This window comes from Amblyomma maculatum, chromosome 2 (genome assembly GCF_055883805.1).
Source record: "Amblyomma maculatum isolate TAMU_Amacu chromosome 2, ASM5588380v1, whole genome shotgun sequence".
Classification (NCBI taxonomy): Eukaryota; Metazoa; Arthropoda; class Arachnida; order Ixodida; family Ixodidae; genus Amblyomma; species Amblyomma maculatum.
The window spans coordinates 176,600,795-176,672,403 of NC_139345.1; the positions used below are offsets into that span (position 1 = coordinate 176,600,795).

At 47.2% G+C, this 71,609-nt stretch overlaps 3 protein-coding genes across 3 annotated transcripts; 2 read left to right on the forward strand and 1 right to left on the reverse strand.

The window, feature by feature from the left end:
* The first annotated feature begins 12,785 nt into the window (after positions 1-12,785).
* On the forward strand, positions 12,786-20,198 carry LOC146200497 (uncharacterized). The gene is made up of 3 exons (XM_084592380.1): positions 12,786-13,478; positions 14,043-14,737; positions 19,882-20,198. The coding sequence occupies exons 1-3, from the start codon at positions 12,837-12,839 to the stop codon at positions 20,171-20,173; spliced, it is 1,629 nt and encodes a 542-aa protein (XP_084448506.1). The 5' UTR covers positions 12,786-12,836; the 3' UTR covers positions 20,174-20,198.
* Positions 20,199-31,436: 11,238 nt separating this feature from the next.
* LOC146200498 (heat shock protein 60A-like) lies at positions 31,437-50,588 on the reverse strand. The gene is made up of 7 exons (XM_084595535.1): positions 50,431-50,588; positions 44,030-44,216; positions 41,667-42,098; positions 37,553-37,815; positions 35,884-36,247; positions 34,405-34,740; positions 31,437-32,838 (listed from the first exon to the last, which is right to left on the reverse strand). Exons 2-7 carry the CDS (start codon positions 44,195-44,197, stop codon positions 32,680-32,682), a joined length of 1,722 nt encoding a protein of 573 aa, XP_084451661.1. The 5' UTR covers positions 44,198-44,216; positions 50,431-50,588; the 3' UTR covers positions 31,437-32,679.
* Positions 50,589-50,903: 315 nt separating this feature from the next.
* Positions 50,904-57,257, forward strand: LOC146200499 (10 kDa heat shock protein, mitochondrial-like). The gene is made up of 4 exons (XM_084595536.1): positions 50,904-51,058; positions 51,327-51,488; positions 54,047-54,136; positions 57,045-57,257. The coding sequence occupies exons 1-4, from the start codon at positions 51,056-51,058 to the stop codon at positions 57,093-57,095; spliced, it is 306 nt and encodes a 101-aa protein (XP_084451662.1). The 5' UTR covers positions 50,904-51,055; the 3' UTR covers positions 57,096-57,257.
* Positions 57,258-71,609: the final 14,352 nt, after the last annotated feature.

Here is a 71,609-nt window from a genome sequence, read left to right on the forward strand (position 1 = left end):
ATAACAGGCACAATTGGCGCATCGTACGTGCTAATATATCGACCAGAGAGATGATTCTCAGCTTCTCAAGCTTTTCCAAATCAGCCTCTACTTTTCCTACAAGAGCAAAAGCTACACTCCGAGCTTTTATGAAACGGCCGCTCTTGGCCTTCCTTGAGTTTGAGACTTGCTTGCTGTCCCTTGGTGATTACTAGCTCATCCTTAAACGAGGCTTCGTTTTTCCGTAGCAGCGTTTCCAGTGCTGCTGGCGGACTGGCAGTGATTGCGGACACCTGGCCTGGAATGCCAGCCCAGTCTAGTCTGATATGCCGCAGACAGTTTCGACCTAAACGCAGTATCCCTTCTTGCGGTAGAATGTAGTAAAACGGCAGCCATGCCTCTTGGTTATTTGGCGGACCAGCACATTTAATATAGCAGCATTACTTCGCTATGTTCACAGGTTCACAGATTTCTGTCCGCAGACCGCATCCGCAGGACGTATCCGAAAAATTGTGTCCGCATCAGTTGTCAGTAATTGAGAAGTGGTAGTAGTTAATGAGTGATGTCAACCAATAGAGGGTGACATAATGTTGTGACCGAAAAGTTATTTAGGCCAATAGGTTAATTATGATATTAATTAGAAGCACAAAATGTAAACGTAAAGGCGAAAATTGACTCATTAGCCAATGGCTTGGCGCCACATTTGAGTGTATCAAGTACTAAAATAGTTAAGTGACTCAATTAGAGTGACGTCAAGATGTATGGAGTACTAAATAGTTAATTCAATCGCTCAAGGTGACGTCAAGGATGTGACGTCACGCAACCTGAAGTCGATCCAAAAAAGGGCATAGGAAGGGATTGGCGCGCTGTATGAAAATACCAAAGACTAAATTGGCTAAGAAAGAAGTTAATGTGACGAAGAGGATGTGACGTCACGCAACTGGAAGTAGAGCCGGAAAAGTGCATAGGAAGGGACTGGCGCGCAATTTCAAAGTACCAAAGACTAAAATGGGTAAAGAAATGAATTTATGTGACGCAAAGAATGTAGAGAAGAATCCATAGGGTCACGAAGAGTAGGACGCGACTGAAAGACTGAACTGAACTGAACTGAAAGAATGTTACGTCAAGCAGCCGGAAATAGAGACAAAAAGGGCATATGAAGGGATTAGCGCGCAACAAAACAGTTAAAAAAAACAATTCAAAAACAGCAAAAAGGAAAAAACATACAAAAATCATCCGTGCTTTCGCATTACTCCAATGCAGATTCTGCAGTACTCTTAATTTTTACACGTATAGGTTTTACTGTTTCCCCTGTGTACGTCTTTAATTGCATCTTTGTTCGCTGCAAACGCACGTCGGGAAAGCTCGCCTTGGCGACATGACCGAAACTGCTGCTCGAGTGTCAAGATAGATCCTTCTACGTTTACATCTACCATTATGGGTGACGCTCGAGACACGTCGACATTGTTGAGCTTCGTTTGGTCGTGCTGGTTGTTGCATTCGAATGTGCGCATACAATGCTCCTGGCTCCTCGGTTCAAATTTTGTTTTCCACATTCTGCGTATGTGCCCCTGCCGGTTTCACTCAAAGCAAGTAGCACATATGTACAGACATGCTTGTGCATCTTGTTTGGCTCAACCACAGCGAAAATACGGATGGGTTTTCCCCGTCTACTAGCGTTCTTATGCTTCAGTCCCCCCCTCCTGTATTCGGTGAATTTGGTAAGCACTATGATAAGTCATGGGTTCTCGTAGCATTTTTCATTGCGGCCCCGGAGGCCAAAGCACGGTCAACCGCTTTCTGAAACGTTAAGTGCTTGTCTTCAACGAACAGCTATCTCTGAATGTCTATGCGCCGCATGTCACTTGAAGCGCATCGTCAGAAAAGACAAAAAGTCGCAGGTTTGAACGAGCCTGCGTATCTCTTCTACAAACTCGGATATCATCTGCGTTTCACGCTGCACGGCGCGATAAAACTTAGATCTCTCTGCTATAACTGATGGCTTCGCAGAGACATTGTTTGCTCAAAATTTCCCTTAGCGCAATTAGCGACTTTGAAGTAGGCGTATCGGGAGTAGCTGAGATTTTAAAACTTGGTAAGTTTTCGGACCGATGAGGCTCAAGAAAACGTCGACTTGAATGTCCTCTGGAGCCCTGTTCGCCCTTAGGTACGATGTCAGGCGCTCGTCGTTTGATGTCCAGTCACTGGTCTCGGAAGGCTCAATTTATCCCAGGTGCGAAACCATCTCGTAGTGTCATCGGTTCCGAAGTCAGGAAAACAATGCCAACTTTGCCTGGAAATCCCGTTGTTCATACGTTGATCCTCGTTTCCATTAGGTGGTGTTCATTCGTGTAGACAGGAATCAAACAGTGCCAGTGAATTACGCTGATGGAATTCCTTTATACCTTTGAACAAGTCAAAGACGGGCGCCAGCACAGCTGGGTCGCCGTCGGCGATAAGCTAGGAAGTGCGCGATGCGCGCGCTGCGCTCGGCGCCGCAGCATGGCCGCAGTATATAAACCCTTATCAGGAGGCATGTCCCAGTAGCGCACGAATCGATATCAGTTTAGCGCGCAACCACGGTCGGTCATAAGTTGGCTTTTTTTTTTTTTTTTTTTTTTTTGGGGGGGGGGGGGGCGGGGGGGGAGGGAGCGTCGTGGTGCAGTATGAAAGCATTCAACAGGAAGTCGGCGAAGTCTGCTGCACAGCTTATTGGTATGACTCGGGTGATGGCGTAGCGCGTCGTATATTCCATCGATACAGCAATCCATTTGTTTTCTGATAGATAAATTGGAAACGGTCCGAGCAGGCAACACCAACGCACGAAAATTGAGTGGATGGGGTGGGAATTGGTTGAACAGCTCCGGAGATAAGTACGGAGGGCTTCTTCGGGTGTTTACACAGCTCGCAACCTGCTACATAACGCCACACAGATCTGCAGATTCCAGGCCAGAAGAAACGTCGACGTAGGTACGAGTAACACCCAGGCGGTCAGCTGTGGGAGCATCATTCAACTGTTTGAGAACGGTAGAGCGAAGGTGGTAAGGCACAACAAGAATTCGGATACATCCGAATTCAGATTGCTGTGATACAGAATAATTCTTTGGAGCACAAACTAGGTGACAGAAGAATGCTCTGAATTGTTGGTGAGCTGGTCGACGATTCTGCCCAGGGTGACGTTCTAGCGCTGTTCATGGGCGATATTAGAGAAATTGGAAATGTTGAGGACCCAGTTGTCAACTCCGCATTCGAAATAAAGAAGGGAATAAACTGGGTAGCGGAACAGACTGCATCACGATGATGTGGACCATATTTTTAAGCTATCGGCAAGGTGTACTCCGGGAGTTATAACGCCCAGCGTCCAAGACGGCCAGTAGGGACTTTAGGAGAAGAAAGCCAGCAAAGCGCATGGTGGTCTGTAACAACGGTAAAATGTCGGCCAAATACGTAAGGACGAAATTTGGCAACAACCCACACGAGAGCAAGACATTCACTCCCGGTAAATGAATAATTTCATTCTGTATCCGATAGGACACGACTTGCATATAAGCGATAGCTCGGTAGTGACCTCTCTATCGCTGACCAAGGAGTGCTCAAATTTCACGTCCACTTGCATCGGTGCGAAGGTCTGTTTGAGCGGACGGGCAGAAATGGGCTAAACGGGGGGTGTGGTGGGTGCGACAATAAGTGCTGAGAAAGCGTCCGCCTGGTCCGGGCCCCAGCAGAAAGGCGAGCTTTTTTTTTTTTTTATCAGGTTGGTAAGAGGACGGGAAATGACTGCAAAGCTGTGCACAAACCGACGAAAATAGGAACACGAACGATGAAGCTTCGGATGTCAAGCGCAAAACTAGGAGTCGGGAATAAACTGGCTGAACGGACTTAAGAGAGTTTTAGTACTGCGTAGTGAGCGCTACGCACGCACAGCCCACGTACTTTGCGGAACGCTGCGGCATGGTCGCGTACATGCTACAGAAAGACGTTTAGTAGGGCGCAAGCGCATACGTACGCAGGGGTCCGAAAGCTAACGCGGCAAGCGCAGTGGCCTGTGTAGTGCCATCTCGCAGCCATCCAAAAACGGAATTTTCCAGTGCAAGAACTCCTGCTTCTTTGTTTTTCCGACAGACGAAAGATGGAACCCATGCTGCAAAGTTGGGGCTTTGGTTCGTCGTTGTTGCAGAGCATGAGGATATAATGAATAACTTTGACCGAATCGGGACACAACTCCCTGCAAACGTGCAAAAATTAGCAATACGATCCAGTACAAAATTTAAATTCGAAGAAGCAAACCGTTTTTGTTTTGTTTTTTCGAGAGAAACGATGTTGCCTCAAAACAGTTTTCTGAGTTCACAGTCCGCCTATGATGTCGTCATTTAGTGCAAATGAAACTATGAACCTCGGAGAACACACTGCGAAACTATACGAAGTCTCATTAGATAGGCGGAGTATATTTAAAATGCCACGAAACCTATGCCGTAATCGTCGGGAGCATGGCCTATGAAAACATGCAAATAAAACTTACCAAAATATTTTTCCGGTTTAGGCCAGCACCAATGAACACGGCAGATGGTTAAAAGTTAGCCAATGTTTTGAAGAAATAGTATGTCAAAATATGCTACGGCTTTTTTTGGAGCCAAGCAATATTTAACGCTCCACGATGATTCTGCGTTGTAAAGACCTACATATGCCTAAAACCTAGCGTCCGCTCTTCCGAGAGCTTCAACGTTCTCTCTTAAATGCGGCCGCTCAAAAAACGATACAAGCTTTTAAGCTAAAGGTAGTCATCACTCGGCGCTAAAAACGAACCATGCACAGCAGCAGACAACCAACAGTCCGTCTGCTCACACGAATGTCGTTCGCAGTTGCCGGAGTCGTCTGCGATCGAATAGAGCGTCGGCTGCGCCGCCGTCAGCTACAACGAACCGTTCCCTTCCGACGTTTAAAAATGCTTTTTGAATGTAGTTTTGTCCATGGGCTGCTAATTTGAATGACAGGTATTAGGAAAATTTAGTGCATACGGCAGCTGTATACGAGAAGCTTCCGCCATTGGGAGAAGCCCCCAGCGCATATCGAGCGTGTATGCGGTATGTGCGGCTTCACAACACATATTTTAGCGGTGTTTATGAATAGATTACCCGCGGAATGACTTAGCATACTTTGTTACACATTTATTCAAACCACTCGCCAACTTTAAATGATAGGCAGCCTCCATTGGTACTGAACTAAACGAGAAATATACTGCGGTAAGTTGTGTTTTCATATTTTCTAAGTGCCCTACCGACTCATACCCCCTATAAGTCTCGCAGTGTTATATAGATACTCCGCCTTTGAAATGGCTTTTCATATTTTCACAGTCTGTTCTAGGATGTTCGTACTTGCTCTATACCAAAAATGAAGACATCATAGGTGCTCCGTGAAGACATAAAACGGCTTTGAAATCTTTCGCTCCCACATTTTCTCATGGGTGGTAAGCCTATACATTTCACCCCCCCCCCCCTCTGCGGCGGGGGTCACGAGCATCCCATTTGTTTGTAAACACGGCGTTTGTCTATAGTGTAAAGCCCATGGGAAACTTGTTACTAACTGCTTCCGGCTTCAGCGATCTTGGCGACGAAATACACCTGCTAGAAGTTGGAGCGCTCGCGCAGTGCATTCATAGAAAACAAATTGTGCGTCGCATAATGCACAATTTGAAATTCGCGCCCTTTACTGCGGAGCAACAAATGAATTAGAAGTTTTCACTTCTCGCGAAACGCCAAAGCGTCTGCAATAAAAAGAAAGAAAAAACGGCCGGTTTGCTGCTTATCATGCGCGGCCATATAGCCAAACGTCTGTCGAGCTTTCTCATACACGTGAGCAACACGCAGACGGTTCAGCGAACGCACGCAGAGGTAGGGATTTCTGCGTATGCAAGCAACGTATACGCAGTACGCAAGAATCGTGTTGCGTATGACGCATGCGCGGTAATCAACACGCAGACAGCCTACGTACTCAAGGGTTCTGCGAATGCTTACGTACGCAGTGCTAAAACTCTCTATTGAGCGCTACGTACGCACAGCCCACGTAGTACTTTGCTGAACGCTACGGCATGGTCGCGTACATGCCACTGAAAGACTTTTAGCAGGACGGAAGCGCATACGTACGCAGGGGTTCGAAAACTAACACAGCAAGTGCAGTATAATGCTCCACTATCTTTCTATCTATCTAAAATAGAGGAGCCTTAGTGCAGTAGCCTGTGTAGTACCATCTAGCAGCCATCCAAAAACTGAATTTTCCAGTGCAGGAACACCTGCTTCTTTGTTTTTCCGACAGGCGAAAGATGGAGCCCATGCCGCAAAGGGGCTGCTTTTGTTCGTCGTTGTTGCAGAGGATGAGGATATAATGAATAACTTTGACCGAATCGGAACACTACCCCTTGCAAACGTAGTAGAAAGCAAAACTTACCAATACAACCCCATACAAAATTTGAATCCGAAGAAGCAAACCGTTTTTCCAAGAGAAACGATGTCATGTCAAAGCCGTTTTCTGAGTTCACAGTGTGCCTATGATGTCATCATTCAGTGCAAAGTAACTATGAACCTCGGAAAACGCACTGCGAAACTTATGCAAGGACAAGGGCATCAAGGACACAGATTCTGCGCGAAGTGGGACTAACCACAATAAGGGAAGAGGACTTTTCTAAATGGCTCAAAGACAACGCTAAGAGCGGGAGCCTGCTCCGGTTCCTCACGAAAAACCATTTACATGAGTTTATATAATATGCCTTATGGCAAGCTTGCGTACAGAAAAAAAAACTATACGAAGTCTGATTAGAGAGGCGGAGTATATCAAAAATGCCACGAAACGTATGCCGTAAAAGTTGGGAGCATCACCCATAGAAACATATGCAAAGAAAACTTACCAAAATAATTTTTCGATTTAGGCCAGCACCAATGAACACGGCAGATAGTTAAAAGTTAGCGAATGTTTTGAAGAAAAAAGTATGACAAAATATGCTACGGGTTTTTGGAGCCAAACAATAACGCGCCTCGATGAATCTGCGTTGTTAAAACCTACATACGCCTGAAATGTAACGGTACGCTCTTCCGAGAGCTTCAACGTTTCCTTTAAATGCGGCCGCTCAAATGACACAAGCTTTTAGGCTGGAGGTAGTCATCACTCGGCACGAAAAACGAACCATGCACAGCAGCAGACGACCAACAGTCCGTCTGCTTAAACGAATGTCGTTCGCGGTCGCCGGCGTCGTCTGCGATCGAATAGAGCGTCGGTTGCGCCGCCGTCTGCTACAACGAACCGTTCCCTTCCAACGTTTAAAAATTCTTTTTGAATGTAGTTTTGTCCATGGGCTGCTTACTTTGAATGACAGGTATTAAGAAAAATTAGTACATAAAGCAGCAGTATACGAGAAGCTTCCACGATTGGGAGAAGTATACCCAGCACGTAGCGAGCGTGTGTGCGATATGTACGGCTTCACAACACATATTTTAGCGGTGTTTATAAATAGGTTACCCGCGGAATGACTTAGCATACTTGTCACACATTTATTCAAAGCACTCGCCAGCTTTTAATGATAGGCAGCCTCCACTGGTACTGTACTAAACGAGAAAGATACTGCGGTAAGTTGTGTTTACATGTTTTCTAAGGGCCCTACCGACTCGTACCCTTATAAATCTCGCAGCGTTATATAGATACTCCACCTTTGAAATGGCATTTCATATTTTCAAATCTGTTCTAGGATGTTTGTAGTTGCTCTATACAAAAAAAAGCATCATATGTGCCCCGCGAAGACATAAAACGGCTTTGATCTCTTTCGCTTCCACATAATCTCACGGGTGGTAAGCTATACATTTAACCCCCAGTCCGCGGCGGGATCTCGAGCGCCCCATTTGTTTGTAAACACGGCGTTTGTCTGTAGACGTTTGTCTATCCACTCAATTTTTGTGCGTTGGTGTTGCCTGCTCGGATCGTTTCCAATATCTCTATCAGGAAACAAATGGATTGCTGTATCGATGGAATATACGACGCGCTACGCCATCACCCGAGCCATACCAATAAGCTGTGCGGCAGACTTCGCCGACTTCCTGTTAAATGCCGTCATACTGCACCACGACGCCCCCTCCCCCCACATGGGAAACTTGGTACTTACTGCTTCAGGTTTCAGCGATCCTGGCGACGAAATGCACCAGATAGAAGTTGGAGTGACCCCGCCGGGGTGGCGCAGTGGTTACGGCGCTCGACTACTGTTCCCAAGGACGCGGGATCGAATCCCGGCCTCGGCGGCAGCTTTTCGATGGAGGCGAAAAGCAAGGCGCCCGTGTGCTGTGCGATGTCAGTGCACGTTAAAGAACCCCAGGTGGTCGAAATTTCCGGAGTCCTCCACTACGGCGTCTCTCATAGCCTGAGTTGCTTTGGGACGTTAAACCCCACTAAACTAAGAAGTTGGAGTGTTCGCCCAGTGCATTCATAGAAAACCATTTGCGTCGCATAAGGCACCATTTGCAATTCGCGCCCTCTACTGCGGGGAAACAAATGTATTAGAAGTTTTTACTTCTCGCGAAACGCCAAATGGTCTTTAATAAAAAGAAAAGAAATGAACGTGCTGCGTGTTCGCTGCTTATCATGCGCAGCATATGGCCAAACGTGTCTGCCGAGCTTTCTCATACACGACAGCAACACGCAGACGGTTCAGCGAACGCACGGAGAGGTAGGGAGTTCTGCGTCCGCAAGCAACGTATAAGCAGTACGCAAGAATCGTGCTGCGTATGACGCATGCGCATTAAGCAGCACGCAGGCCACCTACGTACGCAAGGGTTCGACGTATGCTTAAGTACGCAGTACTAAAACTCACTGGCTCGGGCTGGATGCCGTCAGCATTCACCAAATGACCACAAATCTAAATTTCGCAGTGACCGAAGCGGCATTTCTTGGCGTTGAGCCAAGCTCGGCCAAGGTCGAGTACCCGCCTCGGCTACGGGAGGTAGTGGGTTCGACTCCCATTGCCGGCCGGACACCCACCGGTTTTCTCAAATGGGTACAAGCCACGGCCCGGCCTGGTGCTCGGCTTACCAGGGCTCGTGGCTTGGAAAAGGAGCCCGCGCCTTCTAAGCCCAACTGTGTGAGCAGTAAAAGGGCCACATAATGGCCTGTTGCCGCGCAAGGCGGACTTATTGTTGTCCGATGGCGGAACGAATCACTGCCACATCGGCGCAACTATTTGGGCCGTGACCCCTTTTCCCAAGCATTTCACCCCAGAAGAGCCGAGCACCAGGCCGGGGGAAAGCTTGTACCCCTTTAAAAACCGGTGGGTAACCGGGTAACCGGAGCCAGCTCGGCGAAAATTGCGAGAATTGTAGAAAGATGATTCAGGTGGCTAACCAAAGTGGACGAAAAAACAATAACATCATCTAAATAACACAAACCACTTGTCCACTTGAAACCCCGGAGCAACGAGTCCATCATCCGTTCAAAGGTCGAACGGCATCACCTTCGACTGGTAGAGGCCATCAGGTGTGATGAACGCTGTTTTCTGTTTTCTCGTTGGTAATCTGCCCGTAGACCGAACGTCATCAATTGATGAAAATTTTCGGCTCCATGTAAGCAGTCGAGGGCATCGTTTATTCGAGGAAGAGGATCTTTCTTGATTATCTTGTTTTAAGGCGGTGGTAATCAATGCAAAAACGTCATGTTTTGCCTTTGTTTTTGACGAGCGTAGGCTACTCAGAGGCTCGATCATATCGCTGCCCTATCTACCTCTTATTACCTGACATTCTGAATGCGACACACGGTGGTGGTTAGGACTGGCGTAACCAGTGTCTGCGATAAGTAACGGATGTTGTCTGACTCAGCGGACGGCGACCAATGCTGAAGATTTCGCTGTACGTAAGCTTGAACAGATTATGTGTGAAGTCGCGTGGTATATCTGCCGCAATCATCCCAGCGATAATACCAGAACTGGAGCAGGGCTGGACGAGGGCACAGACGGGACTCGTGCGTGAGAACAGACCGAGCATTCGCTCAGCGAGGACAGTTCAGTAAGTAAAATGCCTTCGGGAAGAACATGTGGCGACAAACAGAATTTGAGGACAAGCAGAATGGCTTGATTTTGAGAGACATTGACGACGAGATGAGGGAGTGTAACATTACGTTGCATAAAGACATCGGTGACAGGGCAGGCAAGATAGTCCCCGTCAGGAACGGCTGGATAGGGCACTAAAGGATCATAGACGGCAGTTTCCGGTGGCAGGTGAGAATGTGGCGGAGCGAAGCCGGGGTGGGCTTGTGTGAGCAGGGTCTTCAAAACCCATCAATCAAAAGGCTCATTTGGAGGGATCCACAAAGACACGACCAGACCAGTCAAACTAGGAAATATCTTTTTATACAGAACCGTTAGACTCGACAAATAACAACAATTATCAAATAACTATCCTAACAAACAAGACGAAAACGAACGCAAACTAGTAACAGTCACCGGGCGCTAGAGAGAATGAAGTCCATGCGGACGCTCCCGGTCGCGTGGACTCGGAGTGCAAGGAACGCCCGGCGTCCACAGGCGCTTGAGTCAGCACACCAGGTGGCCAGGCAGCGGGAGAGGTTCGGTTGAGGCGAGAGGCCTCAGATCAAAATTCTAGATGACGCTGCTCAGACTGCCGTCTAGAGTCATTCACTAATTTTCAGAGTACCGCGATTCCTTTCCCCGCACCGCTGTCCCAGATTGGTTAGCATTGGTCACGTGGTGTGCCGTCGCGCGCTTTCGCCATCAAGCTTCCAAAAAGTCAGTGTGGGCGCCTTTCACCTTAGTGCGTTTGCTGAAATTGCTGTATATCGTGTCTGGGACTTGTTGCTCGGGCGTTTTGTTTCTTTCTTGTAGCTGCAGAATGCCAAAGCGCCTTCGGCCGCAGCAAACTGCATAAATCCGAAAAACTAGCTTTTCTGGGATAGCTCATTTAGCGAAAACGTGCGCGTATAATCTGTTAATGACTAATGCTGATGTCTAATAATGATGATCAATAATGAGTTGTAATGAATAGTATGTCAAACTACAAATTTAATGACCGTAACTGATTGAAAATGAGTAAAAATGCTGAGTGGTAATGACAGCAATAAATAGGCATGCCCCTTCATAGCTGCTAATGACTGCAAAACAACCAATAAGTTAAAACGATGACTTGTATTGACCACAGCTGATTGGAAACGAGTAAAAATGTTCAGCTATGAGTGGTAATAATTACAGTGAATACGTATAAGATTCATTATGACTACAAAACGATCATTTGTCAAACGACTTGAAATTATCGGAACTGATTGGAAATTAGTAAAATGACTAAGAATGACTCATCATAACTACGAAATGACCAAAATGTAAACCGACAACTTGCAATGACCGCAACTGATTAAAAATGGGTAAGAATGCTTAGCTATACTAGAAATGGGTAAAATGACTAGGCATGACTCATCATTACTACGAAAGGACCAATATCTCAAACGACAACCTGAATGGCCGCAACTGACTGGAAACAAGTAAAACCTAGCGATGAGTGATAATTACAACGACTAGGCATGACTCATCACTACGAAACGATCAATGCTTCAACGACAACTGGAATGACCGCAACTGACTGGAAACGAGTAACAATGCTTTGCGATGAATATAATGATTAATAATAATGACTGATTGCGTCATCAAAGATATTTAACAAGCAAGCACGAGTGACCTTGCGTCAAGGTGTGTGCACGCATGTGTGACGATGTACAGTTGGTTGGCATCTACATCGCCATAGAGAATAATTCAATGTGATCATTTACGGTGGTAATCAAGGAAGGTAAGAAAGTGCGAGTTTTTACAATACCACTACAATCACAAAGAATAATAAGGTTTGGAATTAATCGTAGCACACTTTGGCAAGACTAGAATGATCCGCATGCAAACCGCCGCTCAGCCTTCCATACAAGCTTACCGTTCAAAGTTCACAAATTCTACTGTTTCTAAAGTAGCTGCGGCGCTCTTCAAGGCAATGCAGAGGCAAATGCCCATGCTGCTTTCAAAATGTCCTACGCGTTTGCCCTGAATATAGCCGCGCCAGAGGCGCGCCTCGAGCACTTGGAAGTTTCATGGCCGCGCCGGTCACCCGATGGGACTTTCGCGGTACTTTAGCGCGGTCATGTGACTGTGACGTCATGATGCTGTCGAGTAAGAATTTCTTCCCTACCACCGTCTACGGCGGCGGTGACTTTTCGATGGAACGAGTTGTAAACGCTATCGCGTAATAAATATGGAGGTACGAGTGCAATGTGGCATCACGACCCCCGAAGTAACTGATTTTTCTTGGCTGTGGGTGGGGTGGGGGGAGGGTAATATCAGCTCGTTTTAGCAGCACCAGCACAGTCCAGTCTTCAGTATGGCAGCGCCTTTCGACCTCATTTTAAGAAGTTCGCAGATACAGTAAGTAGTATTTCCATGAGCGCGACATAAGCTGGGTCCGGTCTCCTTCTCAGGGGAGAGTGCAAAAGCACAAAGGAAAAGCGTAGGAGTTTAGTCAGGCGTTTCGATCCTTCTCAAAACTCATCATTTCTCCAATAATCAACAAGATCGGCATTCTCTACTTCATGTATGCAAGGCTATAGTTCGAAATTGGACTTTGATTACCTGACAAACAAAAAAGTGTATTAGCTCCACTCACAGCCCAGAGCAACACAAGCCTATTTTGACTAGTTCAGCTTACGCCTAAAATATTTTGCCCACGTTCTGCCAAGTTAGGCAATACAAAAATGTACCGTCTTTCCTTCATTCTTATCGCCAGGTGCGAACTTCCCCTCCTCACCTGGCAAGCATATTTCAACGCTTGGTCTGCGACAGAGTCTGAATGGAGCCTCCCGGATGTTCAGCACAGCCTGACTACAACGCAGTGGGACACCTTGAGACACCAGACGCCCTCGTACGTAACGCGAGGAGCTGGTTCAGTGGCTCTCCCATCGACTTCGAACTGGACTGTACAGCGAGAGAGGACCGAGCCTGTCAGATAGTGCACCACTTGCCCGTGTGGAACGAATTCCTCTACTTCCTCCATTACGAGCTCCAGGAGTCTTCGGGCACTACCGGCCAGCTGTCGCTGGTGGACATCGACTACCCACGTCTCTCTCGTCCCAGGGAACAAGATTACGTCACGCGGCAACAAGTGAACTTTTTAATCAACAAGCTGCTCAGAAAGCACCGATGCATCGATACGTTGGACCTGAAGTGCTCCTTTCCTAGCAGAATCCTCCCCTCGTCGGAATACTTTTTCTGCGACGCGCTTCTCATGAACCCGTCGATCAAGACCTTTAAAATGAATTTTCTTGACAACCACAAGCACGAAAACGTTTGCGCTGCGATCGCTTCATGCGTGAAACTTGAACGGCTCGAGCTCGACCGCAGCATCTGCCCTCCTGACGGGCTGTTCCCCGCAATTTGCAGTCTTCTGTGCGCGACCACCGCTCTCACCGTACTCAAGATGCCGGAGCTGCACGTAACGGAACAGGATGCTGACATTTTCTTGACTGCCCTTCAAACAAACTGTACTCTGAAAGAACTCTCATTGTGCGAGTCTTATGCGCCGGTGTCGTTGCTAAACCGGTCTGAGTTCGCTCAATACCTGAAGAACACCACCACTTTAACGACGCTGACTGCCGAAGTCCCGGTGGTCACCGGTTATGACAATGAAAATCGTTGGCCGTGGATTCTGCACGGAATCGCTGAGAACAGGACGATCACGAAAGTTTATTTCCAATATGTGGCCGTAAACAAAGAAAACTTCGAAACTATTGCCAAGATATTCGCACAGAACAGCGTTCTCCGCAGTGTCACCATGATTTTAAGAAGCAATCCAGTGGATTTCCGATTGGCATCAGTGTATAACAACGGCCTGCTTGAGGCGTTGACGCAAAACCAAACTCTGGAAGAGGTGACGCTGTCATCTCACATGTGGCCCGTCAGGCAGTGGGGTCAGTTTTTCGCAGATGTGGCAAGGAAGCAAGCTCTCAGGAAAGCGACTGTAACCGTAGCCCTTGAAAATCGTCACATTCTGCCGCAGCTGTACAGCTTGCTGCTAGAAAGCGGAGCAAGGGCGAAGGCAGCGCTGAACCCAGGATGCTATTTTCTGGGTGGCGAACCCGGCGTGACGGAGTTGTTGGCGTTTTCCCGGGTGTGCGCCTTCAGCGGTCAGTACACCAGGGGCCAGCTTTTTCAAACTTTGGAACAAGCTACCGCGATGGACCACATCGCATATTTGTTCCTGCAGATTTCGGTGGCTGATTTCGACAAGTCGCTATCCACGGCTATCGGAAATTACGTGAAGGCGACTAGAACACTCCAGGAACTCCACGTGTCCACCTCTTTATCTCCGTTGACTAACAACGCTCCACATCATTCCTGGAGCACCATCGTCTCCTCACTTCTGGAAAACAAGGGCATCAAAAAAATCTCCATAAGCGCAACCTACATGGACGACGAAGACATCAAGCGCCTGGCTGACGGAGTCAAAATGAGCCGCGTCATTCTGGGCGCCGAATTTATACACGAAACGCCGCAGAAGTCGTGCCTCTTTTTCCATCGCTTGTCCGCTGACATCACGGACAACTACCGCATTCCGCACGTCAACTACATCTCGCCGACGCAAAGAGACTCACCGGCGTTCAGGGATTGGTACGCTGTGTGGGAAGTGGCACGTCGGAATTCTGACCTCATTAGAAGAGCGGCTGTGTGTGTCAGCGGCGCCCGGTACGACCGGTAAGTATCATAAACCAAGAGCATAAATTATACAGAAACGGCCGTCGACTGCCCCTCAGCACGCAGTCTACGGTGGCAAAGGGGCTGTATTTACATTTCAGTTTCCCCTTACCTCTCACGCACGCTGCCGTAAGTTCGGATAGATAGCCGTATTAAAAACTACTACTAATTTAACTTCAACCGCTTCCTAATTCAGTGCAGCTAGGTTTTGCAATCCCAGCGCACAAGCAGTCTTAAGAGCCCTTTGTAAATTTCTACATCGGCAAGAACAGGGCCAAGGAAAAAAGCCACAAAATGCAGCTTTACGTCAGCTAACTAAATAAAATCTTCCTTAAGGCCCTGTTTCATTAACCTTCTAGCCTGCACACGCGTTGATCTTAGAGGATCTCATGTGTTACAAAGAACTGGAGGCAAGGAGGCGGTTTTGACTACGGCACTGTTCATAATTGCCCACATAAGGTTCAATCTGAAAGCAATCAATTTTATGGGGTATGACTTAAAAATTATTTTGTGAACACCTAATGTCCTACCGCAAAGAGGGTAGCGAGCATGTCAAGATGGACTTGTTGGATAACACGAAGTCAGCACTGGACGGATGAGGTCATCGTACCCACACCTCGGCAAAATCATGAGTGCTCACTCAGGCTCACTCACAAAATTTTGGTCAACCTGCGGGCTCACTCAAACTCAGTCTCACACACGCTCGGGCTCACCGAACTTAAACTAATTTGCAAAGACAACTCCCTCGTACTCACTCCGACTCTCGGCTCACCCAGTGACAACTCGTTACGACTCACGGCTTATCTGGGCTTAATCACTCATATCGACTCAAAGCTCATCTGAACTCATTCATTTCTACTCATGACTCACTTTTACTCACGAATATTTCCACTCACTTGAGATATCTCAACTCATGACTCATCTGCACTTACTCAGAAGACTCACGACTCATATGGGCTCACATTCATTTCAACTTACGATTCAGCTCATTTCGACTCACCTCATTTGGACACTCATTTGGGCTCAAGTTTGTTTCAGGCGACATTTGGACTCAATTGTGGATTCATTGAGCTGAGCATTTTTCTTTTTTTTTTCTTTTGCAGATGGCCTTGACCAAGAATTGTCTTTTACGCAAGAGGCTTTGCTTTTTTGTGACTTGGTTTGGTTGATCTTGTTTTGTTTTGTTTTTTTCGTGTGAGTGAGGCGCCACATGTGATTTTTATTTTGCTTCAAACGCAATCAAGATTTAAATAAAGGCTGTCAGCAGACAAAGAAAAAGTCTGAAAGGGCTTAACTGGGCCTCTACCCACCTTAAGGTGTATATCAATGGCAACGTTCATTTTGTGTCGAATGCACAAAATTACGCCAGGAGGCGCACGCAGAAGGCCTTCCACAGAATTATCTCTCGCGGTCGCCGAGAGACGTAGCGACGTAGCCAAGCCACCACGCTGCAAACGCCCTTTGTCGAAGCAATACCGTAAAATTCAGAGCAAGCGCCCCTCTAACTTCACTGCTAATTTCACATTTCCGCGCCGTTCCGGGAAGCACCCCCCCCCCCCTTCCCCGTTTCCTGCGCGCACCTGCCCGTTCCCTATCCTCGGCTGCATGCAAGAATTTGTTGGCTATGTGCAAGCCCGGACACTTTCCGATGCTACAAAATTTTCCGTATAGTGTAAAACGACATTCGCTATTAATTAAGGGAGTGCCTTCATCAAAACAAGGCGACAAGGTGTGTAACCCCCTAAGGGTTGTGCAGAGAAATCATTGCTGACGGCTGGCGTCGGATGGCCACCGCGAGCGAGACACCTGATGCGCACGACCCAAAGAGCAGATGTCCGCTGTCTAGGCGAGGAAATGAAAAAAAAGAAAAAAAAAAGCATCTAACAAATTTCAACAGCAGGACGAGGGAAAACGTCGGCGACGGACGCCGATCAGTTTGCATAGGCGGCGGCAGCGCAGCGAGAACACATTGCGTAACAGCTCGCTGACGCCTCGACGCACCCTACTAAAATTATCTTAATTACTAATTAGTTAATTGCAAAACAAGAAAAAAAATTGCCTGCGCGCGCCAGATGGCTGGCATCTGTATACAAGTGGTTTCTCTGGCCTATCTCAAAGGTTTTATTTTTTAATCCTTGGCTAAAGTTAGCTTGGGCACCCTGTATATTGTTTAGAAGAGACGACTATCGTAGCGTTGCCTCTGATGTCGTCTAGGCCTGTAACACGTATTTGGATTTGTTTCATCAGGATGTTAAACTGTAGTTGGATTTGTTGCTGAATTGTTGGTAGAACGTATGCATTTTCTGCTGAATTTATTTGTTGACAGAATGCAGCATTGTTTACTTTTAGCTAAGCATCCATTTTACCTCTAGTTTTTCTTTTAGGCGAGCCTCAAATGGAGGGGGGGGGGGGGGGGGTCTCTAGGTCGGCTGAAGTAACGTAGCGTTCGAAGCAGGAGGTAGCTCTGCGCTTAGCGGGAGATCTTTGGGTTTCGGGAGAGTGGATGCGGGCACCTGAAGCGAGGTTGTTGGAAGATGTTGAAAGGTCGGGGTAGGACTTGGGTAAGATAGCAGAGCGGATGTCAAAAGTGGACGCTTTAAGGAAGCGTTTTCTTGTTGTAGTCGATGATACTAGCTTTAACGGCTGTTATCTCTTTGCAAAGGGCTTGCAACTCTTAATAATTAGATTGAGACTGAGAAGAGCGAGCAGCAACGACTCACCAGCTCACCTTATTATTCGTTAAGGAGGACTCGTTGAAAAGGCAGTTTGGAGTCCAAGGATGGGAATTGGGCCAGGAGCGGTCCCGGCCGGAGCGCTGGTATACGAGGAGTAGCGCCGTAATCATTCTTGGTTGAGGGGATGTCAGCCACTTGGTGACGGGAGGTAGGCGACTGTCCGAATTTGTCGCCTAGATCTTGTTTGGTTTGGTTTGTGGGGTTTAACGTCCCAAAGCAACTCAGGCTATGAGAGACGCCGTAGTGGAGGACTCCGGAAATTTCGACCACCTGGGGTTCTTTAACGTGCACTGACATCGCACAGCACACGGGCGCCTTGCTTTTCGCCTCCATCGAAAAGTGGCCGCCGAGGCCGGGATTCGATCTTGTGTTACAATACAACAGGAAGCACTTTGTAGCGGCGCTTGCACTAGGAAGAGCCAGCCAGGTGAGGATCAGATCAAACTACACAAATTGGGGTGCATTAGTAGTCCTGGTTAGGGTCGCGAGCTCGGGACACATCGAGAGCTTGAGAGACGGGCAAACATCCTCAGTGTCCGGTTTTGCGACATTTAAAGCAGACTTCCACCTTGTTCTAGATTTAGCAGCGCACAGCACTGCTGGTGTAGGACACTTGTCGGGAACCTTGACTTCTAGAGAGGCTGATGACAGTAAATTATCTGGCCTAAACGGCGGACGTAAGGCTTGTGGTGTTCAGGATTCTAGGGTATCAAGTAATGACAGCTCCTGGTTCTCATACACACATTGGTTGTGCATGATTCCTCGTATGTATTGACCTGCTGAGGTCAAATAGGCGGCAACTGGGTAGGTTCTCGGACCCGAAGTGATTACCTGGACCTTTGTGTACTTGATAGCATGATCCCGGTTCGAGGTTCTCAAGATCCGGGTATTGTATTGGGTGATGGAGTAAGTCAAATCGAAGCTTCAGATAATGGCTCTGCGAAGAGCGTTCTCGCCCAAGGCGCATAAATCAAGTCCTACGCGAGAGTGAATGATAACTTTAAAGTCTTCAAGAGGGAGCCATAGCAGTGGCGGAGCGCGGCGAGGTAGCTTGCGTAACGTGGAGAGAGACAGCTGTTGAGACGCGTTACGCTGTTCGGACGTGGAACGCAACTACAAACGGCGCTTTGGGATGGACTTTCGACGATAATGAAGCGGCGGACCAGCATTCATAGAAAGGGACAACGCAGGTTCAGTCCAGGGACACATACTCTTCAGGGGTAGATCCTCCTCCTCCACGGTGACAACGTCCACGCTTGACAAAACAGTGGGTCCAAAGACAAAGCGAAGCCCGTCGCCAACGCTGATAGGCTTAGCGAGGCTGGTGCTGGGCTCTGTGGAACCAAGTGCCAACGAAGGTCACAAAAACAGAGTACCGATCCTGAAAATTGGCTGAGCAAGTTCCGGGAACACTCATGAACTGTGAGAGACGCAACAATACTGCGGAAAGTAAAACAGCAACACTCAGGTTTTCGTATTTCACCAATGCAATCTCTGCAGTGCTCTCAAAGCTTTTTTTTGTTTTTGGCGGACGGAAGATGTCGCCATATTATCAGCGGCACGAGCTCCTCAATGCTGTCACGTTCATAAGCCATGACACTGCAGAACCAGGGGTATACACCATTTTGGTCACGCCTCTGGGTCAAGTGATGGCAGGGACTGTTGTAGAGGATGAATCGTCCATCTAATAACATTAAATGGACAGGACACAGTGCAAAGCAACAGGATGCTAGAAAAGTTGACGCGCACGACGCTGATTATCAACCATTAACAAGAGCTAACGTAGCCAGAGGTTTTGAAGAACGCGTGTGGAGGCGTCCTGACAAGAGTGCTCGTACGTGCGCTCTTGACCTTACGTTGGCTGAAGGGACTCTCACTGCGCATCCTAAGAATTCCGTTTTTTCCGAGTCGATAGTTCGCATTGCTGGCTGCAATTTCAGGGTCCCTAGTCTTTAGAGAAGGAAATGCTGTATGCCCTGCTTTAGTAAGGACATCCCATAAACTGACTTCGTGTTCGCCTCTTACGATATTTCAATTTAATCTCAAATAGACAAACAAACTGTGAGAAATCTAAAGTAACATCTCAGTGCCTAATACTGCTGTCATATAGACAGTGACTGACGAGAAAAAAAAGTTAACATGCCATGATCGCTACTACGAAAAAGTACTGGAAAATGTTTCCTTGCTAAGCTAGAAGTTTAAGTGTGGTTCTGGGCTAGTTGATAATTCTTAGTGAGTGCAAAGCGCGCGGAAAACACTGTTTAATAATAATAATAATAATAATAATAATATAATAATATAATATATAATAATAATAATATTTAATAATAATAATAATATAGATATTATACTATACTAAAATATGTTGTGCTTTAATTTTACGTTATATGTTCGCCCTTCTCCTGGCAGGTATTATGCTGCCGCTCTGGAATCCATGGCATGCCACCCTGCATTGCCGGAAGAAGTTGCCCATCTGTGCTCAGTCAACGAAGCCGAGGCAGCAAGGATGATTCGCACAGCATCGGCTCCTCTCCAGCGCATGGAGGAATTCATGCGTCTCTCCGGAGTAGTGCGGAAGCGAGTTGTGTGCCACCGACGTGGAGACGGACGGCTGCAGTTGCAGGACTTGAACGACTACTGCTGGTTGGCACTGAGGCGGTACCTCACTCTACGCGACGTCAAGGACTGTCCTCCCCCATAAAAACTCAAGGCGCGCCGGAAGCACGGAGGCCATTTTCTAAACGAGGGCTTGTTTTAAGTGCTGCACTGGTGTTCTCGAATGCTGTGCTTTGTAGCTTGTACGCCCAAAATACACTCTGAGAGTTGCTTTTTATGCGAAGCGTATTTAGCTGTCGGTCAAAACGCCGCAACCCGCACTGAGAGAAACGGAGTCGGATAAAATACGAACGTGGTTATCGTATCGAAATTGTGACGCAACCAATTTTCGAAAAGCGTTCAGTGTCATACTATTTCTATTTAGCATGGGGTGGCACAGTGGTTAGGGCGCTCGACTACTGTGCCCAAGGATGCGGGACCGAATGCCGGCCGCGGTGGCCGCTTTTCGATGGAGGCGAAAGGCGAGGCGCCCGTGTGCTGTGCAATGTCAGTGCACGTTAAAGAACCCCAGGTGGTCGAAATTTCTGGAGCCCTCCACTACGGCGTCTCTCATAGCCTGCATGAGTTGCTTTGAGACGTTAAACCCCACAAACCAACCAACCGTCACGTTGGAGGCTAGTTTCCAATACGGACTCGACCTAACGACATATATATGTGCCTCTGACAAGTGCAGAGGTCCACAGAGAAGTGAGACAAATGCTGCAGCCTCCTTTCCTCAAAAACCAAATTAAAAATATAAAAGATCAGCCAAAAGTAAAGGTAGTGTTAAAGGCACTTCGCGTGCACTCTTGAGGCGAGGCTTGAGCGCACCTCAATTTTTTTTTTATTTAATTGTGGGTTATAAATTTTGTGCAGTATTTTGGCATTGATATTTATGTATAATATTTGATTACTACAGCATAGGGTCGGTCATTGTAGTTACTAGCCACCTTAGAGTTCGCGGTCCAACATCCTGGTAGGAATACTGTCGCCTACGTCGTAACTGTGGATTGAAGACAGAACGAGAGCCTAATTGTAAATACGCAGTTGGCACTTTTCGTAGCAGGTGATTACGGGTTTTTCTAAAAGCACGTTTGGGGATTTAGAGGTCCATATACATTGGCGTACATTAAATACCAGGCTGGGTGGTACGTAACTGTCCCATTTCAAATGCATTTGAAATGATGTACACACGCCGATCGGCAAAAATCAGATAAAGCAAGGTTTACCTAGCAACCATAGGGTAAGTATGCACACATCAGGAAAAGTCCACACAGAGGCCCATCGCCAAGCTCAATACTCGCGTCTCACCAAAACCTCCACCGGTCGCCATATCCTGGAGACTAGAAATTCGCATCCCAGCGAATGACCTTACTCTCCTTCCCATGCCTCGCACCCTCCACCAAGACCTTCTCATCAAGCTCTCTCTCTCTCTCGTAACATGCACTTCCAGCATCACGAGCAACGCTGCCGAGCCCTAGCAGATGCACTCCACAAATAGTACGGCTCCTAGACGGACGCCGTATGGGTCGATGCCGAACGCACGAATAAGGGCGTGGTAGTGGCCGTCACCAATTCCTCCCTGCCACCTCTTGATACCGTCCCCTTCCCCTCTGTCGCCTATTCGGAGGCAGCAGAGAGCAGTCATCGCCTACGCGCTTGCACACATGGAAGCACGCTATATAATTTCCTATTCTAAAGCCGCGATAGTAAATTTTGCTCACGGTAGAGTTCGTTTCCGCGTTCAGCATACTGAGCTTACCCACCGCCAACCCGCCCCGCAATGTGGAGCTGTGTGAAGAACATGTGATAATTGGATAAAAGACGAAGAAAACCACGTTTGGAGAGAGAAGAAGAGAAAAACGTGGAGGTTGGCTCGAGGAGCGCGAGGCACGAGCAGGGGAGAACAGGCGAGCAGCGGAGCCGATCGGCTGTCCAAGGAGCTCGGAGCGGTGCGTCCTGACCCGGGGATCCAGACCTGGGGCCTGCCGGCCGTAACCTGTCCTGTTCTCCTGTCGTCCACGAAACTCGGAACGGTGGTCGGGTCCGGGAGTGCCGCAGCGCCAGCTCTTCACTGGCACGAGCGTTCGGCGCCGTGCTGAGCCCAGGCACGTCGGGGAGGCCTAACGCATCGGCCGTGGAAAGGCAACTCGAGGCCTCTTGCCTCTACTGGGCCCCGTCCGGTGGCCTAGCCTTCCGCTGGGCTTACCGAGGCCCTACTGCACCGACCCTGCAGAACTCTGACTACCCGGAGCGTTTGCACCGGCTTCACCCAACAACTTGGTGACTTTTTGACAATTTGTGTTTTATCATCGTCCCACTTGCTCGTTCTATTCTCGTCCCGTCCATGTCTGTATATAAAAGTGTTCGTTGTTAGCTTGGTCATTCTGGTCTATTTAGATCGCTGTTTCTGAAAAAAGCCACAGAATAAAGTGGCCAGAAGATCTAAAGAAAAGAACCTCACAATTTTGGCGTCCACGGCAGGACCAGACCGGCCAAGCAGCATTTTCCCGCGGCTAGAGATTGGAGAAAAATGAGTGCACCAGAGTTGCTCGCGGTAGGGGAACGTATAGGTTTGCAGGGAATCGAGTTGCGCGAGTGGGTAGAGAAAGAATTGCAGAAGGCAAGGGAAGACAAAGCTGCCGAACGCGAAGAGAGAGCTGCAGAACGTGAAGCGGCGAAGCAGCGCTTGGAGCAAGAAAACCAGAATTTGCAGCTACGAGTACGACTTGCGGAATTGGGAGAAAACGCCCCTACTGCTGGAAGCGCTGAGCATGGTACAGTACCAGCTCCGTCTTTCCCAATTAGTCCTCATGGATTGATTCCACTGTTTAATGAGGAAAGGGATGATTTGGACGCGTATTTGAAGCGTTTTGAACATGTCGCCATTGGCCAGGGCTGGCCGAAAGAGAAGTGGGCCACGGCTTTGAGTCTGTGCCTCGGCGGAGAAGCTCTCAGAGTCTTTGGACGACTCTCTCCTGAGGACTCAGTCAATTACGATGTAGCGAAACGTGCCTTACTTCGGAGGTTTCGGTTCACGGCTGAGGGCTACAGAGAGAAGTTTCGTGGAAGCAAGCCGCAAGATGGTGAGACAGCTTCCCAGTACATCACAAGGCTGTTAAGTTTTTTTGACCGCTGGGTTGAGATGCGAGGACAAGGTCGCACGTTTGAAATGGTTCGGGACATATGATAGTGGCTGAGCAGTTTTTAAACAGCTGTCACGATCGTTTAGTTCTCTTCTTGCGAGAACGTGATTGTAAAACGGTGGACGAGATTGCTGAGGCCGCCGATCACTTTCTTGAGGCTCAGCGACAGAATAACCTCGCGATTTTTAAAGATAGAGCTGAGCAGAATTCTGCGAAACCGCAGGACGCATCCCCAAACCCAAAGACTAGAATTCGATGCTTCATCTGTGAAGAGATCGGACATAGGACGGCGGATTGCCGTACAAAACCGAAGCCCCCATATTGCAGATTATGTCGCAAATCTGGGCATGAAACCCAGTTGTGTCGGTACGGAAATTCAAATGACCGGGAGACGTCTGCTTGCTACACGTCCCCTCGAGATTTCCGCCCTGGTCGTCAGCTGGGAACAACATGCCTGGAAGTTCGAAGGGACGATTCGGCTCTTAGTCCATCTCAGAGTATTAACAAAATGCCAGTGGAGCATGGAGATGTGTTCGGACAAGCAGTGTCGGTGCTGCGCGACACTGGTTCTAATAGCATCGTGGTGCGTCAGGCTTTGGTGCCCGAGGCTGCATATACCGGTGAGCGAGCATCTTTACGTTTAGTGGATGGTTCTGACATCGAAGCGCCTGAGGCGGAGGTTATTATCAAGTCGCCATACTTCACAGGCAAAGCTATTGCTAGGTGCCTGCCGACGCCATTATACGGCGTAATTATCGGCAACGTTCCGGGTGCAAGCGTCCCATTCGCCGACGCTCCAACAGTCTTGATGGGCCAGAGAAGCATACCTGCCAGTGATGATGGGTCCAGTGCTTCTTTCCAGGTTCTGGCGGCGAAAGTTTCAGGGACTGGTTTGGATGCCACTCAAACCGTACTCCACTTATCTCGGTCTGTTTTTCGCAAGAAACAAGAAGAGGACGCCAGCTTAGGTGTGTGTCGTCGCAAGTTCAAGAAAACCTATCACGGAAAAGGGCAGACGGCCTACACCTTCCATCTAAGTGACGACATTTTGTACCGGACCTATCAACTTTGTCCAGGAAAAACGATTGAACAAGCGGTCGTTCCAAAGGTTTTGCGCCGTCAGGTCCTCGTGCAGGCACATGGGAGTGCACTTGTCGGCCTCCAGGGTGTCAGAAAAACTACCGCAAGAGTGCTTGATGACTTTTACTGGCCAGGGGTGCAAGCTGACATTAAGCGGTTTGTGAGGTCGTGCGATGCATGTCAGAGGACTGTCCCGAAAGGAAACCTGAGGAACGCTCCATTAGGACGCATGTCCATTAACACAAAAAGCTACGAAGAGCGCCAGCCAGTGAATGCCCTACAAACTTCATCCTTCGTAGTTCTTGATAACGTCGAGTCGAAAACTCCGTTGTCAACGTTCAGTGAAGAACCTTGGTCCCAGAGTGGACTGGGGCACCGAGACTCGATACAGAATAGTGAACTGTTGAATCGAGAATGATACGAGAGACAATGTTAATCCCTATGCTGTCTTCCAACGCCGTTGGAGATATATCGTCTTAGAGCATATTTCGTACATAGCTTCTGGAGGTGTCGTCGTGCTGTTCATAGTATGTTTCTAAGAGTTTATTTCTTCTGACAAGTGTTGAGTGAGTGTTAATGTTACTTGTATTAGTACGAATGTTTTTTTTTTATTCTGTGTGCGCGAGTGACTCAGACTCTCAGCAGACAATAGCAATGGTGTGGCCTTTGCGGTGTCGTCGAAGCCACGGCGGACGCTGCTCATGTTTTCAATCGTATCGTGCAATCTTTGTAGACCACCTCGCTGACAAAGCAGGGTGTGCTGTTATTGTCACCACTTCAGATGGCAACAATGAATGAACAGCCAAGCTACTGCTCCCCAATGACCCCAGTTTAAGCCCAAGATGGCGTCTTTCACGGCCGCGAACATGGAGGAAGAAAATCCTCCATGGCCGCGAAGAACTAGTTGGCTTTTGGCTGAAAAACAATCTCTACAGCACTGTTGCAAGCTAATCTTTTGGTCCAAAAAAAAATGAACTTTTGAAATCGACAGTTATACACAATCCCTGAATGAAGTACCAAATGTGCAAGTCCGAAAAAATCGGTCGGTTAGGTTTGTCTGGTTAATTAAAGAAGAAAACAGAAGGGCGCAGTTCTTCCCATGTTGAGCGAAAAGTGATTTCTGCACAGTACACCGTCCTTGCATTACTTCCAACGGGTCTAGTTCAGGCTCCTACCTCGCAATGTTTCGGAATCTTCCAGCTCTGCACGGAAGTGAACTTGAAGGCAGTTGTATGGAGCAACTTGACACAAGGCTTGCCTGCAGCACTGCTGCAGTCATTAAAAGTAGGTTAATAATTGCACCAACAAAATTTTGCCGCAGATTGCGGTAAGGCATGAATCCATATTCCCTTTCTCCCAGAGCTACGCCACCTACACAAGAAACGGATGCTTCCGTTAAGCCGTAGCCCTGGAAGGAAGAGTCAACAATTGGGACACCCATTTGAAATTGGAAGCGTCGCAAGTAGCAGCGTTTTCTGCCACCTTGCTGGCGCTGTCAACATCCCTGTCTGAAAAGGGAAGGTCGGCGGTCGTTGAACAGCTCACGTGCGAACCGTAGGAAGTACGCCTGCAACAGAAAAGGATTAGCACAAGCGACTTGCAACTAAAGCAGAAAAACTGCGATACACAGCACTACCTCGCCGATAGCAGGAGTGGCAGGCACTTTCCATTATCCGAAACAGGGGTGGCCGGTCCAAAGCAGCATGGCCGAAAGCTTCATCTTAAATGATAGCTTGCGAGTTGCTGATCAGATGGATCACGAACCAATGCTGCGCATGTGAATCGATTTTTTTTTTTCTTTTTTCACCTGATGTTGCAAGCAGTGGCATTTTCTTTATCAAAGTCTTCCCCAGAAAACCCACAGTTCTTGGACTTAAGTTTTGCTCTCTTGTGAAATCGCTTTTGACAGTGCATTTCCAAGGGATCGTTTGTAAAGTAAAACTGCGATAAAGATACCGCTACTCTCAATGCAAGCACAAAAAGAAAAGAAAAGAAAACAAACTTCACCGCATGTAGCCACTTCAACGTATGATTCTGCCAATAAGGAATGCATGACCTTCAATGTAAGACGCCGTATGGGGTATCGTCAGAATGGGCCGTATTCTGCAGACAATTCCTGCTTAAGGAAATGGAACATGCTTGGCACTCTTCATAAATGCTCGCACGGCATAAATAGCACCATGCACTACAATTTCTCAGCTCCAGTCACAAGTCCCTTGTGCTAATCTTTTTCGTTGGAGCTGGCCTGCGGAATCTTTGCTCTTTCATCTCGGCTGCTGATGAGGTGAACACGAAGAGCAAGAGCACGTTGGAAGACCAAGAGTGGTGAGCTGGACATCCGGGTGTACCACACGCACCCAAGCTGTACACAGGCAAATCCGCTTGCAGGGCACGCCGCGAAACTAAATTTTGTTTGTTCGTGTGGTCAGTTTTATTTTGGGGGCACTAGTACATTACCTGTGTTGCAAGGTGCCATCGACAATGGCACAGAGGAAGCGCTCGCTTTGAATTTTGATGTGTCGGCCCGATCCACTAAAGCATAATTTGAAAGGCTAGCAGTCTCCAAGAAGGCTCGCATCCCACAACCCATGTGAACAGTCCTCTTTTGTTAGACTATCTAGACCTTCGTTCTCTTTCAAAAAACTTGCAGATAATTTTCCTAATAACCTCGCTATAGTAAACTCTGGTATAGCAAAAACTCTGATATAGTAAAATGAAACTGAAGTCCCGGTTATCTTCCATAAACAACTGTACATTTTTCCCCCTTTATAGTAAAGAAGTTTTTGGTAAAACTTGGTTATAGTAAAGCGCGCCTGGCTGTGGCGACGACTCCCACAATATGACATCGCCGTCCGTTAACTACCTAGGATCGCGAGGCAGATTTTTTATATCTGAGAACAGAATAATAACACCAAGTGTTCCCGTAAGTGGTTTTACCACCCGGCTTAGCAGCAATCAGGAGAAGCCTTCTTTACGGAATCCTTAGAGCCGCGAGGGAAAAGCATGCAGCGCGTAGAAAAAAAAAAAAGAAAAAAAAAAAAAAAGCTGTCTACAAACATGGAGAGGAGGAGGTGCAGTCCGTTAAGAAAGTAAAGGATAGTAAAAATACAGCAATAGGTCACAGCACTGTGCAGCATGAAGCGCGAGGCAAGAAGTGGAGGCAGTAGCGTAACTCCATAGAAGCCTGCGTGTCGACTCTGAGCGAGGCTTTAGTTTCCCAGCGCCCCCTGCGAACTGTGAGGCACAACAGACACGTGACGTTGCTTGTGACGTCACAGTGACGTACTTTTGGCGGGGAATTTGATTCTCTTTTTACTTATGAACGAAAAACAAGGCCAACAACGACGGAGGCAGAACGATGCTCGGATAAGGCAGAAAAATGGACACCGTAACTGTTCAGCCAACTTTACTTGACATGGATTTCTACTGTCAAGTTTTACGTTAACTGAAATGTTACGGCATCTTTAACCACCTTATCATAGCATCGTTCTGCCTCCGTCGTCGTTAGCCGTCTTTCGTCGCGCGTCATGTAAACGCATTCTGGGGCTTTCTTCGGGCACGTTTGTGAACAAGGGCCTTCAAGTGAATTAGGCAAGCACATGGATAAAACCACATGGCTTGAGGCATTTCACTAAGGGCATAAATGAGTGAAGCTGTGCTGCACAGAAAGCCAGGCTTTATTAATCACGATTACTTACATAGACGCTTCACGACAATGAAATCTTTAAGTGTAGGAGAGCGACCACCGCTCATTCGTCACAGTCTTCATGAAATCCTCGTGATAACTAAATGACATGAGCGTAGGTCTCCAAACGAGACGCGGTGAAATTATAAAAGGGTAAAAGATCTTGCTAACAAACAAAGTATACACATCAGCGTCAAAGAACAAAAACAAACGAACGGAATAACTAACGCTAGCGCTAGAACGCCAACCTGTAAGAGCTTAGGTAGGCAATTCAAATTGGGATTACTAGTATTTAGAAGTTAATGCGTCTGAGAAGTGAAAATATCTACGATATAGCTTCGCCCCAATAAATCTCGCCCTGTTCATGATTCCCATATTTTACTCGCGCTTCATTTGCCACTGAACGGAGTCAATGTGAGGTTACAAATTTACAACTTAAGCATTTAACATGTTCATGACAAAGATCCCATTGACAATAGGAACATCACTGTATTAACAGCTAAAGGACGTTCAGCGAACGTTGGTGCGTTAATACGACGCAGTAAGCAAAACACGCAGCAAAGGGAGCGGAGCGGAAGGCTTTGAGCAATGCGACACGCGTCTTGGGGGCAATAAAATCTCACCTTCACCGCTCAATTAAAACATGCAGCGATACGCCGCTCATGCAGACGTGTATCCGTAAAACAAGCCACCACTTTTGCGACGTGCATGGGAGGCCGAGCCGAGCCGCCGAGCTGTGACGCAGCATTGTCCCATCGTCCGGTAATGCGCACATGCAGCGGCGATCAGTTTCTCATCGAGCAGTCTTCGCCTTGCTGTAAAGCTCTACCACAACCAGCAGAATGAAATACGGACTGTTTGTTACAGATAACTCACTCTGTACGCAGCACGCAACGATGAACGTTGAACCGGGGCCGCCGACGCACCCATTCCGCGGATGAAAAACGCTTTGGTCTGAGCCATATCTGAGCTTTGGGCAACTACGCAGCGGATAATAAGTGGCCGAGAGAGGCCGTTAGAAACAAGTTAAAATATTATTAAAAATGTGACACGTTTTTTTCTTACGCAAGAAACAAAAACTGCATTCATTCCCGAGCGCGAATATTATGTTTACTTTCTAGTTCCTTGGAGTTCTGGCAGATCTTATTTTCTGTAAGCTAGTAATTTGCCTCACAGTTCGCAGGAGCCCACAGTTCGCAAGGCGAAGACTGTCTGTGCTCGATGAGAAACTGGTTGCCGCTGCATGTGCGCATTTCCGGACGATGGGACAATGCTGCGTCACAGCTCGGCGGCTCGGCTCGGCCTCCCAAGCACGTCGCAAAAGTGGTGGCTTGTTTTACGGATACACGTCTGAATGAGCGGCGTATCGCTGCATGTTTTAATTGAACGGTGAAGGTGAGATTTTATTGCCCCCAAGACGCGTGCCGCATTGATCTAAGCCTTCCGTTCCGCTCCCTTTGCTGCGTGTTTTGCTTACTGCGTCGTATTACCGCACCAACGTTCTCTGAACGTGCTTTAGCTGTTACTACAGTGATGTTCCTATTGTCAAAGGGATGCTTAGCATGTTAAATGCTTAAGTTGTAAATTTGTAACCTCACATTGACTCCTTTTAGTGGCAAATGAAGCGCGAGTAAAATATGGGAATCATGAACAGGGCGAGATTTATTGGAGCGAAGCTATATCTAGATATTTTCACTTCTCAGACGCATTAACTTCTAAATACTAGCAATCCCAATTTGAATTGCTTACCTAAGCTCTTACAGGTTGGCGTTCTAGCGCTAGCGTTATTCCTTTCGTTAGTTTTTGTTGTTCTTTGACGCTGATATGTACTTTGTTTGTTAGCAAGATCTTTCACCCTTTTATAATCTCACCGCGTCTCGTTTGGAGACCTACGCTCAGGAAATTTTGTTATCACGAGGATTTCATGAAGACCGTGACGAATGAGCGGTGGTCGCTCTCCTACACTTAAAGATTTCATTGTCGTGAAGCGTCTATGTAAGTAATCGTGAATTAATAAAGCCTGGCTTTCTATGCAGCACAGCTTCACTCATTTATGCCCTTAGTGAAATGCCTCAAGCCATGTGGTTCTATCCATGTGCTTGCCGAATTCACTTGAAGGCCCTTGTTCACAAACGTGCCCGAAGAAATAAGCCCCAGAATGCGTTTACATGACGCGCGACGAAAGACTAGGCTGACGACGACGGAGGCAGAACGATGCTATGATAAGGTGGTTAAAGATGCCGTAACATTTCAGTTAACGTAAAACTTGACAGTAGAAATCCATGTCAAGTAAAGTTGGCTGAACAGTTACTGTGTCCATTTTTCTGCCTTATCCGAGCATCGTTCTGCCTCTGTCGTTGTTGGCCTTGTTTTTCGTTCATAAGCAAAAAGACAATCAAATTCCCCGCCAAAAGTATGTTACTGTGACGTCACAAGCAACGTCACGTGTTTGTTGTGCCTCACAGTTCGCAGGGGGCACTGGGAAACTAAAGCCTCGCTCAGAGTCGACACGCAGGCTTCTATGGGAGTTACGCTACCATTTGTTCTTCTACCATGGTGGAAACTACCCACGCCGTCACGCACGTCTACCGAAACCCTCCTCAGCAGCAAGCGTTGTGGCAGAACACCTGTGAAACAATGCAACTGGTTGCCATGGTAACGGCACATAAGCAGTAGGCTGACAGGCTATGTGAAATGTGCTTCTATAAATCTCGATATAATGGAGTTGGCAAAAAGTTTACTTCTTTATATTGAAATCTCTGAACATCAAAATTTGTCATCTAGCATGCAGAAACCCTCGAGAAAATTTCAGGCAATTCAGAAGGAAAGACTTCAATTGCGGTGGAATTGGACATTATATTCATGATGGGGTGAACGTATATTTTTGGTTTGATCATAACGGCAGCCCAGCTGAAAATTGAGTTCCCAATCATGTCGATTCAGCAGCTCGTTCTGCCACATCCACCCCTGCAGCTGAGTGGAAGCAAGAGATAAGGCCACTGGGTGCATGCCATGCCGGCATTTCCACTTCACGACAGCGAAAAACTGTACCCTCTATTACACATGAACTGAAACCTATTTCAGAATATCGTCAGAGAGAGACCCTTTAATGGAAAACAGAAAATATAGCCAGCATTTAGATTTCACTGGCGTGCATTCAGTGTAAGAAAGATTGGTGAGGAGATTAAAAGAAATGAAGGGGATGATAAAGTGCGGCCATTAAATGCGTTGTAAGGTGCATCGTGGAGTAATGGTACAAAATGAAATGATAGAATGCATAGTCCGATAAATGTGCTTTTAGAGTTCACAGCGTGAAAAATTCCTGAGGGTAACATTCAAGGTGAATTTAGTGTGTCTAGAAGTCCAATTTCTTTCAAATACATAAATAAAAAGTTCATGAGAGTCTCTGTTGCCTAGGGCAGGCTAAGGGACCTAAAAAAAATGTCCATGTCGTTAAAGGCACTGGGGAGATCTTTTCCGTGCCATGTTCGTAGTACGAATGCTCGTCGGCGTCCACAAGCGCGAGCATGAGTCTTTATTGGAGTGTGTACACAGCGTACGAGTGAAGTGAGGTAGTCAGGCAGACGGGTGTGCCTACCCTTTCAGCTTATTCACAGAGCCTTATGGGTAAACGCAGCATGCGCCGCACCGCATTTGGCGACTAGTTAGGCAGGACTGCAACCAATAGAAATAATTTGGCAGAGCTGCATCCGGTCTGGCTAGCTGCACGTTGCGGAGATGCACGTGCCAACCTTTCGCGCTTGCAGCACAATGTTTCCGCTGGTTCCTTTCAAGGCATCAATCAAATTTCGCCACATTGAAAAAGCGATATTTACTTTCGCATACAGAGCCTAAAAATTTGCGATTCCTGTGGACAGCAAGTTCTGAAAACCAAAATACTTCACTCCATTTATCATTTCGTTGCACTGAATTTAGTTGTATTGAGGTTTCACCGTACCTCCACATTTACTCATGCACAAGAGACAAGCCGAGATACAAAATGAAACACTCACTTTTTTTTTCGTATGAACATGAAAAACAAGACGCATCTTTTATTATTACATATTTCCTCTATGAACAATGACGGAGCGAAACAATGGATGGCCTCTCCCGCCACCAGAAGCTGGCGAGAGGAAGACTCAGAATATATAGTACTATGCACAATGGGAAGGCTGGCCCCAAGACATGCCACTTGTTTTCCAGTCTCTACACAGGGTGTCCTCTCAATGTTGATGCACTGGTTCAGCAGTCACTCGAGAAAGCGCCTCGACACACCACAATCGGCCTCAGACACGACACAGGCACCAATTAGCTGGGACATCGGCAACGGTGCGCATGCAAGCCTCAGTGCCTGCACTTTCATCTCAATGGCTGCATTTGCGCTGCACCTCATTCAATTCACTACACGAGACGGGTTTCGTAAAAACTAATAAACCATAAAAAAAAAAAAAAAAACTCAACCGGGCATAGCACAGTTAAGCTACAATCATCGCTTCTAGGCTTGAACACTCGGCTGTATACCCATATTAGGTGCTACTATAAAGCTATGAATAAAGGAGCTCAAGTTGGAAGCTCAAGCCGTCCGATGGCAGCCTGCTTTGAAGGTGTGAAGCAGACTCAGTGACTGCTGCGTGCGTCTCAGTGGCCGATTGGAGTGCTCTGCACTTTCTCCGGCAGCCAGCGTCATTCACGGTCTTCCGCTCACATGCCCATACCCATGCCGCCCATGCCACCCATACCGCCACCCATGCCAGCCATGGGGTCAGGCTTGTCTTCCTTCGGCAGTTCCACAACCACCGCTTCGGCTGTGGTCAGCAGGGATGCCACACCAGATGCGTCCAGCAATGCTGTCCGCACAACCTGCAACGCGACAGGCACAGCACAGCCTTAACACGACGACAAGCCTTTTGAGGCATGTGTGGTACACTGGAAGTAGGAGCCTAATCTACCCAGAATCCAGTTGGCATATATGGTCACTACTGCAGATATCAACAGGTCAAAATAAAAAAAAAAAAAAATGACATGACCAACACAAGTTAAAATCAAGACCGTACTCTGGTGTGTATGACAGCACAAGAAGGGACAAAGGTCTCAAAACTAATTTTGTTATTTACCAACCAAATTTAACGAAGCTTCACAGAAATGTTTTTCTGCTCATTTCAAATACAGTGAAAGCTCATTAATTCGAACTTCAACAATTCGAATTCACGGATAATTCGAACTGCATTACTTGGTCTGGCCAAGCTCCATAGAGGTCTGTGTACAAAAAGCCCATTAAGTCGAACGCGGCTCAGTTCCACTGAAGATAATTTAAACTGCGTATGCGCTGTCGCACCTGGGCGGCTTGGCACAGAAAGAAAAAAAAAGCTTCAGTGAAAGAGCGGCACAGTTAGAAGCTGCGCACGTCCAAAACGGGGACACAAGACGAAACCAGGCAAAACCATGGAAGAGTGGTAAAGCATAAAGGGCGCCATGATCGGCGTGGCTTCCCTAGCGCGGCGGCGCCACAGGGTAGGATTGGCGGCGGCGGCTGCCTGCTCTCTTCCGCGCAACCTCCGAAACTCCAACTAAATACTGAGCCCCGTTAATTCTGAAATACAGATAAGCACTGGCGGTGCCAACGCAGCCACTCAGCCAACGCCTATGAAAGGTGAAAGGTTGACTTCGGATGGGCGCTCAAAAAAGTACCAGACTAAAGACAGGTGCAGAACTGGCTCAGCTCACTATGTGACCACATCAGACAGCAAGGATCAAAATACTTCGAGACTGGCGTTAACATTTCTCAAATCACAGTCACTGGCTGATAACCTGCTGGCTACGCATTTTGCCTTCAAATTCGCCTTTCTTTCACAGTTACCATGCTTCCACTTGAATATTTTGCACAGCAGGGACACGCACTCGACCAGATTGAGCTTTTAGTCAGTCAGGGCACACTTGGCTGGTTACTACCACTGCGATGCCACCACTATTATTGGTTATTTGAGAAGATACACAAGAAACTATTCCCTCACACAGTGTCTCGATAACAAGATTGAACTCCTTGTAATCCATGGTGACTAGTCCACTCCGACCCCACCCAAAAACGTTTGCAACGGCTTGCATGCATAGTAGGATAGGTAGCGATACCCTGTGATACTTTTATGCCATCGGGCGACAATTCCTCTCCACCAGCTCTTCTAGGCTAGTGGCAGCACGGGATGCCAATGGTGTGGGTACCATATCCTTGCTTTCAGGTTACAAAAAAGGTTATCCAATGGTCTGTTGAACAGTGAATTACAGATATATTAAAAATATTTTTGCACTCCCCAAGTTCGGTACACGTGGAATGGATCACATCCACTACCTTGGCCAAGTCAGCCAAGTTGCATGGTCTTCCCAAAACGAGATTGAAGCGAGCTGAGCTCGAGTGTCTAGGTTCCCACTCACCTTGGTTGGGTCAATGATGCCAGCCTCAATCATCTGGACGTACTCGTTGCGCATGGCATCGTAGCCAAAGTCGTCCTTGCCCTCAACCACCTTCTGGACGACGACCGCGGCATCGACACCCGCATTCTGGGCAATCTGCATGCAGGGCTGCTTGAGTGCCTTGCGTACGATGCCCACACCCGTCCGCTGGTCCTCGTTGTCCACCTTAATGGCCTCCAGGGCTGGCAAGCAGCGCAGGAGGGCAGTGCCACCACCGGGCACAATGCCTTCTTCCACGGCGGCCCGCGTCGCGTTAAGGGCATCATTCACCCGATCCTTCTTCTCGTTCACCTCGACCTGAACAGCCACAGAGACAACATCAGTTCAATTGGCGAAAACCAAGCTCAAGCATTCCTCACTTTCATCTGGCACACTTGACTATCGAAACAGCCAGGGACTGGGTGCTGCAATGCAGTCCTACCAAAGCTCTACTCTAAGCAGTATCTACAAATAGCTTCAAACCCACTGCGGTGGTGCAGTGGTTAGGGTGCTCGAATTTCATGCCTATGGATGCGGGATCAAATCCCGGTCACGATGGCCGCTTTCCGATGAAAGCGAAAAGCAAGGCACCCGTGTGCCACGCAATATCTGTGCACGCAACCCCAGGTGGTCGAAATTTTCAGAGGCCTCCACTAAGGAGTCTCTCACAGCCTTATAGTTGCTCACAGAACATGTCAGGTTTTATTCCTGGAGGGAGCTACCAATAAAGGCCTAGTAAAAGTGGCCCCACTGCAGAAATATAGCCCAGCAGCACAGTTTCAGTTTCTCCTAAATTCGAGCCATCCCACTGCTTCCATGAGAAGCTTGCATAGGCCACTGGCACAGTTTTGGGCACTGTCTTGCACGTTACTGATAGTTTATTTTGGCATATGCTAGCCCACGCCATTCTAACGCCTATGCATATTTCTCTCCTGCATCCGCGCGCTTCCTCCACACTTCAGAGTACACTGAGCCACTGCATTTTGAAGATGCTTCACAGCATAGCCCTCACAGTATGTGCAGTGATGCTTCCTTAAGATGGGACTTCATCTGAAGAGGTACCCAGCTACTGTGTCCCACTACGAAAAGGGCTGCAGAGGCAGAGGTTTTTGAAGCAATTTTTGGAAATTGTCCAGAAAACAAAGCACTTCAACTTTGAAATATTGCACCTGCAGCTAAATTTTCATCTCCAATGAACAGAGAACTACATTCCCAATATTCATTAAAATTTTGACTGTGAACGGTTCTCAGCAGTGCTTTAGAGCCGTTCGATAATTCAAAATTTCAGGTCATTCAAACATTTTTGCTGGTACTTTGAAAGCCACATTAATGAGCGTATTGCACATTGCAAAAGTGGCTCTTTAGAAACAGGTAGAGCAGGTGTTTTACAGCATTCAACCAGACCAGCTGAACACAGCAGCCCGATAGAAAAGCTACTCTGCACTTCTGCAGTGCACGCACCTCACTGGATCCACCAACACGCAGCACAGCCACACCACTGGCGAGGCGGGCCAGCCGCTCGCCCAGCTTCTCCTTCTCGTACTCGGAGTTGCTAAGCTCGATCTCGTCGCGAATCTGGGCCACCCGGCGGTCGACATCCTCCTTCTTGCCCTTCCCCTTGAGCAGCAGAGTGTCGTCCTTGGTGATGACAACCTCGCCAGCCTGTCCCAGGTCGGAAGCCTGCACGTCCTCCAGCTTCACCAAGTTGGCCTCATCCCCAAACACCAGGGCGCCAGTGGCCACCGCCAAGTCCTGCAGCGTCGCCTTGCGGTTGTCCCCAAAACCAGGGGCCTTCACTGCCGCCACTTGGAGCCCAACCTTCAGCCTGCATCCATCATACTGCATCACGAACACCGCTCACCAGATCATGAAAAATCATCAAGAGAGTGCACTTGGGCCCTTCAATGAGGGGGGACACGTGGCAAATAAAATTATGCGTCAAATGGAACCAAATTTGGGACATACATTTCAATCTAAATTATTGAGCCTTCATATAGCTAATCCCATTATATTCAATGCTTCCCCCATTGAAACACATGCTCCGTACAACAAAGGTGTTGTGAGCAGTTTGTTTCAAGCCACTACAGTGCAGTCTACTTATAATGACACAAGCAAAACCGGAACATTTGATCATTATAACCGATGACCATTACATCTGAACTGGAAAAAAAACAAAACAAAAAAAGCATGCGCCCACTCATTTTTCCATGCATGTAGGCGTGCCTGCTTACCAGCAATGAGTAAATAGGGTTGAGCGCTAATGATCGTAAAGAGTACTAAGCAATTTATTACAGGATACATCAATAACTTGAGCATACTTAAAAAGTCTGAAATGCGCGTTCGCTTGAGCAGCAGCCGAAGCTTGACAGTTGCTGTGAGCATCGCTTACAGTAGCGCGTACGCTGGCAACAGTCCTGTTTGCTAACACGGAACTGATCAGCGACTGGGTGAACTGCAGGACATCCCCAGCCATGATGATCATTAAAATCGTAGAGTATGAATGCCCGTGTTTTTTCGCGACGCTTCCAACCCTGAAAACCTGCCAGAAACCCCGACGATTCTGCAGTTTCTCCTCGAGAGCTAACACACCATCACTGTGGTCAGCGCCATCTTCCACGAACACAAAATCGCTGACGATTACGATACGGCCACACCTTTTGCACGGCGAAGACAGCGATTGCGATGATGACAGCCCTCATTTCCTAACGGCAAACAATGCCCTCCGTTTTCACTGCATATGTCGAGCATTCACGTCATTCTCTTGGTATTTAATTTTATCAAACATTTAGGCAAATTTTCGTGCCAAGCATGACAGAGCGGTGATAAAGCTACCGTATATGACATACTGCCGGTAATCAATCGTTATACTTTTACATAGGGGCAATGGGAAGACTGATAAATCCAAAGAATTTGATCATTATAAGAACTATATTGTTATATTTTGTGTCTTTATAAGTGTACTGCACTGTAAATGTCATCGCTGTCAACCGTACACCTTTATTTCACCTATGCATTAAAGCTAGGCCACACGAATGACACACGACTCGAGTAGTCAAGCACACGGATTAATCCCGACCTCAATGGAATTACACAAACACATCCGCAACCGAAGTGGTAAGACTGGAGGCACCTGTTCAGCACGAGGGTGCTGAGTGCTTCGCCATCAACATCCTCAGCCACAATGACCAAAGGCCGGCGCTGGGCGTTCGCCAGCTCCAGGGCGGGAATGATGGATTGCACGCTCGAGATCTTCTTCTCACTGAGCAGAAGCAGGGCATCCTGGAACTCCACCTTGGCCCCCTTACTTGTGTTGATGAAGTAGGGCGAGATGTAGCCCCGATCAAACTTCATGCCCTCAATCACCTCCAGCTCATCGATGAGAGTCTTGCCATCCTGCGTCAGCAGCAAAAGGTTTGTACCTCAGTACAACATTTATCTCATGCAATGTACAGAATGCAGCAGCAACAGCAATGTCCACAAGCATTGGACACTCTGCTACACCAACATCTACTCAACCTTAACAAAAAATGAACCCTCGAGTTCTAGTCCAAAACAGCCTTATTCAAAATTTAATTACTCAGTCAGCAAACGACAAACTATTCAAGTTCAAACCATCTTATTCGTGATCCACATCAAACCCTTTTAGAGTTCGAGGGCAAAGCCAGACACCAATCACCATCTTTGATCGGTAACGTAAAGTTACATTTCACGTCACTTCACTCCGTCACACTAACAACTGCTGCAATAACAAATGCTATCCCCGCCCCACTGTCATTTGGCAGTCAGATAAAAGATGAGAGTTCACTTGTTCATGTAATCAGCTGTAGGTGTATGTGCAGCAATGCAGTGAAGAAAGAGAATAATTTAGGACACTGTACCCTTGCCGTGCCAATCAACATTTGATGATTCAATTTTCGTTGCGCCTTTGCCATCTTTGATATGTACCTCAATTCTCAGTGGACACCTCAAAAGCACCAAGAGAAGAGAGAGGGGCATACAGAAAACGACGAGATGGCACTAGCAATTACTGAAGAGCAGAGGACAAGGCCCTTGAGTTCAGCATACTGCTAAACCTCTAAGTAATAATGCTCCATGTAGCGAATTCCATGGTATTACAAAGTTCATCAATTCCCCAATGTCACCCCACTAAAGTGCATGTATTTGAAAGCTCCAACAATGGTGCTGCAGCTTTTGACCTTGATAATAAGAAACTCACGCCACCATCTATCTCCATCTGGCAGTATGCAGTAAATAAAAAAATATACATATAAATAGAGTTGGACCTCTACATAGCAACGTCTGTAAAATCAGCAGTTTACTCTGTAAAATGAAATCACGCTGGCCATTTGCAGCATGTTTGGACGCGTGGGAGGAAGCAAGGAAATGAAGGCTTACAACCATGCCAGCTTTTCTAACCTCTTTCTCCATGTTAACAATAGTGTGAAGTTTCCTCCATCACACCAGGTGAAAAAAAAAGCTGCAACCTGCCAACCTGATGAGATCAAACATCAGAATTGTGGTTTCCTAAACTTCAAAGCAGTGTCCAGTGAGTCCTTTTTGCACTCTGTGGAAATGTTCCATGACGAAAAAAACAAAACTGACATCAAAGGAATGTGTACAATCGCAAAAGCATACCGTAACTGACACAATGTGCCATGCTCTAGCACTCATGGCACATGGAAGTGCCGAACGCAGCAGTTTTTGCAGCCTTCACTTTTGTAACATGGCACTACAGTTCACGTTCAGAAGCATCACAAAGTGATTGGACAGAAAAAAGGGGGAGGCAAGGGAAAAGGTTTAAACATTTTCAGGGTTATTCCGCCTATATCCGCTTCCTATTTTAGACTCCGTTCTGCATTTTCCTTCTAAGTTTTCATGCAAGCATGGATTGCCGGACAAGCTGAAGCTAGATGACTGGACTTCACGACCTACCAACAGAGACCTACTGATAGTCAATATGCCTGCCATTCTGAGCACATCTGAGGTGCACAAATATTTGAGTAACTGCTCTTCATCCAACCAGTCATACCAAGGCATAGGACAAGAACATTCAAATAAACCTTCCTTCTGGCGCAAAAAAAACTTGCATGGACACTTGGCAGGACTCGAGCCGCTGACCAAATTATACAAGTTAATAATTGTCCCTTTAACAACACCTACCATTCACATGAAGTCGTCCATGCTCTACAAAGGCAGGCGCCTCACATTAGTTTACACCCTCTCTGAGGTTTGCTAAGTGTCTATGGATGGAAGCAGGTCGAGCTAAGGAAGTTCTATGATTTGCTTGACAACTATTGGGGTGTTCACTCGATAGCAACACCCTTTTCTCCCAGTTAAAAAATTGACCTCTCAAGATAAGGAACATGATACAGTCAAATCTCGATATAACGAATCCCGCGGGATCGCGAAAAATCATTCGTTATTTTGAAATATCGTTGTAATGAAAAATCTGCGATTATAAGCCAGTGGTCAAACCTAGGCATGAAAATGACGTACCTTGGCAGTAGGCACGTGTGTAGACAAGCAAAACCTCAAGTGAAAAGGTTGCACTAACTCCAAAGCTGATTTATTTGAAGAAATCCATTATTTTCTTCTGCCGCGTGCAGCAAACACGACCGCGCACTACATTACACCACTACAGCACATACACCTTCCGCTTTCCGGAACACCTCATCGCGTGCGTGATTGCACCGAGCGATGAAAGTACGGACTTTGTCCATGTGCGAAAAAAAAAAAAAAAAAAACGGACTTTTTTATGACTCCATCTTCAATGCCCCCTGAGCTTTGAAAATCTTGTCTCGGTCTTTTATAATGATCGCGGCAGTCGATGGGGCAATGCTAGCTGTCTGTAGAGGCCGAATCGCTTTTTCCCTGCGTCGATTTCTTGCAGTGAAAGCAGCTGCGTTCATATCTTCTTGGCACTTCGCTGGCTAATATCATCGCCAACCTCGCACAAACTTCGCAATAAGATAATCAGCGGCAAAAAAAAAAAAAAAAAAAAAAAAAAAAAAAACGTCCCGCATGCGCGAACGCACGAACCGAGTCGTACGGCACACAACACAGGAAGAAAAAAAATGCAGGCAGCTAGGCCTGCTGGCTACTGCGTAATAAATCATAGCTTCATGGTGGTGCTAGGAGCTGGTCCTAGATGTCCTGATGATGATAGCTACAGCCCACGGACCATACACACAGAAACGGCGGTTTCTGTTTCGTTTCACGCGAGAGTTGCAAGCTGCGGTGCTGTTAATTTCAGCCAAATTCGTAATACTGATGTTCCAAAATTATAGAACAAGAAATAAAATATTTTCATTATTCTGAAATATACGCTATTTTGAAATTCGTAATTCTGAAATAGCTTTACATTGAAAACATGGCAAATCTGCCGGGGATTCTTAAAAAATTCGTTAATTTGAAAAGTTCGTTAATGTGGTGTTCGTAGTAACGAGATTTCACTGTAGCTGCTAACGAGGTATGATCTAAAAACGAAACACAAGGTTTCCCTTTAAGGGTATGACGCGACAGCATTATTGCTCCCATTTGCATCTCCCCCCATGCCTCCTCGTTCACATATATGCTTTCCAATACTCCTTTAATTGCTAATCTTAATTATTGCCTCTACCAACCCACACGCTCATTAAAATATTACACGAAAAACCACCCAACACAGGTGTAAAGTACCATTTTAACCAAACTATACTAATGTGCCTGCGTGGTCCAAGGGCAGCGTGTCTAACATGACAACCAAGGACACTAGAAGGCTGCATTCCAGTCACCTTCCCATCTCAATGGTGAAGCTCGAGTTGGCAGCGCCTGCGAGCTCGGCTATGTCAAGTGATCTCGCATTACTAAATAGCTGACGGCCAGTCAGCACACGGCCTTGTAGCCTTGTAATCTGCCAACTACCACCTGCCCAGAGGCATGCCAGCGATTCTTTGCTCACTATGCCAATGCCGGCAGGTCAGGAGAATGGCGCTTTTAACATTCACATCAAAACATGCTCCATGTACTGTAGCCAATCTCACACTGCCTTCCAGGGCCAGTGTTATCACTCATATGCTGCCCAGCTACTCGTGTGCTCACAGCCCATTATAACAGAACCAGCCAGCTGGAGTCCAAAACAGTCCAGTCTGTCTTCAAAAATCCTCTACGGAGCCATGCAAGCAGGTCCATTAGGCTAACAGCAAACCCAGCAAACCATGTGGCTAGTGAGTGAAGCCAAGCAGGTGATATGCGGCAGCACTCACCTTGACAGTAATGACCCCGTCACGGCCCACGCGCTTCATGGCGTCCGAAATGAGGTCACCGATAGCCTTGTCTCCATTGGCCGAGATAGTGGCCACTTGGGCAATCTCCTCGGGCGTGGTCACTGGCTTGGAGAGCTTCTTGAGCTCCTCCACCACACGCTCGACAGCCAGCATGACACCCTTGCGGATCTCGATGGGGTTGGCCCCCTTGGAGATACGCTCAAAGCCCTCGCGTGCAATGGCCCGCGCCAACACTGTGGCTGTCGTGGTGCCATCACCGGCCTCCTCGTTGGTGTTGTTGGCCACATCCTGTACCAGCTTGGCACCCACGTTCTGGAAGCGGTCCTTAAGCTCAATGCCCTTGGCCACCGTTACACCATCCTTGGTAATCTTTGGCGCCCCCCATGACTGCTCCAGGATGACGTTGCGTCCCTGCACAACAAGTGGCCAAAAGTGTTAAAAATCTTGGGTACTGAAATGCAAAACCAATGCAAGACATCACAGGAAACGGGCACCGTGCACACTCGGCAAATGAACTATATGGCACTGCCTTACAACGCAACCATCACTACAACACTTCAAATAACAAAGGCATAAGTTTGGTTTGGTTTACAAGGTTACACGTCCTAAAGTGACTCGGGCTATGAGATGCCGTAGAGGAGAGCTCCAGAAATTTCAACCACACAGGGTTCTTTAACATACACTGACATCGCACAGCACACTGCACCAAACTTTTCGCCTCCATCAAAAAGCGGCCGCTGCGGCAGGCTTCGATCCTGCATCCGTGGGCACATAGTAGAGCACCCTATCCACTGCCCCACAACGGCAGGGCAAGAAGGGAATAGTTAGCCCTTTTACATAACATAACCATCTCACATGAAAGTTTGTTGCCAGGGGAGGTGAAAGGCGACAAGAACAGGCTAATCATGCTCAGTGGGTAAACAAAAAGGCCGCTAGTTCCCTTCAGCTGCTACACAGGATAAGCGCACATTTTACCGTATTTACTCTAATGTAATTAGAGCTTTTTTTCATAATTTTTGGCTCTCAAAGTCTGCCCTCGCATTACAAGTGAATACTGTAATCCGGTTGGCCTAAACCATCGCTGGGGTGCAGCCATAATGAATCAGTCACCACTCTGTTTTGGTTTCTGCGGTTTTCCGATGTTATGTTGGGAACATGGGTACCAAGGAAGCCAAATCCCAATCCATCCAAAGTCAAAACGCTGAGATTTTTGCTTGTAGGCTCAGAATCAATGTCACCTTTATAACAAGCTTGCCGCATCTTTTGGAGTAGATTAGTGCAGTTACTCCTGTTATCGCATTTCATACAATGGCAACACGCCGTGCACAGTACGACGCTCGCTTTAAAAGAAAGCTATTCTGACAGGAAAAAAAAATTGGGAACTCTGTGGCAACTCGACCGCTAGACAACTAATCTACCACATGTGGGTGGCAGATGCAGAGGGTGACGATTTTTAAATGTCAGCCTGACCACATAAGCTTCCGACATCGTCTGGGAGGACGAGAAGGAAAAGGAAGACTGTTTCAGAGAACTCGAGGTCTCTGATGATGACGACGAATGAACATTTTTCAAGTGCTTATCTCGCTTTACATTCATGGTTTTATTTTTCCCCACTGGGCAATATGCAAAGTCGCCCCTCACATTACATTCGCATAATTACGGTCCTATCGATTAGGATGAACAGCCAATGCATGACTACAGGACAAGAAAAATGCAAAACATGCCAAGAGAAGTAAGTACAGAGGGGGGAATGCTCATCCAAAACTGCCGAAACTAGGTGCTTTCAGCTACTTCGTGCTGCAAGCCTAGTGTGGTCAAGCAGTAACGCCTAGTTCAAGACAGGTCAGGTGCGAGCATGGGTAGTAAAACTGCCCATCTTTGGAGTCTTTGTGTAGCTCTGCCACCACCCTGCATTGCCAGAAGCACTGTCATAAACATAACGTGACTTCTGAGCTTCCACACACTGGGACGACAAAAATCAAGCCATTGCGCACCCAAATGTTTCATTTTCAGTGCGTACAAGGCATTGCAGTCAGCATTGCCAATAGGAAGATCTCGAACCAGTGGCAGACAGGAAGCTGAAAAAAGCCTGGCAATACTATCAACTCGGCTGGATATGTTCACATACAATCTGTCTCAAACCACGTGTTAACAGATGTCAAGTGCACGGTCTGCATCGACTTGTGCATTCTAGACAAGCATTTTGCCCTCTGTACCCGCTGGCACATCTTTGCAACTCTCTCTTTCTCTCTCTTGCAGTTTTTCTACAGTTTGCAGTATTCAAGCTACCACAGACCACAACCACAGCTCCCATGTCTGTCGCCGCCCCTCTTTGTACCTACCTTGGGGCCCATGGTAACTGCCACGGCATCGGCCAGCACGTCGACCCCCTGGAGCATGAGGGCACGGACGTCGGGGCCAAAGCGGATGTCCTTGGCGTAGTGGCGCCGCAGACTCTGGCCCAGGGTACCCCGCACCATGGGTGGCACTGCACGGCTCAGCCGGTACATGATGCTGCTGCAAGGTGGGCTGCACAGAAAAAGAAAGAGGCAACATAATTCGCTTGTCACACTCTAGCGCGTTCCACCCATGCAGGCAGCAAAAGAGGACACCAATCAAGCCGGCAAGAGCGCAAAGCTTCTGAGCCTAGCAGCCTCACAAGAAACCAATGCTGCAGACTCCTTTCCAAAATGGTGCAAGAAGCACATTCATAACTGCTTTTAAAGAAGACACCTCTCTGCATGTTGGCACATTATACCCAATCCCACAAATGGGCTGCATGTGAGGTATAACTGCCATGCAGAACACCAGTCACATTCGTGGATTTTTTGCTCAGGGTCTTGAGCTGTTTGAAATGTCAACTCAGCACACACCCACTAACAAACTATCGAAATTTTCCTTCAACATGCACAGCTCCATCACACGAGAAATTTCAAACAGGAACCACTATGTCCTTCACACCAGACCACATCGTTACACAGAATTTAGTTTATAGTTTAGAGGATACAACATCCCAAAGTGAGTATGGCCATGAGGGATGCCATAGTGGAGGGCTCTGGTTAGTTTTAACCATACGAGGTTCTTTAAAATGTACTGCCATCAAGCACTGCATGGGCACCTTGCTTTCAGTCTCCATCGAAAAGCAGCCACCACAGCTGAGATCGAAAAAGTAAATCTTCCCAACTTATTTAACCTGAACAAACGAGCATCCATCATTGAGTAGATAAGGGCAATACGACAGAGCATAGCACCAAAAAGAGCCAGAATATGTGCAGTGCACTTCGAACAGTCCAGTGCAGCATTCCTCTGCCAGGTTCTTACGGAAACCGAACCCAATCCTACCCGCTTTTTTGTCCATTATCCCCTTATTTTTCCCTTTTATGTACGTCGTTGAGAAAGCAGCGTTGTACCACCTTCTTTCCTCCAGGAGAGGAAGGTTTCAATTGATCATCAAAATAATCCACACAGATGCTGCTGCTATCGTGCTTCACAGCAAAAAATGCCTTTCATCCCCTTTCTCAGCAGAGTGCTTCGTGTAGTGTCAAGGATGCCACTCAGGTTCCAGAGGAAAAAAGATTATCCTCAGTATGAATGTCTTTCAGCGGCACTTCCCAAAGACCGATCGCGAAGGCTTTGGATTTGTTACTAACTACAGCGAACCTGCGTTTAGAAGCGAAGGGCATCTGATGCAGCAAGAAAGTGCATTCAGGTGACATCAGCAAAAGAGAAAGCTGCCTTGGTTCTTATCCCCGAGACTAATCCCTTCACGATGGCTACCTAAGTTTGGGATGCAGCTGGCCTGGATGGATGTCAGCGAATTGTTGAGCAACCGGCTTTTAGAAACAGGCCCGGTGAAGAACTACAGTGCTGCCTAAATGCTGCTTCTTTCCAAAGCAGCATCTTCAAAGGACCATCTTCAATCGACAGCCAATGACTGGCCCAATGTTGCTTTTACCGAGGAGTCCACATCTGCATGCAGTGAGACCAGAAGCACGAAGCATACTAACCAGACCTAACGAAATTTGTCTCTACCATCAATATTTTGTTAGTGACTGCAAGTTTGTTTTTACGGTTTTATTCCTGTGAGCCTTTTTGTTATTTAAACTTCATTTTACAAAAGGACTTGTCCTCCGTGCATACTTCTTGCACTGCCAAACGCTGCCTGGAAGAACTCCGCTGATATCAGGACCATTAACTAGCCACCAGAGGGAGCGGAAATGAATATCATGGAAAGTGTGTGGAGCATGATGACAGATAATCTAACAAGAATGGGGCTTCACAACACAAGCTGCAATGAGCTTTGGTGTTCAAGCCTACTGAGAGCTCTTGAAAATGGGCTGTGACTTCATACCAGCAGCAATGTAAGACTTCCACGACGCATTGCAGTGGTCGTTCAGTCTAGTGAAGCCTTCTGCAGCTACCGAAGGACAACAAAACAGCTGTGACAACTGGAAGCCCGAAATTTTTCGAGCAGCTGGAATTGGGAAAATCTGTAATACCCCTTGCTACCAGTGCACATCTTGTTTTGCTCTCGAGAAAAGCAAAGAATTTATGCGCTACCCTTTGCAATACAGAAATGTTTGTAACAAGGAGGAGTTTCGAGTGGCAGATACCTAATTTCGTGCATGATCGCGCTGCGTGAAGTGTAAGAACGAAAACATTTTGACATGCACAAGGTGTGTATATCGTATTCCATCTAGCTCAAGCATTACAACTTGACGGCATCATAAAGAAAAGAAAGCGATGAAGACAACAGTGCTCGAATGATGTGGGACGGGTTCTGCTTCCTGAAACAGCCTGGAAGAAGATATCTGCACCAGACTGCTCCTTGCACACGTGCGCGTATTCTCACACAGTTCGCAGCTGTACTCTGTCACACAGTGTTTATCGACTCGATGGTTGGCACTCACGCGTTCAAGTTAATAAGTTTGGAAGCTGTGTACAAGGAAACTTAGGCAGGCAACAAGCTTAACTGTCACATCCTCCCTCAGTGTCTGAAATTAAAAATTAAGTATGCGTAACTAGCAGATGCCAAATGGAGAGCATAGTTAAAATTCGCAAGAGCAAAGGTGATTTTGATCTGAAAAATACAGCATCAATATGCCATTTAAGTTTATGCTGCCGGCCATCAAAAAAGCCATTCACAATCCTAGAAAAGCGTCACATGCAAAGCAGCTTTGGCATTGCATCAGCACACTTGTCCACAGCATACTAGCACCCCTTGTGCCACTGGCTGCTCCAAAACTAACATGTCCTCTTACTTCACAGCAAAACCCCACCCTTTCACCCAGTAACCACTGCTGCAGTGAAGCCCACCTGCTGCTACGGAAAGTCCAACTCCTAGCGTCTTTCAAGCATCCACAAAGGTCAGCAAGCAACAACCAATCTGGTATGCAGCTTCACTGACAGTAATAAGCTGCCTCAGCTACAGCTATTTGCTCCAGGATATACAAGAAATGATGATCACCAAAGGATGAACAGAACTGTTTACCTGGACAACTATGCCCACGCCTATATAATTCGTTCATAATCTACACTTGTAAGGATAGATATGAAAGGTTAAATCAATGCAACTTTCTTTTTGCAGAAATAGCTATGGATATGTCACTTGTGGCCTAAGCAAGCGTCAGCATCATTTATGTCTAATGTTCCAAAGCCACTTGGGCTTTGAGGGATGTCGTAGTGGACTTCTCCAGGTAATTACAACCACCTTAGAGTTCTTTAAAGTGCACTGACGTTGCACTGTACACAGCACCTGGCATTTCACCTCCATTGAAATGTACCCTCCATGGCCAGGTTCAAAGCCAGGATGCGTATTCCAGAATTTGTGCCATTTCTCTGACGTCGAGCCATCCGACTGGTGGAACACCGGAACTGTAAGTGACAGCCACTTTTGATTCCAGCATTTTTACCAATCAGGAGGTCTGGGAGATAACACTTCTGAAGATGATGCAAACAATATGGACCCAGGTCTCCCACCTCAGTTGTCAAATGACCTAACTACTGAGGCATTGCAGTACAGCTAAACATCACACTTGACAATTTCTGTCGGCTGGGAAAGAAAATCTACTATAGAGACAGTGTCCGTAACAACCACTTTACCAAAGGTGGCCACAGGACAGGTGTTCCTTGCTGCCTGGAACATTGCTCTCCACCAGAAACAGTTGGTGCCACCTACTAAAGTTATATCAGGTTTCATGGCGCAAAAGCAACTTTGGCTATGATGATGGCGCATCAGAGACAAACGTCCTCGCAAGCCCTGTATACATAGACTCGACAGCACCGGGTTGAGTCAGCGTCAAGTAAGCAAGGTCACCCTTACTCGACCCGGTCGGTGTCCATATGAACTTGCTTTCCAGCAAGTAAGGTATCGCAGCGGCGTGCAGCATCGAGATTCGAAGTTATTGTGCAAGTTTCTTGCTCATATTTGATTCTGTTGTCTTTAACTATCAAGAGGTTCGATTATTATTTTTTTATCGTTGATGAGGGCTAAAATGTATTCAACTTCGCTGACGCTCCTCGCGGGTCAAGCGAGTTAACCTCCACCGCCAGCTGGCCTCGCTGCATTTTTCTTTCAACCTCTAGCGCTTATGACAAGCTTAGTCTAGTGCCTAAAAGCTAGTTTTTTGCAACACGCAATAACCAGGAAACTTTAGCAAGACATTTCATATGAAGTGCATTGCAATTCATGCTTTAATTTTATATATATCTGATGATATGAGATACACAGTGAGCGACCAAGCATGCTGCCTCCTCACTGCAGTCCACAAACTCCACAGGAAGAAGACACTTTACAGGTCGATAAGTTATTAAGGCACCCTCAAGAACTGATATATATATATATATATATATATATATATATATATGCACACACACAAGCTAAATGAAAACATCTGCCTAATTATAACAATGTGCACCTACTGCCTATATGTACAAAAGTACAGTACCTGCTTTTATGAACAGCATATACCCACAGGAAGAAGACACTTTACAGGTCGATAAGTTAAGGCACCCTCAAGAACTGATATATATATATATATATATATATATATATATATATACACACACACAAGCTAAATGAAAACATCTGCCTAATTATAACAATGTGCACCTACTGCCTATATGCACAAAAGTACAGTACCTGCTTTCATGAACAGCATATACCCCATTCCAGTACTACCACAGACAGATCGAAAGCTTGCACACAATAATCCATCAATGTTTTCACAATATTTGCTGCCTGCATCAGAATCAGAGGTCAAAACTACCAGAACTGTTTACTGCAAATTCCAATCGGCAATCTGGAGCGCTCTCCAAATCCACCAAAAAGCAAGATGTCCGAGTGTGGAAATGACACAATTTGGTTCCATCAGAGCACAGAACGATTTTGATCCAAACCGCTGATTGAAATAGCTTATTGGCTTCATGGACTAAGACAACTCGCTATAGATCGTCGACTAAACTCCCCATTAGGATGAAACATTCACCTGACGGAGGTGCACTGTCTGCCATGTCCTAGTCAAGGCTAATCTTTTTTTTGCTTAAGCTCACTGATTTCTCGATAAGTTTCTTTCGGAATACTCAGCCATTGGCAACAAGAAGCAAGCACCCAAACAATTTGCCCAAAGAGTAGCACACAATTCAAAACTGAAAAAAGCACTGCACAATTAGGTTATCCGGATGCCTCCATTATCACACTAACTTCTTTGTAATTCTAAGCTGCCATGTATAGCTGCGGCGTACTGGACTGTTTTAAAACAATTCAGAATTACTCCAGTTCATTCCAGGTGCGTGCTCCTCTCTCGAACTACGGCGGGCTATGCGCGCACTGTTCGTACTCTAATTGCAGAGTCGCAAATCAGGCTTTTATCTCCCCCCCCCCCCCCCCCCTTCTCATTTTTTGTTCCCAGCGACTTTCCTGGCGGAGGCCTGGGCGATTACCATTTGTTTTTAGTAGATATGCTGAGGGTCGACAGCATGGCGCAATGATATAATACACTTTATTAGCCAACGCACGCAGATGTGCTTAACCCAAATGTCTATTTTTCCACAGCACGACTCGCGTGCCGTCCCGCAGCCATGCCCTTCGACCGCAGATATCGGCACAAGGCAGAGAACAATTTTCCTCTCGATGCGAGAACGCAATCAACGTCTCTTCGCGGCGGAAGGCTCCACATCAATCTTGATCTACTGCAGCGCTTGAAGATCACGGCCCCATTCGTATTTACCACACCAAACTGCGTTAGCACGGCCAAAAGGCAACGGAGCCATAGTCACTGCTGCGCCGGGGACTTTAGTGCCGTCCGCAAGAAAACAAAAAAGGGAAAAACGAGGAACAGTACTTCGTCAAGCGGCCGAGGTTAGCTAAAGTGCTTGAAAAATCAAGGTGACTGACCGCGGTTGGCTGGCTGCACAGGCTTCTGTACCGAGCTACGAATGCGAGCCCGCATCGCGCCCGCGCTCGGGAGATCAGCACCATACTGCCTCCCAAGAACCGCGCGGACGGAAAGGCACGGGCGATATAAATTTCCACACAAGCTGCGCGAACGCCGTGCGTTCGCACGAGCTTAGCTGGCCTTAGCGGCATCCCGTGACCACACCGCGGCACGCCGGCGCCTGCTGCTACACGTGGGTTTAGGGCTAGTGCACGCACGCAACGCCGACGCACGAAACGGACGGCGTCAGTTTGTGCTGACTACGTGATGTACGCGGTTCGTTCATTCGTGCTTGCTACAGTACTTACTGTGTGCGAAACGATGAGAGGAATGCCTGAAACTTTGGTCACTGCTTCGCCGCAGCTCACGCTGCTCCTCGCCGGCTCTGGTGCCTTTTGGCCACTGTTGGCTATGGCGCGCGATAAGACAGGTATTATGCGCGGCCCCAGAGCAGCATATCATATTTGCACCTAAAGTTTTTTTATAATAAAACGTTAAAAGTTCAACATATTTCTACTTAGTAAAGTAACAAGCCCATAGAATTACGAAAGTTGCAATTTTATCTTAATTTATACATTTAAAACAAATATTTGGTGTATAAAATTTACCTATGCTGTTCTGGGGCCTAAAAGTTCTAGAATGTACTAAATAAAATTTTGTCTAATTTCAGACTGACTTTAGTGCAAATAAACAACCTTAAAACATATTGTTTTGAATTTTAGTACTGTTATTGTTTTTTGATAAACCTTTATTACCGCTTTTTGAAATTCTTTTGGGACGTCTGCTGTTGTGCGCATGCGCAGTTGCTCGCCTAAAGCCATGTGCTCGCCTGACCCGTCCTTGTGCCAGCACACGCCGGTTTGCTGCCGTTAGGTTTACGGCTTCTCGAAGCTTCGCTGCTCGGGCTCGTTCGCAGGCTTCTCAGAGATCGCCATGGTACGTAGAAAACAGTTTTCGAATGCGTCCGCGCTGAATTGCTGTCTTTATCAACGGTAACGCGCCGCTGAGGAGTGCCGTGGGACCATTTTTTTTCGTTTCTGCTCGCGGCACGCAATCCGGCTACTAGTTGCTAGTGCCCATGTCGGCACCAAGTGCCGTAGCGCGTGCGCGGTTCGCGAGGGCGGCCGAGCGCGTGATTTCAGCAGCATAGCAAGCACGCAGCTGCCTCTCCTCATCGTTTTATCCTTGTTCCTAATCCACGCAGGCCGGTGTGGGCAAGCGCCTAATCCCTCTCCTGGACCGCATCCTGGTTGAGCGGTTCGTGCCCGAGGCCAAGACCAAAGGCGGCATCATGATCCCGGAGAAAGCGCAGGCCAAGGTTCACAGCGCCACTGTCGTTGCCGTCGGAACCGGAGGTCGAAACGAGGTGAGCACGTGCTCGAGCGGTGCGCGACCGAAGCTCGGAGGGCTCCCAAGTTCGAGAGCGTTTCGTTTGAGCAGCTGTGCCTGGCGCACTCTGCCCAATGTCTAGCGCGGCAGCGGGGCGGTGCACCATGTTTTATGCGCGGTACTGAATCATAAATTACCGTCAGCAATGAAATTTAAGGTAAGGCACACCCAGACGTTTTCAGTTTGCTGGTGGCGAAAGTAAAGAATGTTACAGCTATGTTACAGCTATATATTAGGAACTTTGTGTTGGGAAAAGACTGATGCAATGCTCAAAAGACATGTCGTCATTATGCTAGCCTTGTTGCATATTCGTATGCAGAGAGGAAGAGGGAGGCACACTTGAAAGATTACAGGAGATGTTTGCCAGGCATGCTACAGATGAAGGTACACAGGCAGCATACCAAGGGACACTGCTATGCTTATCCTCGTTGAAAACTGCCGGTCATTCTGCACTGCGAAGGACTTGTATCATCAGCACTGGTCTATCTTGCCTTTAATATCTTTCACATGGGCAATCTCAATGCCGCACAGCAAATTTCAATGGCCGATTGAGTAGTGAGCATGTCATCAGACAGATGGCACCACTGATAACACCCAGTAAAAATATGAAGTCAAACAAGATAGAACGAGGTGGATATCGCAATAAATGCTATTATTAAACGAAAGTTAAGTTTGTTCAGAGAAGGGTATTCGAATTCCTCACAGCACAGCATAACCCACAGTCAAGCGACGGCGAAACGATGACAAGCGATGTGCAATCGCAGCATTAATTTTGCGCCAGCGATGCTGCCACAGATCGGCAGTGGTCTTTGCTGCCTTCATAGTTGTTATCGTTAGAAGCGCATGTAGGGGGGCTTTTCTTGGTCTCTGTTGTCGCAAAACGTGGTGAAGGGTGAACATGAGCGAAGCACTGCAGCATGCCCCACTGCCACAGAGCACCAGCTAGACACTCTAGAACAGCATCATTTTGGTTACATCTGAACATCACACATTCAGTAGAGTGAAAAACTAGTTGACTAACTGTATAATGAAGTCTAAATAATTTAAACCAGGAGATGATTTGTTTAGTGTAAATTTTATGTCTTGTTTTTCACGTTAGGGCGAGTGCAGGGCTGCTCTCAATGTTCCTTGGCATTCCGGTGGTCATTCGCAAACCTCTTTGAGTCAGTGTTGATAGTTTGTCATTGAAAACCGCCATGTGGCAGGGGTCGATCCCCACTGAGTTCGATCTCCATCGACTCAATGGGCCTTGAAACTGCCCGTGCGACAGAGGTATGACAGAAAATGATTTCCAATGGTGGTATACTACTTGGAAGCAGCATGCCAATTCAAAAATAAAACCATGGAAAATATGTTCTCAGGGCATTCACACAGTTCAAAGGAGTAAAGAGGTTGCACTTATTGCATTAAAACTGCATTTTGTACACCTTAAAGATTTGTGGCAAATTCAGTCTTGATGTGAAAAAGATAACATACATGAAATTTGTGCTACCTCCTAGAAATGAGAAACACTGAAGGCAACTTTGGAGAAAAAAAGCATATGTGCCTCACATTCTTGAAAATGGATCAGGCCTGCTGTTTCCATAGCCACTGTGAGCGCTTGAACAGAGTCTTTCAAATAAATTATCAAACGTTTCTGGCCCTCTTTCTCTTCCTTTTTATATGTGAAAGGAGAGTGGCCAAGGTTGCTTCCAGGCAAAATAGCAAACTCACCATCTAAAGCAACTTGCCCTCTTTCAGTGCACTTGTCCCCCTTAAAATGATGCAGCATCACATTGATGTTGAAATTTACACAGCATTGGTCAGCTGACAAATTCATGTGCAAGTCCTTGGTGGCATGGATATATGTCCTGCAACCGCATGACAGCACATGACAGCACATAGCATTCAATATTTTAGAATGTGTTCTACCTAATTTATTTCGTTCACTTCTAAGAAGCAAAAAATAAATTCAAAACTACAAGGATGACTAGTTTTCCTAAAAGGACACTGAGGCCATCTGCGTCTAGTTCTTACTTTTGGTAAAAATATATTCTTCGGCACTTTATGGCTGCAGTATTGATATTTGTTTAGCAGCAAATGATGTGTTCATTGCTCAGCAAATCGGATTTAAAAAGGGACCTTCCTCCCTCCTCCCACTAACCCACTACATGATTCAAACTCATAGAAATAAAACCATAAAGGACTCTGTGAACGTGACTTGCAGTGTAGGCTGCTCTCCGAGACATGCATGAAAAGAAATTGACCTTGTCATATTTGGAGGCGATGCCTGTCTTGTTTTCCTTTACCATTTATAAGTCGTACAAAAGCTCATTCTCTGAAAGCAGCCCTTTCATCATTGTGAGGCGATCGTCTAATGGGTAGGCCAGCTTCTAGTTTGCCCTCAGCTTCCTGTAAACTAAGCTGCACACTGTCCTTGATGTGTCTGCTTTTCAGGAAAGGCTACCTCACTCAAACAAGCTGGTGTGCACAGTGTTTTTCACTGGGTATGTAAGCTTTAACTCAGCCTCTTTCTCTCGTGTGTGTGCCTTGCAGTCTGGCCAGACGATACCCATAGCTGTCAAGGAAGGGGACAAGGTTCTCCTGCCCGAGTATGGTGGTACCAAGGTGGAGATTGACAACAAGGCAAGTCTTTTCGCAGTAACACGTTGCTACAAGAGGTTCCTATATGGCCTCACTCAGCTGTTCACCTGTGATGAAACGAAAGTTTGTCTTGCTGCAGCTCAAGTTGCAAGACAGGAAACATGTTTCAAAATACCATAGGCGAAGCAGAAGTGTTCAGGATGTTGGCATGTGCGCATTTGAACAATTGCTCGAGACTTTGTTGTTAAAGTTGGAAATAATTTAAACCAAGCTTCTGTAATGACTTGTCTATTTGAGCATTGAATTTACCATGGCATTACACAATATTAGGCTAATTGTGCGTTTGGAGCTGGCATGCAGAGCTAGGGAATTTATTCAGTGGCAGCCACAGTTGTGCAATAAGTCCGAGGAGACTGAACAAAATAGTAGACTTAATGCGAATGCAGTGAATGTGAAACTTTGCTTGCACTAATTGCCACACCATTGTATCTTCTACTTCTAATTGCCCCAGTTCCTGGATAATGTCTATATAATTTTATGGAATAGAGTGTATCCCAGCTTGGCCGTCATCAACTGAGGTACCTTCTGTTTTGATTATGCATACGATGCAGTGGTTGAAGCCAAAGTAGGAGGGCAATCCAGGAGTTGTTGCAGTCTCTAGCATTTTGTGCAGTTTTGCCAAGCGTAGGCCAAATGACCCATAGTTTCAGATGAAGCAGGGCTACGGCATGAAACCTAGAGGAGACATTGGGACAAACAGTCCTATTGTGTTGCTTCACTTGAAAGTATGTCTGTTACCCACCACTTCATGTTGTGCAAATGGCCCTGCTGTGAGGTGACAGGCATATTGCCAAGGCCTTGCCTTTCACATGCTCCTTTGGGCTTGATTTGGGCCTGCCTCATTCCCTTGGCATATGTTTGGCAAGGGGCTTCATCAAGAAATAGGTGTTGCAGCCAGTACATGGGCCTTGGTACTTCAACAAAGTAGTTTTGTCGGCCTCTTAGCTAATATCTTGATGACCTCAGCTGCTGTACTTAGGGTATTTAGAGAGTTGATGATGAATGGATGGTGCTGCACTTTTCAATGCATAAATATATTCACCAGCCATGCTAGGGAACAATGTTAAACTTCGGAATTCTGTCCTGCTCAGAGGCAATTTTTATCACATAACTGTATTTTGTTATATTTTTCATCAGCTTAGGACTGCTCACATAAAATATGTGTTGATACACTCTGCAACAGAATGGCTTGAATATAACATTGTTTATATGCTGCAAGTGCAGATGCTAGAGTGGCTGTGAAGTTACTTTTCATTGGCAGCATTGAATCTGTTAAATCTCCAAAATTCTTATACATGCTGCTTGCGAACTTTCTGAACTGCATTGTAATAAAACAGTTGAAAAGTAAAGGCATGTATATATACATTGAGGCTCCAGCATGTGGTGCATATGTACATATTTATAGGCTATTTATGCCTCTGTCTTGAAAATCGCTAGCACTGCTGTCTTGCAGCTAATTTTAACATTTATGGAGAAAATATTGAGAACATTAAGGATGGCATCATTTCAAGATCCTTTAAACATCATCAGTGCAATAAACTCCAAAAATGCTGTTGAACCACTGATAAGCAGCATTATACACAACTTGGTAAAGGTCTCAACACGAAAATATATATAAAATTCTGCTGCGTTCCCAGTCTCATTGGGATTAGGTGCAATGAAAGAGCAAATATATGCGCTGCACGTGCGAAAAATGTGCAGATAAAACAAAATCAACATGCCACACAGGGGTTGCATAAAGTTAGTGCTCAGCAAACTAAGAGCTAAGTGGCAGGCTGCTTGAAAAATGAAGTAAACAAGCTTTACTCCGTAAAGCCCAAATGAAGAGAATGGCAATATGCCAACACCAGAGGCATTCTATCGAGATAATGTTTTGTCCTCTGCACATAGGACACTCGCATGTTACGCGAGTTTTTTTTTTTTTACTAACAAAGAAACCTGTATGTGAACTGTGTGCTGGTGAGCTCTCTGTAAATCACATTTTAATCTCGTATACAAAGCTCTAAAGACCGGGGGATAAAATATTTCTTTTTATTTTACAGTCAACTCATCCCATTTATCCAGCTTTGCTTTTAGGTGAACAAGCAATTGTCTTTTTTTGCATTTGAACTTTTTTGAAGAAAGCTAATATTTAAGTCAGATATAGGTATCATAACATCTAGACGCATAACACTGTGTAGAACAGCGCGAAAAAAAAAAAGACTCTTGCCAGCCATTTCTAGAGGAAGCAAAAATAATCAATCGGCATAATGACCAGACAGTTCGGGAGATTTTAGAAGCAAAAGAAATCAACAGGATAAAGGAAACTTGTATGAGCAGCCCGTCTATAGCTTTATCGGAACGTGAAGTAAGATTTATGAACACAAGAAAATGATGCGTTGTGAAATTCTGGATGACACATGGTTCGATTGCATTCTTACACTTTCCGGTGTTTGTTTAGTTGTTCTGGTCTCTTTTATTGTGGGAACGTGTTCATATATATGGATGCAGGCATGCAATAAACTTGTCAGTTGAAAGTCAGCGCTCGTCTTGTTGTCTTCCTTCGTCCCTGTCGTTTTTTTTTTTCGCGCTGTTCTACACAATGGAATACCAACATGCCCAAGCTTCTGTTTTAACACATAACACATCAGACTACCTAACCTTGTCTTTGGAACATGATAGGCGCAGTTGCTTATGCACCACAAAACTTCATACTATAATTATAATTTTAACTTCTGCTCTCATTGTTTGCCATATTTTGCTGGTGCTACTATTCGGATATTTGTCTAATTGAGCGCTCACTTTCTGGGTTACTGCACTTGTTGGTGGTGGCATAAGGTCAGTTTTTTTTGCTTAGGGGATTTATGCTCTGTGTTCTAATCGTCACTTCGTCTTCCGCTTCTCTCTGCAGGAGTTCTACATCTTCCGGGACAGTGATGTCCTTGGAAAGTGGGCTGACTGAGCATTATCACCAGCTGCTCGTGCCCATCCCTGTTTATAGCCGTTTCGTCGCCTCATAGTTTGTTGCCGCACATGTGGCAGTGAGCACACCTGGTGTGCTGCTCGGACCAGGCTGCCTCATCGTTTTCCTTTTTATACATGAATAAATCGCCAGAATCACGCACACCAGTAGTAATGTCCCTCAAAGTCCCTCATGCACAAAAAAAAAAACGGCAATGTATTTACACGTTCACAGGGGGGTGGCTCATTGCTGAAAGGATGGCTAGTTGAAATTGCAAGCTATTATAGTAGTTCATATTTATTGGCTGCAGAGACAAAAACAGACCAAGGAAATACACAGTAGCAGATTATGTATCACTGGTGTGATTAAGCATCCTGGCAACAGGAAGCACAATCCAACAGGAAGGAGCGGGAAATAATTCGATATGATAATACTCTATAAATACAAAACACGCCAACAAATAAGCTTCTCTGACACAGAAGCATGCATGGAGTGTACTCATGCTGGCGTGCACTTCCTGTCGCAGTGTGCATCCTGCTGGTACAATTTCTCGCGAGGTGAATCGGTGCGAGTGTCACTTAACACCAAGTGTTGAGAAGAGTGGGTGCATCTCTACACGCTGCTCTCTGGGCGCGAGCACGCGTTGTGTTTCATAGGATCAGATTGAGTGTTGGCTCATGTACTGCACCATGTGGCAGAAGTGCCTTTGCGGTTGGGTTTGACATCAAAGCTGCTGCAAATGCTGCTTTGCCAGTGCTTATCGTAAAGGTCTAATTCTGTTGCTCGTACACTATAAACGCAATTAAAATTAAGTTAGGGTGCAGTTTTCTTCAGCAGCCTATGCGAGAGCTGCTGCAACCCGTCAATCAGCAAAGCTAGCATCCTGGCTTCACCACCTTGCATCATTGTCGCGTTGAAAAACTCACCAGACCGAAGGCACTCAAACGGATTCGATGTTCACCTCGTACAGCAGTTTTAAGCTTTAACGCTGCCAGCAGATGCCCAAGGCTGCACAGCTGACCCGCTCCATGCACCCCTTGCAGGAGCACAGTTCATTATATCTGTTGTTCCACTGAACAGGAGTTCAATAAAGTGAACACAAGGATGATATATAGAAACTTCTGTAGTGGAGGTGACGTCCAAAAAGTGCCGCCATCTTGGGGGGGGGGGGGGGGGCAAAACATACAGGTGGCCACATTCACGGCAGCAGCCACAGTCAAGCGTGCGGCCCGTTTATGGTTATTTCTTTACTGCATGGCAATGCTGCTTGGATTAATGTTGGTGTAGGGCACCATGAATGGTTCCTGAGCATATTCGTAGCGTTTTGCGCTAATTACAGCTAATTTAAAAACTCAATAAATAAAAATACGTGCTATAGCTACAAGTCGTATATCGTATATGCGAAGTCCAACAGCTAGACTAGCTGCACGTTTTAATTACTGCTAATTGCATAATTGTGAATACATATTAAAATACATGCTATAGCTACAAGTCTTATATTGTTGCATAGCTTATGCCAAGTCCAACAGCACTAGACTAGGTGCCCGTTTTTATTTACCGCTAATTGCGCTAATTAATTACTGCTAATTGCAATGATATTAGTTTAGTACAATTGTACTCAATATAAGCTACACCATGATATGACTTGAAAGGATAGCATTCAGGTTTAATCAACTAATTTGTGGTAATTAAGACGTGCAGTGAGCCTAGAGCACTTGTAGTTGGCATAAGCTATCCGACGACTTGTAGCGAATGCATGTATTTGAACATTTATGGATAATTATATAATTAGCATAATTAGGAATTAAGTCAAGGCAATGCACTTGTACTCGGCATATGCTATCTAACGACATATGACTCGATGATGTGTAAAGTCTAAAGTTCATTACCAGTTAATTCACCGTGTTTAAGACTTGCTCAGCTAGTAGCCCACAACATTGCATTAAAGCTTAAAAATCCTTTAAGCACACTTCCGACGCCCGCGAACAGCGCTTCCAAGCGCTTGGCAGGCCAATCCTTGCCCATCACAAGATGGCCGCCGCAGGCTTAGGTGGCTTCACCCCAGCCCATTGGCCGGTATGGGTATAGTCATGGAGGAAGGAAACAACTTAGGAGAGGCCCTTGCCATTCCCAATGCACTGGAGAAAGTGTGGCGGAAGTGAGGTCAAAATTTAGGGTTAGCCAAGTCGGGCCATTAGCAACGGCGACGCTGTTGCTATGAAAACTCGGGCCACTAGCAACAGCGGTGCTAAGGGCCCTAGGTACGTGAGCGTAGCGGAGAAAAAAAGTGGGGGGGGGGGGGGGGGGGTAACAGAGGAGGAGAGACGTTGCAACGTCCGGTCGCGGCGCGGCCGCACCGGCTTCAAAAAATTGACGTCAGGGCCTCCTAAGCTTTTTCTCCGCGACGCCAGCGCTCGGTTTCCAGCGGAGCGGAGAGGAACTACAAAACCTACGCGCATCCGCGGCCGCGCTGCGCGCGGCTGTCTGCGGAGTCTGCGCAGCCCGCTCGCTCGGGAGCGCGTGCTAAAGGCAGCCGCACGTGCACGCGGAGCGGGAGAAGGAGAGTGAGGGCGAGGGGGGATGGTCGGGCGTCTGTGCGCGCAAAGCCAGCGCTCTTTGCTAGTGGTGTTTCTTATTTTTGCTTTTTTCTGTGCCCCGGCTGACATGGAGGCACGCTTTTTATCGATGCTTTTGAAAGTGAGAAATTATGATTAATTGATCGCCGTGGACATTGTTTTCAAAGAGCGCTTGTTGGCAGGCTGAGACAAAAAAAAAAAACATGAATTCGCGAATTCGGTACTCGAAGGCAGAGGCAAGTGACAGGTATTTTGAAGGACTTAGGCGGCACCTCTTGATGTCTCTTCCATGTTGTTCAGAGAATGAAGGGTCCAGCCTTCTCGTTGAGAATTGATACGCGTGTACACAGCGACGAGTTCTCCGGGCGCTGGTTGGGGAGCTTCCTTTCCATTTGTGACTGCTCACTTGAAAGGGGCCTATTCAACTCTTTGGGGACAGACGTTCTAGGCGATGCTGCCGGCGCCGTGGTGCCTGCTTTCGGCGCGTTTAGGACGCGTTCCCTTCAAAGGCACAAAGCATGCCGCCTTACCATTTGGTTCCTGCTGACAGCGGTCAGGGGGAGTTCGCTGCTGTGGCGCTGCCACCCGAAGTCAACGACTTATCTACCTTTAACGATGAGAGGTTTCTTAACGACCTGGATCACTGACGAGAAGCCGAGGCATGACATTCTTTCGGCAGTTTTCTCTCTCCGCGAGACGACGAGCAAGGAAATGCCTGACGACTTTTCATGCAGGCGGGGACATCTCTCCAAGTAAACCTTTGTCCTCTTAATTCCACAGCTACGCTGTGCAATCCCTAGTTCAGTTATCTCCTCTAGCGAATGCGCAGTTTTGAGCTCCTGAAGCAGGATGGCGAATGAGGATAGAACGATTAACGTATGTGTTTTCCCTTTATAAGCGCCGAGTGATGGCATTAATGACATATATCTGTTTCTTGAGGCCGACTTGGTTCTGCGATGGCTGCTGCGGCACCGCCAGTTACAAACAGAGGTGCGAGATACGAGCGGTACGAGATACCTAAAAAAAAACCGACATCCATCGTTTCAACACGAAAGAGGAGAGAAAAACACCTTCACGAGTTTTGCGAAAAAGCGCGCCGTCACTTTTTCATTCCAGTTTTTTTTTTTCTTGCCCCCTTTGTTGGAGCTCGACGGCGGCCAGAATGCGGCCGGAGGAGGAGAGAAACAACCGAGAGCGCGCGCGCAAACACGTGCTGGAAAGCAGTGCGGAGCAGACAACAGCATGCTTTTTCTATGCGGTGTGGAGCAGACGACGCGGCCGTGGTGCGCGGAGGTTTTGACGGGGTCTCCATGGAGGGCGCTGACGCACAGAGCGGCGCAGCGCCCCCTGGCCCAGGTTTTCTCCCCTATGGGAGCTTTTCTGCTCGAGTTACGCTCTCCACCGCCGCCGCAAGAGCAGCACTTTTCGCTCCGCATCTGCTTCAGCGGCGGCGAGGGTGATTTTCGTTGGGTTTCGTGGTGAGTGCAGCCCCGAAATAAGAACACAGAAGGTATGCAGCGGTATGTCAGCGGACTGCACACATGAACAGTCTTTATATAAAACACTGTTGCTCAGCAAACGTTCGACAAGAATATGACATACACGCCCCGGCACGGCCGGTCTCGAGGTTGAGCGCGCTTCTCTTCTCTTACGGCCTCTCCAATGGGGTCTGTTCCCACCTCTCGCCGCGCCTCGGTGGGGTCGGCACCGCCGTTCACGCGCAAGAGAAACGTGCACTCGCTCTTCGCTCCGCCCGCATTAGTTGCAACCTGCAGGTCTTGACATTTCACCCGTTATGGTTTGTACAAAGACGCCGTATTCAGCGTCTAAGATTTATCTTGTATGAGGAATAAAATACAGTCAATAATCCGCGTGCGCGCGCCTTCGTCAGGGCGGCCGCGAACGGTCGAATGAAGCTTCCAGTACATTTACCTCAACACTTTTTGCCGCTAAATTTTGTACCAAAATAAATGTACAGGGGCGGTCAAAAGTTCCCAGGCCGCAGGTTTTTCTTCTGGTCAGCATATTCTGACACGTGAGATCCCATTAAAGCTATAAATGGCCTCAGAGCTAGGTTAGAATAATGCTTCTTCTACCATCCACATGTATTTTGAGATTTGGGGCCGTCGATCGTGGCTGCCTGACTATACTGCTCAGAAGCATACCCTGTGGCCTGGGAACTTTTGACCTCCCTGTACCAAGCTATGCAGTGTGCCTTTGAAAACTGTAGGCGACCTGACGCGAGTTCATGGCAAACTGATGGGTGGAGATTTTGTCAACCGTTGCCGTTTTCGTTCAGAGCAAAAGAGGACCGGCGAAAATTAATGGCGCGTCTCAAATTCAGAGCAAGGTACAAAAATTTGCGCACATAATTAAAATTTCAGTTGTCTAGTGGGGTGAGCTGTTCTAGCTTCGTTCAAAATATATCAGTCGGTTGAAAGACCAACAATGTATATGTAGTCTCGCGACTGGCGCACATGTATGACAGACACAGTCTGTTTAATTCATAGATAAACAATAACTTTTATTCAAGGAAATGGTCATAAATAGTTACGCATAATGTAAAAGAGCGACAAACACTAAACAAAAAAATGGTCCTTCAAAGTTACGCATTGTACTGCATATTCATCAGTTCATCAAAATGCGACCTGCGGCTGGAAAATTCAGTCTCAAAATCTTCCTGCAAGGCTTGTGCACATAAGTAGTTGGCTTCTCGTTCCTGTCTGTCACTTTCTTGGCATAATTAACTGACAAGAAGGATTCTGAGAAATTTTTTCAAATATCAAAGAAGCGGACCTTATAACATGGCTGTTGTCAATTCCTTTCGGACAACTCAGTGGTGAATTCTCAAGTGCTGATTGAATCAGGATCTTAAATACTTCGAGAACATTTGTGTGTTGTAGGTTCACGCTAGCTTTTTCAAAAAAAATATACAAAACATGTCCAATAGGGCAACAAGCTCTGGTTTCGGATACCTAATGCAGTCCGCTAGAATATTGTCATCGTAGAAGAGTGTACATGGGGCTGCTAGCTGCTTTCGCTAGATTCAAGAAGAGGTCGAATCCCGGCCTCGGCGGCAGCTTTTCGATGGAGGCGAAAAGCAAGGCGCCCGTGTGCTGTGCGATGTCAGTGCACGTTAAAGAACCCCAGGTGGTCGAAATTTCCGGAGTCGTCCACTACGGCGTCTCTCATAGCCTGAGTTGCTTTGGGACGTTAAACCCCACAAACCAGACCAAACCAGATTCAAAAAGAATAGCGCAAGCGTCACACCCGAAGTTGATTAACTTAATATATCCAGCGACGTAAGGTAAACGGGAATATGTGACAGTGGGTAACGGGATGGCAGAAGATGCCATCACTTCCTTCAGTTCCTCGGTTACTGATTGCGGCACAGCAGAGATGATTTTTTTTTTTGGCATCGCCGCGAGGTGTCTTGATTTTGCTCTTAGATGAAATGTCCGTCTCGACAATGTAGTCAAGTGCCGCTAGCTGTTACGGCCCTCGCATCTAGCGTGTCGTTTCCTTCCGTACATTAGCCTTACTTTCCCGAGGAAAGCCTCAGTGGATCGCTATAAGGCTTTAACTGTGTCTTCAGGGAGAGTACTTCTTTAACGCTTTACAAGTTCCTTGCATACTTTCGATATAGCAGGTGAACTCATTTGTAAGCCACTGCATCGAGTATCACCTGCGTCATTTATTGGCCTCTTTTTACCATTTTCAGCACAATTAGTGGTGTCATGAATATCAAATCATTTTTTATTGTTTTCATAATAAGCCAATATCATGTAAAATTTTAATTAAAACAACGTTTATTTGCAAAATTAAAATGTTTATAATACAACCCATTTGCTAATCTGTGAATTAAATAATATTTAAAACTCAGCAAAATAACGTTTACTTTGACTGTTATACTAATACTTGATATTATGCAAGCATTTTGTAATTTACATTACATTTTATGAAATTATTTTCATCTTCGGTGCTACATGGATGGTTTCGCGTCTAGTGCTGAAAGACGGTTTTGCTGTTGCAGATGAGTTGCTGTCATGTTAGCCTTAAAGAAGCTTCGATGTGATCACTGCTTATTCAGTTTTTTTTTTATTCCTATTCTTGTACAGGCTTGGGAAAATTTCGGATTAAAATGGACAAAAGTAGCTACCATGCCGCAATGTATGTCATATGCTTGTCGAACGTTTCCTAAAGGGACATTGCAGCATTTTTTTGCAAACGTTGGGCTTTCAGCAGAAAGCCATAGTTCATGCTGCGAACTCGAATATCAGATTAAAATTAGGCAGAAGAAAGCAGAAATAGCCTTTTTTCAGCAGAAATACGCAGCCCGCGCGACGGCGCTCACCGCGGGTGGCGCCGCCGCCCGTGATTGGCCAAGAGGTTGCGTGACGACATTCCGAGGACCGGGGAAGCTGCCGATGCGGCTCCTTCGCTGCGCTGTATTGATCGCAGCTCTCTGCGACTTTGTGAATGTCATTAATGCATGCCATTTCCACACGAATGACATTCGGGATTTTTACCGCATGTATCCGTACCAGATACGCCCACAAACGATGCAGCACTTCCGTTGTGGGGAGCGTAGATTTGGCATGAAAACTTGCTTTGGTTACAGTGAGGCATTTTGAAAAGTAGTGTGTGTCATTATTAGCAGAAACTACATGGCCCTCAGCGAAACATCGGCCCGCATATTCCTGGGAAGGAAGGGCAGCGAACAATGCCCTAGCCGACTACCTCAGTCCATGCCTCTCGCCCCGCCCGAATGGTCGTTGTGAAAAATGAACCCAAAGCTTTGTGTACCAAATCCTGCTTTGAATGCCAGTCGTGGTACCTTGGGGAAACGAAGAATTTTATAGAAAGGGTGAAGCAGTACACAGCTGCCACCAGACAAATGAACAATAAGCGAAGCGCGGTTACGGAGCTCTGCAATGCATACCAGGCATCGACGCGGCCATTGTGCAGGAGACCAAGTCAAATGCGAGCAGAATGCTGCTTGAGTCATACGACATCTAGCAGATGTTGAAAGCCTTTCCTTTTTATCGTAATGTCACAATACACGTTTAGTGAATTGACGGCTCACGTATGTTGAAAGCCAAGCTGCAGCTCCTCTGCACCCACACATTCATGAGAAAACCGTGTTCCGAGATGTGTTTTCTTACTAGAGCTTTGTCGTTTTCATTTCCAACTTAATGTGCATCCCCAAATAAGACAGGATTACGTAAAATGACGAGGCAGCAACGGGTGCAAAATCGCAAGGCCATGTATGAACAACTTCGATGATGGATTGCTTGGACAAACCGAAGGAAACCTCGCTTTTTGCTCTCCTTACCTGAATGCGCCTATACCCAGCTGAGCGGTACACTCCTTATCTTCTAATAATGCTCCCGTAAGGGTTCCACGAACATATCAGGCACGTGCCGTGCTGGAAAAGATATCGCAGTCTTCACAACCTATAGTTTCGGCAGAGCAGTGGGCTCTTCTTAATCCTCTGCTAGTTCGCAAAAATCATTACCGCGTGTTACTGATGAGTTGTCCGTATTTAGCACAGAAGTCATTGCCCGAAGCGTTTCGCAAAAACAAAGAAAGAAAAAAAAATACGAGACGCGAATACAACCATGCGCCGATGCGGTCTGACCGTCCCATCATGAAATTGCAGTCCATTAACGGATCGCAGATGACTGTCCCGACTGTTTTGTACAAGGAAACAGAAGGATCCGCGTCATGGTTCAGCCATGCCTTTTTGTCAAAGCCCCTATAGAAATCGCATTAGGAACAAACTGCATGTAGTCACAGTTACGAAAATGCTTCGAGTAGAATGTTTCCTTTGGTCGGCTTGAATTTATCTCTCTTCTCAGCAACGCCGCATTGCGCTGCGAGCTTTTAATTCAATGGAAGATTACATCGTCGTGTCCACAGCTGTTCGTGCATCCGAACACATGCAGAGCTGTGTTGTATCAGGTGCACAACACTCAGTTGACGTGCTTTCTACGTCCGCAACGCACGCAAAACGAGGAACAGCGCACCCTCCGTTGGCTCTGAATGCCTCCGGCTCCTCACAGTGACGTCACGACGGACGGAGGAGCGAGGTTTCCCCCTCCGCTTTCCTCCTCTGTAGCAGTCGCGCGGGGCGCGGGAAATTTGAATTGCGCGCTTCCAGTCGACGATTGCGCAGGTGATTTATGCACAATCGGAAAAATAACTCTACAGGCATGATCAACAAATAATCTACTTCAAAAGCCTATAGTAATGGTACATTTTAAAAACGCTGCAGTGTCCCTAAAGACTCCGTTCATGTGTGTATTAAGTTGACGACATGCCGCTGCAGCATCTACTTTCTGCTTTCTTTCATTTCGGGGCTGCACTCACCACGAAACCTGCGACCGACAGCGCGAAATCAGGCAAAAGCCCCCCGCCGCAGCTGAAGTAGACGCGGAGTGAACCAACGTTAGTAGAAATAGGGTCGGTTGCCAAACTGGGAGCTGTTTTGCGGCGCCGCCGTCACTGGCTGCTTTGAGTGGCGCTGCAGTCGAACCAGGATCTTTAACCAGGATCCAGCCGGTCCGATCGGTGGCTGGACTCGCACAGTCGCGCAGCATAGAGTGTGCGCTCGCGACGCGGTTGCTGAAGTGATCGTTGTTTGTGCTGCCTATGCCTGCATACAGAGTTTATAATGGTCAAGCTGACGAGCTGCGTGCCGGGCTCGACGAGCGGTTACAGGAGCACCAAAACCATGAGGCATTTTTTTCTCTGCTCCACATTACGCGGGCCTCCGGCATGGGATCACGCGATTCCGCATGTTTACAGAAAGCTTCCTGTCAAATTGCGTGTTTTTGACCTTTCATTTTCACGAAAATATTGTTAAGGGAAACGTACACAGTGGTAAATGCTAGTTAACAGTCAGATACCCACACCACCGGAGCGAACCCAGCTTAGTCTGAGCGTCGTCTTCTTCACAACGCCAGACCAGCGCGTCGTCGTCATCTCGATATTGCGCACCGTAACAGTATTCCCCGTGCGGGAGAAGTACCGTCCCGGTGCTGCCTACACAGGAGATCTTGAATGGTATGGTTTCAGACGGGCGACGTGCACGATTTCTGGATGGAAGGATACTTGGGCTGTAGAGGGGCGATCTCATAGGTCACATCGGTGACTTGCCGCAGGACGCACTAAGGTCGACCCACGTAACGATACAGAAGTTTCTCGCACATCCCCATACGGCGGGCCGGAAGCCAAAGAAGCACGAGGGAACCAGGAGTGTAGTGGACGTCTCGGTGATGAAGGTCATAACGACGCTTTTGTGAGCACTGAGACGCGCCAAGCCGGTCTCGAGCAATGTGGCGGGTGGCATCAGCGCGGGCGATGGCATCCGAAGCGTAACTACAGGAAGAGTCGTCAAGAGGCAGCAAGGTGTCGGAGAGGAGTAAAAGGTCGCGGCCGAAAAGTAGATAAAAGGGAGAATATCCAGTGGTATCATGGCGTGAGGAGTTATAGGCGAACGTGACGAAAGGAAAGTAGATGTCACAGTCACGATGGTGATCGGACACATACATAGATAGCATGTCGGTCAGTGTGCGATTAAGGCGCTCAGTAAGACCATTTTGCGAATGGTAGGCCGTGGTAAATTGGTGACGAGTCGCGCATGAGCGGAGAAGGTCATGGACCACTTTAGAAAGGAAGCAGCGACCACGATTTGTGAGCAGTTGACGCGGAGCGCCATGAATCAAGATTACGTCATGCAGAAGAAAGTCGGCAACGTCGGAGGCGCAGCTGGTGGGGATGGCCTGGTTACAGCATATCGGGTAGTATAATCAGTCGCCACAGCAATCCATTTGTTTCCAGAAGTCGACGTCGGAAAAGGCCCAAAAATATCGAGACCCATACTAGAAAACGGCTCAGTCGGCACTGAGATTGGTTGCAGGGGCCCATTGGGTTGAAGCGAGGGTGTCTTACGGCGCTGACATAGCTCACAAGCGGCGACGTAGCGACGGACAGAGCGGTAGAGACCAGGCCAGACAAATCGGCATCGCACACGGTCGTACGTGCGTGATTCTCCCAAGTGTCCTGCTGTAGGGGCCGTCGTGAAGTTGGGCGAGGGCAGTAGAGCGCAGATGAGCCGGAACACCCAATAAAAGGTCCGCGCCATCTGGACGCATATTGCGTCTGTATAATATCTCGTTATGGAGCACAAACATGCTGGCGGAAGAATCGGGGTTGTTGCGCAGCTGGTCTATAATTGGTTGCAGGGCAGGATCACGACGCTGTTCGGAGGGGGTATTTATAAAGTCCGAGACTGTGGAAAACCAGTTTTCTCCCCCTTCGCCTCGACCGACCACCACCGCCCCAACGAGCTTCATGGCAGCGCCGGCTGGGAGAGGAGGTAAATACCTCCCCTTGGGGGAAGGAGACCAGCGATGGGTGCGCCACCAAGACGTCTACACGGGTTCCTGCGAGAAGACGACAAAAAAGATTCTGGATCCAGCCGGCAGCGAGAGCGGTCGTCTCTCGCCGCCTCTCCCGGCAAATGCCGGGGGATAGCGGGCACGGAGTACGCAGCGCACACGGGAGGACCCGTGGTGCACGACCGCTTATCTTCTGGTTCCCAACGGCGAAGCGACCGGTAAATACCGCACGCTCTCGCCGCCTCCCGCGGCAAACGCCGTGGTATGGCTTTGTCCGAAGAATGCGGCGCGCACGGGAGATCCCGGCCGCCATATTCACTGCGCGTGCAAATGTCCGCCGCCGAAGTCGCACCCCCATTCCCCAGCCGATGAGTCAAAAGCCCTTCTTACGTAGCCTTGCTCTTCCAAGGAAAACCTTGTTGATGTATAGCTAGCCGGCATGCTCTGTATTATTTGCAAGTGCAATAAATAGCATTGGAGTAGTAACACTGTGTCGCCCTCGTCCTTTGTCCCTTTTGTTCCCTTCCGCGGGTCACTAGCGAGGACGTAGCACCTGCGGGGTAGGTGCGGGGCGGAAGACCGTTCCCCTTTAAACCCCCACAAGACGGACAAAATGTAGTCGCCAGCAGTATGGTCGGACAAATCGGGAGGATCTACGGGATGGCGGGACAAGCAGTCAGCGTCTTGGTGTAAGTGGCCGGACTTGTATACCACAGTGAATTCGTACCCTTGTATTCGCAAGGCCCAACGACCTAAACAGCCAGTAGGGTCCTTAAGTGAGGATAGCCAACACAAAAGCATGATGGTCTGTCACTACACAGAAAGACCACCCAAACAAATAAGGGCGGAATTTGGCCAGCGCCTAAACAAGTGCAAGGCATTCCCGCTCTGTAATTGAACGATTGCGCTCAGAGGGCGAAAGCAGGCGGCTGGCATAAGCAGTGACGCGGGAGGACCCATGCTGGGACTGGGCAAGGATAGCACCAATGCCATGGCCGCTAGCGTCGGTGCGCAGTTCGGTAGGTGCAGAAGGATCGAAGTGCGGCAGAACAGGTGGAGTGGTGAGGGCGGAAATAGGCGTCGTGAAAGCATAAGCTTGGTAACAATTAACCGCATGTGAAAGGTATGTTTTTTTTTTTTTCAGAAGAGAGGTAAGCAGACGAGCGATGTCTGCGAAGTTCCGAATGAAGCGGCGAAAGTAGGAGCAAAGGCCAAGAAAGCTTCGCACGCCACTTGAGCTACGCGGGGTAGGGAACTCACGCACGGCTCGAACTTTGTCAGGATCGGGCTGCACACCATTTTCACCAACCAAATGACCCAGGACTTTATTTGGCGCCGACCGAAGCTGCATTTTTTGGCGTTCTGTTGAAGACCGGCGCGGCAAAAAACGGCCAGGACTGTAGAAAGTCGATAAAGGTGGGTTGCGAAGGTGGAAGAGAGAACGACGACGTCATCCAAGTAGCATAAACATGTCCACTTGAAGCCAGGGAGGAGCGAGTCCATCATGCGCTCGAATGTCGCAGGAGCGTTACAGAGTCCAAATGGCATCACCTTGAATTAATAGAGTTCGTCGGGGGTGACAAAAATGCGGTTTTCTCGCGATCCCGTTAGTCGACAGCAATTTGCCAGTAGCCTGAACGCATGTCGATGGAAGAAAAATAGCTGGCACCATGCAAGCAGTCAAGCGCGTCGTCAAATTGAGAAGGAGGGTAAACATCTTTCTTTGTTATTTGATGAAGGCGGCGATAGTGGACACAAAATCTCCAATTTTGGTCTTTCTTTTTGACCAATACGACAGGGGACGCTCAGGGACTTCAAGAAGGCTCAATAATGTTTTGCGCCAGCATCTTATCAACTTCTTTCTGTATAGCATGCCGCTAAGTAAGGGAAACACGATAAGGCCGTCTGTGGATGGGGCCGGCGTCACCCGTATTGATTCGATGGGTCACAACGGATGTTTGGCCCAATGGTCGGTCCCCAAAATCAAATATATCACTTTACGACAGCAAAAGGTCGGATAGAGCTCTGGCTTGATCATCTCGCAGATAGATAGATGGATTTATTGAAAGGAAAAGGCAGAGAGGTTGGCCCGAATAATTCAAATCTGGCCTGCTACTCTGCACTGGGTAAGGGGAAGGAGAGAAGAAAGAAGGTCATGATGGGTGACGATGTGGGAGAAGGCATATGAAACATATATATACAGACACAGCAGCTTGCTTTACAAGCGCGAACGAAGTCCGCTGGCGCTCAAATAACGGCAAAGAGCATGCACTGCCTGGGCGCCCTTCCCCTTGTCCTGCCAAGCGCCCAGCAGCAGTTCCTCCGACAGAGGCCTCATGTCTAAACGCTTCAAGGAAGCAGCTAGCACATTTCTTTCGTTCGCATACTCTGGACACACAAATAATACACGGTCCACAGTCTCTGGGATTCCACAAGTTGAACATTCCGGTGAGTCCATCTGTCCAATTAAATGTAAGTACTTGCGCGTGAAAGCCACGTTTAAACGAAGTCTATGTATCAAGCATGCCTGATGACGCGGAATATCACGCGGAACATTAAATTTAAATGTTCGATCGAGCCTTCTTAGACGGATGTGTCGGGCGTCTGGTTGAGCCCAGTAAGCTGCTGTAGCAATATTCATACAACTCTTTAGAAGACACGTCGTATCCGCTCTTGAAAAAGGCACAGCTGTTTGGAAGCCATTAATGAGTGCGCTTTTCGCTTCAACATTGGCCTGCTCATTCCCATGGAGGCCGCAGTGGGCAGGGATCCATTGAAACATTATCATGTGGCCTTGCAGCTGGGCAGATGTGATTAGCTCCATGATGTTTAGTGCCAGGGACTGATAGGCAGTGTGGCGTAAGAAGTTTTCCAAAATTTGTAATGCAGTCTTCGAGTCCGTGAATATACACCATTTATGAGGTGGTTCCCCACATATATAGCGAATAGATTCCCGAATGGCTATAAGTTCAGCAGCGGTTGATGTAGAGGTATGTCCCAAAAGGAAATGCAGAGTCGTTTTCTGAGCTGGTATGACCACACCTGCAGCGGATGCCTGTGCTGACACAGATCCATCGGTGTATACGTGAATATAATTGGGATATTCTGACCAGATGTGTGCCAGAGTAAGTTGTTTGAGTCCACTAATTGGTACCATTGATTTCTTTAGTATTCCGGGAACATGAAGGTGCACCAAAGGTTTATCCATCGTCCATGGTGGTTGGGTAGGACGATATGGGAGGGCATATCCTGTTGATACTTGCGACTGATGGCAGCGGAGTGCACTTGTAAAACTGCAGTCCGGCCTCTCATCCAGAATCTTGCTGAGTGGGTGAAAACGGTGTCTTGTAAGTGCTCGTAAATATACACGAAGTGGTTAGTGTGACAAGTATATGGACATTGGGCGAGCGTGTGCCTCTTCAATTGTGCCTTTGTTAGAGGTGCATCTGGGCAGTCCAAGGCATATTTTCAGTGCCTCCGCTTGCACGCTCTCTAAAGTCCGCAAGCAGGAAATATTCATACTAGAGAGTACT

Coding starts and splice junctions, on each gene's coding strand:
- LOC146200499 (XM_084595536.1), top strand. Junction 51,489..54,046: donor GAACCGGAGGTCGAAACGAG/GTGAGCACGTGC, acceptor TGTGCCTTGCAG/TCTGGCCAGACGATACCCAT. Junction 54,137..57,044: donor AGGTGGAGATTGACAACAAG/GCAAGTCTTTTC, acceptor TTCTCTCTGCAG/GAGTTCTACATCTTCCGGGA.
- LOC146200497 (XM_084592380.1), top strand. CDS start 12,837: ATGGAGCCTCCCGGATGTTCAGCACAGCCTGACTACAACGCAGTGGGA. Junction 13,479..14,042: donor TCAAGATGCCGGAGCTGCAC/GTAACGGAACAG, acceptor ATTCTGCCGCAG/CTGTACAGCTTGCTGCTAGA. Junction 14,738..19,881: donor AGCGGCGCCCGGTACGACCG/GTAAGTATCATA, acceptor TTCTCCTGGCAG/GTATTATGCTGCCGCTCTGG.
- LOC146200498 (XM_084595535.1), bottom strand. CDS start 44,197: ATGTACCGGCTGAGCCGTGCAGTGCCACCCATGGTGCGGGGTACCCTG. Junction 42,099..44,029: donor CAGTTACCATGGGCCCCAAG/GTAGGTACAAAG, acceptor CTTGTTGTGCAG/GGACGCAACGTCATCCTGGA. Junction 36,248..37,552: donor AGCACCCTCGTGCTGAACAG/GTGCCTCCAGTC, acceptor TGATGGATGCAG/GCTGAAGGTTGGGCTCCAAG.